The sequence below is a fragment of the Lycium ferocissimum genome, chromosome 3, assembly GCF_029784015.1.
Source record: "Lycium ferocissimum isolate CSIRO_LF1 chromosome 3, AGI_CSIRO_Lferr_CH_V1, whole genome shotgun sequence".
Taxonomy (NCBI): domain Eukaryota; kingdom Viridiplantae; phylum Streptophyta; class Magnoliopsida; order Solanales; family Solanaceae; genus Lycium; species Lycium ferocissimum.
This window is the reverse complement of record NC_081344.1, coordinates 19,127,514-19,199,602: the sequence shown is the minus strand read 5'-3', so window position 1 is coordinate 19,199,602 and position 72,089 is coordinate 19,127,514. Positions and strand designations below refer to the sequence as shown.

Here is a 72,089-nt window from a genome sequence, read left to right as displayed (position 1 = left end):
GCTAATGATGTTATTTGATTCAGACAGTTATGTATGAATGTGTAATATTTTAAAAGGTAAAGATGAGCATGCATGATTCCGCCTTAAGAGGCAAGTAGTTATAGTTGTACTCTCTTCTTATGTCTTCTATACTTCCTTATATGTTATCATACATGCCTTACATACTCGATACTACGGTTCGTACGCGTCCTTCTTTTATGGACGCCTGCGTTCATGCCGCCGAGGTAAGCGGGTTGACGCGTCGATCCTTAGGAGCTCCGTCGGCGGCATCTTAAGAGCGCTCCGGTTGTCCGAGCTACGGCTTATTGGTGCTACTCTTGTGTATATATTTGGGCATGGTGAAATCCTTCCCCGTCCTCGTGGATTTATGTATCTTATTTAGAGGCTCGTAGGCAGGCATATGTGGATAGATGTTTCATAACTTTGTCCGTCCTTGTTTTTGTATAATATTTTGGTAAAGCTTATTGACATATGCTTACAGGTATAGCTATTGATGACTATATTAAGTGAGATGTGCATGAATTGTCCATATGGCCCGCTTAGTAGTGAAAGTGAAATGTTAGACTAGAGGTATTCGGTAAGCTAGTACCGGGTACCCGTCATGGCCTCTAGTGGGGTCGTACCAAAAGTGGCATCAGAGCAGTTCGTCCTAGGGTATGTCTACGAGCCGTATCTAGTAGAATCCTGTTTATGGGTGTGAAACGCCATTTATAAACAGGAGGCTGCAGGGCATTTAGGAATAACGGACCTTCTTTCTTATCTTAGATCGTGCGATAGAGCCATGTTATCAGGTTCTCCCCCTTTCCTAACCGTGTGTTATGATTTCAGCGATGCCTGTGAAGAGAAAAGCTACAGCGGCCCAGAAGGGCAAGACGGTGGCCGCAAGAAGAATGGAACAGGAGCCACCGGCGGAGGTAGAAGAGGGTGAGTCTCATAATGAGGTTCCCTCCCGAACCTCTTATACTCCACTCGTGTCAGCGGGCGCAAGAAAGAGGCTTAAGCTCCGGCCCCGGCACCTCCCGGTTCTACCGCCGGAGCTCGAGACGACGGATAACGAAGCTATTCAGTTGCTGACCTAGTTGGTTGCCGCGCAGGCTCAGCGGCAAGGTGCGGGCCAAGATGATAGGGCGGTGAGTGCAAGAGCCCTCGATTTTATCAGTCCTCCAGAATTCTACAGGTCGAAACCAGATGAAGACCCGCAAGGCTTCATAGACGAAATACTGAGGACGCTGCGGATAATACATGCTTCGGATACTGAGTCAGTAGAATTGACTTCGTATAGATTGCGAGATGTAGCCATCCAGTGGTATAATGCTTGGATATCTTCGCGAGGAGCAAATGCACCTCCCCCAGTTTGGCAAAAATTTACAAATGCTTTTCTGCGACATTATTTACCACCGGAGGTTTGACGGACCCGAGCTGATAAGTTCCTGAATCTCAAGCAAGGGAATATGAGCGCTCGAGAGTACAGTCTCCGCTTTAATTCTTTGGCCATGTATGCCCCAGCCATGGTAGCCGACATGGGAGACCGTGTGCATCGATTCGTGAGTGGGTTAGGGCCACATTTGGTTAAGGATTGCTTGACGGCCTCACTCCAGGATGGGATGGATATCGCTCGTATTCAGGCCCATGCCCAGAACCTGGAGGAGCGACGCGAAACGCCTAGAGAGTGAACGTGATTCGATGAGGGCGCGGTAAAGGGCCGGATCTTTTGGTGCGCGGTGAGTACGAGAGGAGGGCGAGGGCGACAATATTCCGGTATTCGGGCCAATCAATGGCCGCCGCACCTCCTCGATTTGCGGGCAAAGGATTTGACCGCCCTATTTATTCAAGACAGGGCCAAAGCTCGAGAGTTTCGGGTTCTCAGTTTGGAGGAGCTCCCAGTCAGAGGAGACCACCGATTCCGCGATGCAGCCAGTGCGGGAGATTACATGCGGGTCCGTGTCGCCAAGGCTCAAATGCTTCTTATGCTTGCGGACAAATTGGGCACATGATGCGTGAATGTCCATCAGTGGTTGGTAACGGTAGGAGCCAGCCCGCAAGATCGGTGGCGGGTTCTTCTTCATCTGTGCGCCCTTTAGGGCAAAGCTCACAAACACCAGCGGGTCGCGGTAGAGGCAGAGGAGGAGCATCCAGTTCAAGCGGCCCTCAGAACCGTATATATGCACTGGCGGGACGGCAGGATCTTGAGTCTTCTCCCGACGTCGTTACAGGTATATTATCGGTATTCTCCCATGACATGTATGCATTGATTGATCCAGGTTCTACTCTGTCATATATTACTCCTTATGTTGCTAACCGTATTGGGATGAAACCGGAGCCAATAAGACCTTTTGAGGTAGCTACACCTGTAGGATACCCAGTAGTAGCCAGACGGGTATATAGGGGTTGTGTGATCGTAGTTTGCGATCGTCACACTACTGCTGACCTACATGAGCTGGAGATGTTAGATTTTGATGTTATTATATGTATGGATTGGCTAGCCTCCTGTTACGCTAATGTTGATTGTAGAACAAAGGTGGTTCGATTCCAGTTTCCAGAAGAACCAGTGTTGGAATGGAAAGGTAACGCGGCATCCCCGAGAGGTAGGTTTATTTCCTACCTCAAAGCGAGAAAGATGATTGCCAAAGGCTATATTTATCACTTGGTCCGGGTCCACGACACAGAAGCAAAACCGCCGACTCTCCAATCCGTCCCAGTGGTAAATGAGTTCCCGGATGTGTTCCCAGACGAGCTTCCAGGTCTTCCACCAGAACGGGAGATTGAGTTTACTATTGATGTTTTGCCAGATACTAAGCCCATATCTATTCCCCCATATCGAATGGCCCCTGCGGAATTGAAGGAGTTAAAGGCGCAACTGAAGGATTTGCTTGAAAAAGGCTTCATTAGACCCAGTTCATTGCCATGGGGAGCGCTTGTGTTGTTTGTAAGGAAAAAGGATGGTTCTTTACGTATGTGTATTGACTACGGCATTAAACAAGGTGACGATAAAGAATAAATACCCACTTCCAAGGATTGATGATTTATTCGATCAGTTGCAGAGAGAGTTGCAGAGAGCCAAGTGGTTCTCAAAAATAGATCTGAGATCAGGATACCATTAAGTGAGAGTTAAGGAACAGGATATCCCAAAAACAGCCTTCCGAACCAGATATGGCCATTATGAGTTTCGGGTGATATCATTTGGATTGACTAATGCTCCGGCGGTATTCATGAACTTGATGAATAATGTATTCAGGACTTTCTTAGATTTGTTCGTGATTGTGTTCATTGATGATATTCTAGTGTGTATTCTCGATCGGAGCGGAGCTTGACGGACCATTTGCGTACTTGTTCTTGGAATTAACTTCGGGCTCGGGAGTTATATGCCAAATTTTCAAAATGTGAATTTTGGCTAAATTCTGTGACCTTTCTGGGGCACGTTATTTCGGCTGATGGTATTCGAGTGGACGCTCAGAAGATCGAAGCTGTGAAGAATTGGCCAAGGCCTACAACGCCTATAGAGGTCCGTAGCTTCCTGGGGTTAGCTGGTTACTATTAGAGATTTGTAGAGGGATTTTCTTCTATTTCTGCCCCACTGACGAAGCTGACTCAAAAATCGGCTAAGTTTTAGTGGACGGACGCATGTGAGCGCAGCTTTCAGGAGCTAAAAGATAGGTTGACTTCGGCCTCAGTCCTGACACTCCCCGAATGATCGGAGGGCTATGTTATTTACTGTGATGCTTCAGGCGTTGGACTAGGTTGTGTGTTGATGCAGCATGGCAAAGTAATAGCTTATGCCTCACGGCAGTTGCGGAAACACGAGAAGAATTATCCGACCCACGACTTAGAGTTGGCTGCAGCTATTCATAAGTTGAAGATATGGAGACATTATTTATATGGTGTTCATGTGGATATTTATACAGATCATAAGAGCCTCTAATATATCTTCAAACAGAAGGAATTGAACTTAGGACAACGGCGATGGTTGGAGTTATTAAAGGATTATGATGTGAGCATTTTATACCACCCAGGAAAAGCGAATGTGGTAGCTAACGCTCTCAGCCGCAAATCCATGGGTAGTCTATGTGATGTGTAGCCAGAAAAGAGAGAGCTAGCTTGGGAACTTCAACAGCTAGCCAGCCTAGGAGTTCGCTTGACGGACTCGGGCAGTGCGGGAGTCACTGTTCAGGACTTGGTTGTTTCATCCTTAATGGAGGAAGTAAAGAAGCGCCAATACGAAGACCTTGTGTTAGTTCATTATAGGGATGTTATTTCCCAGAAGGAGAAGTCACAATTTGACGTCCCTGCGGATGGAATCCTCAGATATCTAGGAAGATTATGTGTTCCTAATGTGGTAGGGCTACGTCAGCAGATCTTGGAGGAATCCCATTATTCTCGTTATTCCGTCCATCCAGGAGCGACAAAGATGTACCATGATCTTAAATCTATATACTGGTGGGATGGCATGAAGAAGGATATAGCGGAGTTCGTGGCCCAATGTCCTAATTGTCAACAGGTCAAGATGGAGCATCAGAAGCCCGGAGGATTACTGCAAGCTATAGAGATCCCAACTTGGAAATGGGAGGCGATTAATATGGACTTCATTACGAACTTACCTCGTTCCCGGCGTAAGTATGATTCTATATGGGTGATAGTGGATAGACTCACAAAGTCGGCCCATTTTCTACGATCGAATGACGTACTCGACGAAGATTATGCAAAGTTATATATCAAAGAGATAGTGCGACTTCACGGTGTTCCAGTATCCATTATCACTGATCGAGGAGCACAGTTTACGGCTAATTTTTGGAGGTCCTTCCAAGAAGGGTTGGGAACACAAGTGAAACTTAGTACAGCATTCCACCCGCAAACTGACGGGCAGGCGGAGCGCACTATCCAAACCCTTGAAGATATGCTGAGGGCATGTGTGCTAGATTTTGGAGGCAATTGGGATGATCACTTGCCACTTATTGAATTTGCATACAATAATAGCTATCACTCTAGTATTCAAATGGCCCCATATGAAGCTCTGTACGGGAGGAAGTGTAGATTGCCTATTGGATGGTTTGAAGTGGGAGAGACGAAATTAGTAGGCCCAAATTTGATTCAGCAGGCGGTAGAAAAATTCAAGCTTATTCAAGAACGACTACTAACAGCTCAGAGTCGTCAAAAATCCTATGCGGATAACCGTCGGCGAAATCTGGAATTCAAAGTCAGTGATTGGGTGTTCTTGAAAGTATCACCGATGAAAGGGGTGATGAGGTTTGGCAAGAAAGGGAAGCTTAGTCCTCGGTATATTGGACCCTACAAGATTGTGCGCAAGGTAGGCCAAGTAGCGTATGAGTTGGATTTACCTCCAGAATTAGAAGCAGTCCACCCAGTGTTTCACGTATCCATGCTACGCAAGTGTGTTGGAGACCCTTCCAGGATGGTACCTGTGGACGATGTACAGGTCACGGAGAAACTGTCCTATGAGGAAGTACCGGTTGCTATTCTGGATAGGCAAGTCCGAAGGCTTAGAACCAAGGACGTAGTTTCGGTCAAAGTCCTATAGAGGAATAATAACAGAGAAGAAATGACTTGGGAAGATGAGGAAGAAATGAAATCTAGATACCCGCATTTATTCCCACCCCCAGAAGATGTGCAGACAGGGCCATGCCACCCTCAGGTATGTAATGCTTCTCTAAAGTGATTTCTTGGTCGTGTGTGGCCAGTATGGATATTGATGTTGTAGCCCAGTGAGGCGATTATATGTTATGGGTTATTGTGACAGGATGAAAGTGGTACAATTACAGGGGAAACTCTGGCGAAATTTTCGTAAAAATCCCTAAAAACTTAACATTTGAGGACGAATGTTCCTAAGGGGGGAGGAATGTTACACCTCGAAAAATTTTCGCGTCGTTTGCGTCGTAAGTAAGCTAAAATAAGCTCGGAGAGGTCATGGAACCCTTATAAGGTTAATGAATACTCTTAACAAGTGTCAATCAAATTCCTAAAGGTTCCAGGACCAAGCAAATTGAAGAAAATAAATTTGTCGAAAAATTTGGAAAAAAAAAAGTTGGCTGAGCTTTGGGCAGATTTTTAGTCAACTTTGGAGGGGTATATCTCCTAGTATATTAGGAGTTTTTAGATGTTTCAAAAGCCTAAAATGAAGTTCGTCGAGTCTAGTTTCCAACGCAATAAACCGCTCATCGATAGGACATTGGAGTAGAGAATTATGGACGTTACAAGTTCAGCTGACAAAGCAGAAACGCATGCTACAGTACTGCTACAGTACCGACTTGCTATAGTAAAATGCTACAGTGACCCGACCCGAATTTGACCACTATATAAAGGGTAAAAACCCATTTTTTTCACCAGATTCTGCTCATATTTTTCCAGAAAAACCAAGAAAACAGATGAGGGAGGTGAGCCTATCATAAAATTGAGTGATTTTAAGCGACGGAGTATTAGTTTAGGTTCGAACAGCGCGTGATCGTGATTATAGTATTGTTGTGTGGTGGATTCTAGCGTGGATTCAAAGCGGATATTGGAGATATTGCTATTTCAACGAGAATAAGGTATGAATCTCCTTCTAATTACGTTAATACCGGTTTATTTGCGAAGATGGAATGGTTAAATAATTGTATAGTAAGTTGGTTAGTTATGGAAGTTGGAAAATAGCGTGTGGGCTATTTTATGGAATACTTTGGTGTTGAAAATGATATTATTGATGTTGGTATTGTTGTTGTTGTTGGTTGGTTGTTGAATTGAGAATTCGGGCTAGGCATATAAACAGGGGAGATCTTTCGATTTTCGGCGAGAATATAAAATAGTTTGAGTTGAAAACTTGGACCAAGTGAGCGATAAAGAGTCTAACATTAGTGTAAATCTTCTCGAATGTAGATTTACGAGCATGGACGGATAAGCGTAACTAGTAGGATGTCGAACAGGTATGTTAAGGCTCGTCCCTTTCTTTCAAAGGCATGATTCCTATGTTATGATTCCATAAATGTTTCCATAACCTCCTTGTTTCTAAACGTTAGAAGTTCATGATTCAAGGCATGAATCCTTCCCTTATAATCCATAAATGTTTTCCAAAATGTCAGTATTTTCCAAACCAGAGATTTATGATTCATGAAGCTCTTATGACAACAACGATGGACATGTGTTTTTACAATGATAACGGTGATGTCAAAGATGAGCACATCTCTATGACAATTATGATAATGATGATTTTATGTTTAAAAGTCTCAAGTTATGAGATCAATGATAATATGAGAATGTTGAGCCATTTCTTGATTTTCTTAATTTTATTCATTGATGATGACTCTATTTCTAAAAGCTCCAAAGTGTATGAATTGATGCCTTATGATACTTATGATCTTACTCTATGTTTTCCCTTGATGTTTTTCTTCATTGATAGTCTCGCCTTATAATGCTAGTCCCTTCAAGGTGAGACACGACGATCATGATTATTCCATAATATAATCGGAGGTTACCGACCTTACGTCACTCCGATGGAGTTATAGCTTTTGATTGGGCTCTTATGCATGCTTATGTTGTGATGATTACACCGTGCCTATACGGCCGGGCAGCACCACTACGGAGGGCGTAGTGGGCGGCTTATGGATGATTACACCGTGCCTATACGGCCGGCGACACTACGCTGGGCATAGTGGGCGGCTTATGGATGATGATAATAACACTGTGTCTATATGGCACGGGTAGCACCACTAGTGGGCGGCGTGAGATAATTACCCCGGACGCGGGAGGCCGGACGTGGGCTAATGATGTTATTTGATTCAGACAGTTATGTATGAATGTGTAATATGTTAAAAGGTAAAGATGAGCATGCATAATTCCGCCTTAAGAGGCAAGTAGTTACAGTTGTATTCTCTTCTTATGTCTTCTATACTTCCTTATATGTTATCATACATGCCTTACATACGGGTATACGGTTCGTGCGACGTCCTTTCTTTTATGGATGCTGTGTTCATGCCTACCGGTAAGCAGGTTGACGCGTCTGATCCTTAGGAGCTCCATCAGCGGCATCTTAAGAGCGCTCCAGTTGTCCCGGAGCTACAGCTTATTGGTACTACTCTTGTGTATATATTTGGGCATGGTGAAATCCTGCCCCGTCCTCGTGGATTTATGTATCTTATTTAGAGGCTCGTAGGCAGGCGTATGTGGATAGATGTTTCATAACTTTGTCCGTCCTTGTTGTTGTATAATATTTTGGTAAAGCTTATTGACATATGCTTACGGGTATAGCTATTGATGACTATATTAAGTGAGATGTGCATGAATTGTCCATATGGCCCGCTTAGTAGTGAAAGTGGAATGTTAGACTAGAGGTGTTCGGTAAGCTAGTACCGGGTACCCGTCATGGCCTCTAGATGGGTCGTGACATCATCATAGCATCATTATCATGGAACATATCTCATCTCTATCACATAAGAAGCTCTTACGAATCTTTAACTTCCATCTTTTAGGAATTAAGAAGGTCATGGAGATATAGAAAAGAAATCATAACATAGGAACCATGCCTTTGAAAGAAGGGGACTAGCCTTACATACCTTTACGTCTCCTTAATGACTAAGCGCTCTCCTTCCAAGCTCACAACTCTACATTCAAGAGAATTTGTACTAAGGTTAGATCATTAGAAACACGCTTAATTCTAGGCTAAAACGACTATGGGCTAACGAAAATTGGGCAGCACTTCCTTTATTTTGACAACTTTCTCCGTCTAATAAATAGCAATAGCAACACCCATAATATCATAATCAATAAACTTCTTCAAGTTAAACATTATTCAATCCTCACAATTCTCTTTCAGATCATCCCCAACCATGACTACAATGCAATAACATATTCATTTTTCACATAATGCTCCCTCAACGACGTTAGCATCATTCATAACAAGATCATACTCATCTCAGGCTAAGAATCATGACTCAAATGAACTTTCTACTCAAAATACCCTTACTTCCATATTTTGGGCTCATATTCTACTTTCTTCTCTAATCCAAGTCGTTCAACCACTCAATACTTTTAGTAAGCGTGAGATAGATGTAAAACTCACCGTTGATCATGTAAGGATGAACTTTGGATGAATATACTTCACTTGAGAGAAGCCCTAACTTCAATACCAATAGAATTCTTGACTTCTATCAACCCTAGAGAGCCGCTTTTTCCCTTGATTCTCTTGATTCTTGGTAATTAGTCCTTGATGCCCCTTGGATTTATGTTAATATGATGTGGAGAATATTCTAGAGTCTTCAAGACTTGTAGAGAAAGTGGAAACTGAAAAATGAGAGCATGGGTCGTCTATTTATAACTGGAACTGGAAAGTTCCAGCGGGCAGTTCGTCGAGCGGATCGACGACCCGTCGACGTGTCGACGGTTCATCGACTTGCTCCGTCGACTTACGCCTGCAAATCTCTGATTGCAGAATCATGTTGACGGTGTCCCAACGACGGTCCGTCGACATGTCGACGGCTCGTTGACACTGACTGATGCTTGCAGAATTTCCTGATTCAGTTCAAATTGAATCGATTCGATCCGTTCAACTTATAATCCTGTAAATTACCAGGAATATCGGCTGGTACATTTGTGTAGGGGGTAAGACACTCTCTACCTTAACTTTCTCCAACAAGTTTTCTTCTCTCTCCTCAAATGTCTTTGGAATCTTAATTAGAATCATTAAGTATCTCTTCTTAATTGTAGGGACATCATATACACCTTAACTTGCGTTAGTCTATTCACTACATAACAACCCGAAATTCCGAGGTGTAACAAAAGTGTTAGCTTGCATGCCAACTATAGTAGTTTGAATGGCATCAGTACTATGCTAAGATGACCTGCTCCCCAAAGCACATTGGCGGATCCAGGATTTTAAGGTTGTGGTTGCTTTGCCGCCTTTTATTATGGACAACGGTTGTTAAAAAAAATCAATAAAACAAAGAGAATTTTTGTGATTGGGTTAGGGAAGTGAAGAGGAGGCCGCTAAGAGTTTGAATGTATGAAAGTTATCTTTTCTCTTTTTTGCCACAATGAATTAGATTTTTTTTTAAATAAAAATAAATTATAACCTTAAAAAGATGAATGAGAAGATTTTCAAAAATAAATGCTTCAAGCAGGTTTCGGACTCCAAACCCCCCAAACAACACCTTTGTCTTTTGCCTCTAAACCAAAGCACCCACTGATGATTTTGTGTGATGGGTGTTGGTCATTCCTATATGACCTTCCAAAGTTTTCTATATAAATATCCATGGTTTGAGCCCGATCAATGGGTGCTCGAGCACTCGTAACACCCTACGTGGGTTCGCCCCTGAGCAATACTAGAATGTTATATTTTGCTACCTTTATATTAATATAAGTATCCGTATTACTCAAAAACAAAAACAAAAAACAAAAAAAGAAAATCTGATCTCACAAGATCCTCCGTCTGATCCTCACAGCCTTTTTTTTAGGAAAAAAAAAAAACAAGGTCACCATTATGGTGAAAGGTTTAGGCACGACCTCAATCTTATTAACAGCCAAAGATAAACACATGAAGGATTGAAAGAACATATTTGTCCTCTTCTCGGGTATTAGTTTGATTAGTTCATTCCCCTTTATAATTACAAGGGACCCTAATTGCAACATGCAAAATGCCTTATAACACATGCAGGAGGATAGATAAAAGGAAAAGGTTAGAATGTACCCTATAGTCAAAAAAACTATACATCAAAAAGTTTCTTTCTGGTCCAGGTTCCTAATTGATAAGTTTCTCTCTATCTGTCTTCATTGAGGCTAGCTTTCACCTTCCTTGATAAGCTATTAGCATCCATGAATGGAATAGAAGTTTTCACACATAAATCCAAATTGGCAAGCAAGTCAGCAGGTCCATTACTTCTTTATAGCAATGTCTGAATATGTAGCTGCCTTGATTCTTTATTGTCGCAATATGATTAACCACTTGGTTGATTTGCTAAGGTATAAATGAATAATTGCTTATGGCATTTCCCAAAGTTTGGGAATTGGATTTCACCATGATAGCCTTGTAGCCTCTTTCCATAAACCATGTAATTCCAATAAGATGGCTTTTGTTTTTTCCTTGTTACTTGAGCAGATACCAAAGAAATCAGAATATGCCATGACTTTTAGCAAGGCCTAAATTACCTTTGCTACAATCATCTGTTGAGCTTGACTTGTCCATCAAATGGTTTCAACTATTTCATAGGAATAATGTTGAGTCTAAGTTTGACTCTTTCCATTCATTATACAGAATTATTATTTCCATTAATTAGTGATTTGGAAGTGTACTAAAATGATTGCTCACCTATATAAGCAATTCCTGATTCGATCTGGAAAAGTAGTCTTGGAATAGAAATCTTCTATCTGCTATACATTTGAACACATCTTCTTTTCCAGATTTCCCAACAAATAATGCTGGAAAATGCTTGCAGATAAAAACATGTACCTTATTCTTAGGCTTAACGATTCACCACTTCATTGTTGGGTGTGCGAACAAAGTACCACATTGATAGCTGAAAAGAAAAAGGAGCTATTTATAAGGAGTTGGATACTCTTAATGATGTGAGGTCTTTTGGGAAAACCGTGTGGGCTTGGCCCAAAGCGAAAAATATCACATCATGTTAAGAGTATCTTTGGACCGTTTAGCCCAACACCTGGTATCAGAGCCAATGGTTTGGCGGGATGAGTATGAAGATGGCGGAGTGTGGCGTGGGGCCCGGCTTAGAAGACGCATTCACAGCCTTTGTGCTTCGATGACCGTAAATACTCTGACAATATGGGTGGCACACAGATATGTTGAATCTCTGACCCGTGGTATGATATGAGCCACGTGGAACTTAGTTCAAGGGGGAGATTGTTGGGTGTGCGAACAAAGTACCACATTGATAGCTGAAAAGAAAAGGGAGCTATTTATAAGGAGTTGGATACTCTTAATGATGTGAGGCCTTTTGGGGAAAATCATGCGGGCTTGGCCCAAAGCAGACAATATCACATCATGTTAAGAGTATCTTTGGACCGTTTAGCCCAACACATAAGAGTTAGCTACAAACTCGCTAGTGCAGTTATACCCTAGGTACCTCCAAAAAGGGACCATGCTTCCCTGGCACCTGAAGTCTCCAAATATATATGTTCAATGGTCTCAATTTTTTGGAAGTCTGCAGCATATGAGCAAGTAGATAGTTCTAGATGACCAAATCTACTTATAATATCATCTGTGGATATTCTACTTTATAGTAACCTCGTTATGAAAAATGAGACTTTGAAAGACGTCCTTATGCCAAATTTAGGAGTAAATTTCCTGAATGGTCACTTAACTATCATTTTTTTTTTCATTAAAATCACTTAACTATGTTTTCTAACACAAAAGTCACATAACTATGCCTTTTTTTCCACCAAAGTCACTTAACTATGTTTTCTAAAACAAAAGTCACACCTACTGAAAAATTCAACTTCCGATGGGTAATATTTTCATATTCATTTTTATTTTTAATCTAATGGATACAAACTCAATTAAAAAGAATTGAACCGGTCCAAAACTCATGTGTAGATATTAAAATACCAAAAGGGTGAATAAATTTGAAAAAATAAATTATTACAAGATTATTACCTCTGATGCAAAGAGTAATAACTATTACTCCGTATAATTCAATTTTCTACTATCCAACAACATGTAACACTTTTCAATATATATTGGGAAAAAAGGCCAATAAAATTCACACATTTTTTGCTTCAAAGCATCTAGAGAGAAGGATCGTATATTTGGTGAAGGATTGATTTTGTTTATTTAATATTTTAATATTTGCATGAGTTTTGCGTCGGGTCAATTCTTTTAACTTGAGTTTGTATCTATTAGATTAAAATACAAAAAATTAAAAAAAAAATTATTACCCATCGGAAGTTGAATTTTTTTGTAGGTGTGATTTTTGTGTTAGTAAGCTAAAAGTTTTGTGAATTTTGTGTTACAAAACATAGTTAAGTGACTTCGGTGAGAAAAGTGATAATTATGTGACTTTTGTGTTAGAAAACATAGTTAAGTGACTTTGATGAAAAAAAGTGATAGTTAAGTGACCATTTATGAAATTTAAGTTTAGGTAGCTAAGAAGATCTTGGTTTGTGTCATAATTTGCCAGGCAGAGTTATATGTGAATCTTGATCCATATAGGTAGGTCCTTAGTAACTCCATCAGGGACTTTCTAGGACTGGTCTAAATGTACGGGATCGATACATCGGTAGGGAGGCTTTGCCAAGCATAACGGTAGCAGAGCCATAGGGCGGTAAAGAGCTGAGATCAACTGCTTAGGATATAATGTTGACAAAGTTCATTGGAACTAGTTGTTTAAGTTAGCTAGGTTTCAATTACCTTCATGTATGAATTCAATTACTTTTTCTTTCCATCTTTTAAGTTCTGATTATGCACCAGTTTGGCTAGAGGTCCCTATTTTGTTGAATTATCCTCACTGGCCTTCACCATGTCCTTGAAAAGTACATGATGAATAATGTTTTAGTTTAACTTTCTTTTGTAGAAACGAGTTGTGTATCAAAAACTATGAGGGGATTTCATCAAAGTACCTTGGAGGAGACTGGTGTGCAACAACCTTGGACTTCCAAAATGGATATTCACTCTCAGGATTGCTGCTCATGGGAAATTATATACTAGGACAAGACTGGCTAAGTGGGGTGTGGTGGATGACAAAGAATGTGCCTTATGCAAGGCTGCTGATGAGGACGTGGACCATCTCTTCTTCAAATGCCCTTATTCTAAGAATTTGTGGACTAAGCTACTGGGCTGGCAAGGAGTGCATCGACAGGCCCTAGATTGGAATGCAGAACTAGCATGGGCGGGTAAGTTTGTGACTGGGAAAAATGCTAGAAATATGGTGTACAGAATGGTGTTGGCAAGCTGTGTCTACTTCATATGGCAGGAAAGAAATAATAGGATATTCCGGGACGGTTAAGGCCTCATGAAGTATTATGCAAGATGATAGTGCGAAATACATTCTCGGAGTGCCGATTCTCAAAAGCCCCAAAATTTTGCAGTGCGGCGAAGAACATGAATTACTACCCGTAGAAGTAATAGGTGTAATGTTGAGTTCTTGTAGAAGGAAGTATGATGGGTAACTGGGATGGTCTCTGTTTGTTTGCAGGTTGGGGTATGTCCAACTTTCTGGGGGTTTTAATTTGCTTGTACATATTTCCCTTGGTATATAAAGAACACTTATTTACCAAAAAAAAAAATGAGTTGTGAGATCTGTATTTATAATTACATATGTTATATTAGTTTAAGTTTAACAGAATAAAAATTCCTTGCTTTTTCAAAATACTGTGATTAAAAAAGTGGTGAGCACACTGCCATGAGTGTTGAATACAAAACTGAAGATGAAGGCCAGCATCGAGAAGATAGACTTGCTCTTTCAGTGAAGCGGGGAATTGCATATATCCTCAGCTTGCGACATTACATTTTCATCCTTACCTTCATAGCCGAGTCCATATTGACTATTGCCCAAGCCATATTCCTGCTCAGGAACTCCAAAATGTTGATTTTGATTAGATTCAGCATCAACAGAAATATCAGGGATGTCATCCAGCAAGCTATTAATGTCACCACAACTGGTCCTGATGTCGAAAAAGTCACCATAGCAATCACGCGTTTCTTGCATCACGTAATTTGTGGTCCCTGTGTTTACTTTGTTTCTGTCATGACCCAAAAATCAAGAAGCCGTGATGGAATCTATTCCTAACCGATTGATAAGCCAACCCAACAATTTACCATTTCAATAAAATTAATCAAGCAGAAAAGTAAAGAGAAAGACGAATATCCAAATACCAAGTCTTTATAATAAGAAAATGCTGAAAAATCATCCAAAACCACCCAAGATTGGTGTCATAAGAACAAAGCCGCAACAAAAAGAAAGTACAAGTCTGAATACATTAGTACACTGTCTTGATACAAAAGGAATGATAAAATGGTAGAGAAAGAAGGGTGCTGCGGGACAGCCAGTCAGCTCACCGCGATCCCCCGAATGATATCAACTCGGATTCAGTTATTCACACAACTCCATGGTGTCCACTCATACACAGCATGGTGTCCACTAGTACACAGAGGAGGACCCAAAATTTGAGTGCGACGTAGGTACCACTATCACAGAGGAGGACCCAAAATTTGAGTGCGCCACTATCTTTAGTACGTCAATTACTAGCGAAAAAGTTCGTGCAACTTGATACAGTTTATGGATTTAGAAATTAGAACCAAGAAAGAATTTTTCTTTCTTTTGTTCAAGAGTCAGTGTGGGGGGAGAACTAAACAGGTTTTGAAAATTCGGGCTTTTTGGGGGGAGGGATTTATCAAAAAGTAGGAAGGGAGTGGCACTAAGAATACAAAGGCAAAAAGAAAGATAAAACTATGTTGGGCTTAAACTCTACTGATGGGAGGGGTCTTTTTTATAGATGTGGGGCTTAAATTCTACTAATGGGAGGGGTCTTTTTTATGGATGTGGGGCTTAATACTTTACTGCTTAAATGTAAACAAGCAGGTCAAAACTCCATAAAATAAATACGAATCGTTGTAGCCCAGATTCGAACTCGGGTCCCACACTTGTGCTCAAGAGCCTAAGGGGCATGATGGCCCAATCTAGCGGATACATTTATGGGACCTTTTAGAATATATATATATATATATATATATATATATATATATATATATATATATATATATATATTTGTGTGTGTGTGTGTGTGTATACATATAAAGTATAACGGGTTCCCGTGCACCCACTCCTAATAAGGTAGACCACAAACAGTGCAACAAGTGTAGTATCATTACATGAAGACGTATACTCAGTATATCTTATAGACTGACAATGAAAGAAGTAGTAACAAAATAATAGAAAAGGTCCCCCTTTTTAACCTTACCAGTTGTCTTAACTCAAAAAGCGAACAATTAATCAAGCAAAGAATGTAAAAGTACCAACTAAAGCCACGTACTCAGATAATCAGTAGCCAGAGAATCAAACAAACAACTAATCAGGTAATCACTTAAGAAATGAACAATAAAATGCAATGCAATGCAGTATGCTCCGTATACACACAGAGCTCCATGGGATTGTACGGGAGGTGTGATCCATGAGAGACCACTAAGTCCATATACCACCCGGAATACCAAATCATCCGGATCACATCAGGTAACAGACCTTAAGAGGCTAAATAGCATGCACCTGATCTTAAGAGGCCAAAATCCCATGCAACCGACCTTATACAGGTCAAAATACCATGTAACCAACCTTATAACGTCAAAACGTCCTTTAATCGACCATGTAGGCCTAGGATCCATCATTTATATTGAAATCCCAATCTATCAGATCATATGGAGCCAAATCAATGCATATGCATGATACAACACATAAGAGAATGAATACCTCAATAATCTGAACTAAATAGCCTACATGTTCAATCAAGTTCATCAAAATTCCAGACTTAATAGCCTACAAGTTCAAGTAAGTTCATCAACATGTTTATCACGAGTGTATGAGATTTCTTAGAGCACCAAATACAATTACACAGTCAAATATACGAAAGTAGCACATAACAGGTAATGCGTACATGCTTTGGCATTCTTGGGTCACGGCCCATAACTACATAGTACACTAATTACCCATATCATGACACTGATACTCGTAGCAATACTCGTCACATCACGGATACAAGACCCCTGTTACGCCCTTACCTTTATTATTAAGCTCATTTCATTATCATTATCAAAAACGTCCCTCAAGCGAAGTCCTAACGTGCCTCAACTGTCGAGCAAACATGCCACGATCCTCAAGAAATCTACTTTCCTTTCCTTAAAGCCTCGGATCGTATGTAAGATAATGAGTCCGTAGACAACCATATTGCTATACTTATATATTGGGCCCCAAAAGTCACCCAAATATCCAACCCCGAGCCCCCAAGGGCAAAAATGAAAGTTTATTGAAAAATTAGTTTACATGACTTTAGTAATCTAAATCCAGAAAATCATCCAAAACAATCCAGAAATCGACCTTCAATTACAAAAAATTCATAATCTTGGCTAAAACCCCCAATTTTCCACCCCAAATCATGGTTTAAATCGTCAATTAAAGAGAGGAATCAAGAGAGAACATCAAATTTGTTTTTTATCTTTTTTCCTTTTAATTTTAATATTTTTTAAATTAAAATTCTTGTATTCAGTTGATTTTAAATGTGTGTAACCGCACACTTTATCCGACTCAGCAAAAAAAGAGCCATATAAGCTTAGTCAATGATAATGTCAAAATTCACTCCTCAAAGAGAAAGTGTCACGATCGCCGCAATATAATTACCCTGTCACACTCTCTCTTTTTTCACCCTTGTTAAATGGTTTAAAATATTTTTCCAAATGAGGAGTGAAATATTTTATTTATCCAAATCTCTTTTCAATAGAATTTTGAAAAGAGATTATTTTATTTATTCAGAGTAGCCACTTGAAATTGAGTTTTGGTGTTCTAAATCACCATATTGAATCTCTAATCAAAAAGAAGGTTTTGACTCTTTACTTTAGGATTAAAATCTTACCCCTGAGCTGTTACACCCCAGGATTTTTTTGCACGTTAAAGTCGCATCATGGGGTGTGACAAACCTGGTATCAGAGCGGGTCTGTCCTAGGAATGTCCGTAAGCCGTGTCTAGTAGAGTCTTGATTATGGATGTGTAGCACACCACATTTATAATCAGGAGGCTACAGGGCATGTAGGTTGTTACCTTCTTTGAAATCTAGATCGTGCGGTTAGAGCGGAGTCATAAGTATTTAAACTTTTATTTCTCGCCTTGTTTTCCTTTCAGTAATGTCGATATGGAAGAAAGGTACAGCTGGTAGAGAATATAACAGGGACGCCGAAAAAAGGTATTAGTCACTTTCCATCCTCTAATGTGAATCCAAGAGCTTCGGAGGTTACCTTGTAGTGAAGTAAAGAGGTAAAGAGTTTGAACGAAGGCAGTCAAGGTATGATCTTTTGTCTATGATTTTCGATGAGCTAGTATGAGTATCTAAGGTATGTCCCCAGTAATAACTTATGAGGCGACGATCAGAATTTGTAAACCCGACTATTGAAGTTGTTTGTATTGTATTTGGGCTGCCTTAACTTGATTAGATTTGAAAATTTGTATCTGACTATTGATGAGATTACGTAATATTTTGAGATGTATATAGTTAATACAAGATGTAAGTTGAAGGAATAGATGATGATGTTGTGTCATAAACAGGTATTATGTGATAACTTGACAGGTTGAGCTTACTTTTGTTGTACAGAGTCGTAAGAAATATTGTTAGGTTGTGATTTGGTATTGTGGAAGATGTTCTAAGGTAAGATCTCCTTTTCTCTTTATGTGTGTAATTCGATGATGTCATAAATCTAAGATGGGAAAAACGGATAAATGGTATACTTGAACTAATAGTTGTATCGTATGTATATGTTAAGCGAGTTTTGTTATCTTGAGTGGCTAGAAATGTGACGTATACGTATTTATGCGTGGGTTGATACAACAACAACAACAACAACAACAACAAGAAGCCCAGTAGAATCCCACAATGTGGGGTCTGGGGAGGGTAGAGTGTACGCAGACCTAACCCCCACCTTGAAAGAGAGGGGGCTGTTTCCGAAAGACCCTCGGCTCAAGAGAGGAAAACAAGACAAAAAGTCAGATAGGGACAAGCATATCAAAAACAATATGAAAACGAGGAATAACAAAAGCGAGAGTCATGATAGAACAGTTCGAAAAGAAAGGAGCATTAGCTTCCATAGATGAATAAGATAATCAAAGTACAAAGGCCCAACAAATATAAGCAGAAATCAAATGCAGAAATCAAATGACACTAAACGAATGAGAAAAACTACAACTACTAGGGAGAAAGGATAAGCAACCTAGCCTTCTATCCTAATCTGAGTCCTCCACAACCTCCTATCTAAGGTCATGTCCTCGGTAAGCTGAAACTGTGTCATGTCCTGTCTAATCACCTCTCCCCAATACTTCTTCAGCCTCCCTTTAAATTTTAAAAGGGAATTAGAAGGGGTTAATGCTGTAAAACTATGTTAAAGCAGTCTCACCGTTCATCGGTAGTTGATAGACTTCTTTATGTTGAGAATAATATTGCGTCTCTATTGGGGAGAAAATCCCATGAATACCACTCCTATGAACTCATATAAATTCTTATGGATGAACTTGATTGTTTGGGCAGTTTCTTGTGGTTTAAATGCATTTCTTGGAATTATGGAGTTATGGATGGAATGATAATGAGGAATAGGAGTAAGGGAGAAGAAAATGGTAGTTTTGTATGGAGGAATTGAACTACAAATGACCCTACAAACTTACGCCCGGAAATTGTTTGATGAAATGCCTTGATAGTATTTCCATAAGCTATGAACATGGAATTGATCCCAAATTGATCGTATGATGTAGGTTATCATTCATAAGTTATTCGAGGACTCGTGGAACGTGGAAAACTTCGTCGTTAAGGTATGTAGGGCTTTTCTCTTCTTTTCTTGGCATGACTAGAATTCAAATGCATTTTTTTAAACGTTATCCCATTGATTTGTGTCGATCATATCCAAGAATGAACAAGCTAATCTCTACTTCCTATATGACTTGTATAAAAGAACTCTCTATGCTTTCATATTCTGTTTGGTTATCATTTTTTGTCAAACATGTATCGAGGGTGTTCCAAAATGATTAACCTTGCTTCTTCTCATGAGTAGTTAACATTGAAACACTTTCTCACATCTCTTATCCCTCTTGTTTACCGAGAGAAGTACTATGTTCATTATGGTAGTCTTTCTGCTAAAGTTGAGTTGATTTCACTCCCTAATGGTGAATGTTGTTTCCTTGATTTATGTTGGCTTGTGTTGTAGTACTTTCTCACACCTCGTATCTTTCTTGTCGATTGGAAAAAGGTTGTTCACTATATTATTCTTCATGTTGAGGTTGAGCTAATGGTAGTTTATTCAGTTGAGCCGATCTTTATCACTTATATAATCATTATTGAAGTATATCTCCTATTCTCCACGTGTTGTTTCTTGAATTGAAAAGATAAAGAACGTAGCGACAATAACGATAGTCGGAAGGCAACGACGATAGGTTACTCTGGCTCTTCTTATGATATCTCTTTTGAGGTCAGTCTTGCATTGCACTTATATATATATATATATATATATATATATATATATATATATTTTCATTACCGAGCTGTGCTATAGTCGGCCGGGTACGGCACTTATTGCGCACACCACTGCAGTGGGCAGATTATGATGATACCCCGGACGCGGGATGCCTCGACGCGAGATGATATGATAAATGGATCGGGTTGCACGTTCCGCAGCACTAACATTTATGGATCGGGCTGCACGTTCCACAAAGACTAACACTTATATTATATATGTATGCAAATGTTTTTTTTTCAAAAAGCTAAGCGTGTATGATATTTGCCGTAAGAGGCAATCAGATGTACAGGTTACTTCTCTTATCTCATGTTCCTTCCATACTTTCATTATGTTGTTATACATGCCTTACATACTCAGTACATTATTCGTACTGACGTCCTTTTGTTTGGGGACGTTGTGATCATGCCAACAGGTACAGGTAGACGGATCGGTGTACCTTTCTCAGTAGGGTACCAGAGTTCAGCAGGGATGTTTGCACTCCATTCTCCGGAGTTACAGGTCAGAGTCATCAAATATATATATATATATATATATATATATAGATGAGGTTAGGTACAGCGGGGCGTGTCCCGACTAATTGTTGCATTTTAGTACTCTTAGAGGCTTATAGACTATCATTTAGTGTTTATGGGTTTTGTTGGCCTTATCGGCCTCAGTTATGCATATATATGTTATTGGGCCTTGTCAGCTTATGATTTATATTACAGAGTTCAGATATCACGATTGGTTCACTCGGGCCTTCAGGTGCGAGGTGCCGGCCACACTCCCCAAGGTTGGGGTGTGACACGAGCTTAAACTAGTCAAATGCCTTTGAAATCACCTTGATCCTAGCTCTATAACTCAGAATATAAAAATGAAGAAGTTTTCGAAGTTAGGGATTTAAATGAATGTTTTGTCCAACCATGCGACACGGCCCTAATTTGGTCCACACATCGCTAACGCGACAAGTACATTGCGATCGCGATGCATCACCTCGACCCGATCAAACCCCACTTCCCTTCTATGGCAACGCAACCCACCTCCCGCGATTGTGTCCCCCCACCAATTCCTTCTTTGTGATGTCCTGGTCGCGATTGCAAAGTAGGACCACTGGCACCAGAAACCAGCAATAATCAATCAAGCTTCGAACTTTGATTCAACACTCGAAACTCATCCGGAAACTCCTGGACTCAAACCAAATATGCACTTCAGTCATAAAATATGCAACAAACCTACTCGCACTCAAAACATCTAAACGGGGTCGTCTTGTCCCGATATTGATCATGGTCGACTCTAATCCTTAAATTTAACTAGTTTCCAACCAAATATTCAAATCATAACCCAACCCTTCGAGATTAGAACAAACTACTCGACTAAGCCATAAATCACATTCTGGACCTCATGGAATCGATGGAACTCCGATATGGGTTCATTAATCCCCGATGTTGACTTTAGTCAAACTTATTCATTTCCTTAACTTAAGAACTTCCAAATTTGCTAAATCTGATCCGATACCTGATCTTCTCGGGAATCGCGCCACCCATCCCTGCAAGTCATAAGTACCATAATAAAATTAAGAGATGGGTATCTCTGGGTAAAAGAGACACAAAGCTCAAAACGACCTAGCGAGTCATTACATTTTCCTTCTGCTTTTGACTTTTGTCTATCTTTTCTAATATGCCCGTGCTCCATAACTATTGGTTTGTGCATAGCAGTCCAATCTGGGTGACTCGACAAATACAATGGAGGGTACACGATGTTCTATTGCTCATCTGTTGGGTATGCACATTAATTGATCCTGGCAGGTAAAAGGACCGGAATAACAAAAAATCGAGTTGCATCATTCTCTCATTCATAAGAGAAAATGAGAGACATAAATCTTAGGTTTTTAATCTTTTGCACCTTGACAGCCAAGATAACGTCATATAAGGGGCGGCTCAATGAAATTTGTGGCTTAAAGCTAATTTTCAATATATTCAATAAAACTAACTTCTACGTGCATCACACGTACATCTCGCATGCAGTACGTGTATCTCGTGCACCCTACCCGAATCTCATGTCAATTATTAAAACAACTTAAAACAGTTATTTCTTGGAATAGTTTCCTAAGCATAGGATACTACTATTATGAACTATTTTCTAGCTTATTTCAATTTTTTTAAAAGAAAAAAATATATACACTTAATTTTACTTTAAGTAACTATTGTAAAATGAGCCCCCAAAATTTAGGCACTTAAAGCACTTGCCTTAGTGGCTAATGCGTTGAGTCGGCCCTGCGTCATCTTCCAAAATCATATCATATGGATTCTTTCTTTCATCAAGTCTGCAATGGCAGATGATTGATAAATCTGAAAATCACTAAACTTGCAGTTTCCATAATGTAAATCTTCACCTTTTTGTTTCTTTCGGAGCAATAATAATGAGAAGCTATGATCTGAATGTGAGAGCTTTGCTTATAAATTCATTTGCCGTGGAGAAAGGGGTAAACCTTATGATCACTACTAAAGATACAAGATAAGATGTCTAATAGTTCAAAAAAATGTCAAGTCATACCAAGTTATTCATGTCAATTTGCTGAATGAGTCTCTCAGATTTGAGAGTTCTACCATTAAATAGAAAGAATGTTGATTTTACATCCCTAAATATATGTTGTTCATATCCCTGAATATCATCTATTCCTAGTTGTAACATCCTTGTAGATATGATATAATTTTCCTACACATCTTTTATCTCTAAGTATGGAAAGTTAAATCTGTACGAATATTACATATTTATATGATGATATTCTTATATCAGTAGACACAATCTGAACAGATATTCATTATCTGGTCATTATTCTCACATCCCCCCTCAAATTGATGTCGGTGAATCAAGAAGCATCAATTTGCCTACTAGTTACTGATGACGTTGCCGTATCATGGATTTTGTGAATCCATCAGCTATCTGAAGATTACTAGACACATGTGAAAAAGTTACGACTCCCTTATCTACAGCTTCCCGGATATAATGACGGTCCACCTTGATGTGTTTGGTCCTTTCATGATAAACCGGGTTAATGGCAATCTGAATGGCACTTGTGTTGTTAGCGTGTAAAGCAGTAGGATCAGATTGAGGAAATCCAATCTCCACAAGTAGACCACGAAGCCAAAAAATCTCGGAGCAATCAACAGACATGGCTCGATATTCAGACTCTTTATCTGTTTAGTGTATACTATATGATATTTTTCTTGAGCTTCTTCGCATACTGATCAGTAATTTGAAAAAGCTTACTGAGGCATGCTCCGATGTATGGTGTCCTTTCCTCTTAAAGTTTGTTGGTCTTGGAAGGAGTCTGGAACCAAAATGACCCCAAAAAAGACTATTTGAACCAAAATACCCCAACAACAAAAAAAGGTGACAAAACTACCTTTAACGTAGTAAATTACTGCATTAAAGTACTTAACTGTAACGGCGGGGTTAAGTCCTTTAACGCAGTAATTTACTGTGTTAAAGGATCCCTTTTTTTTCTTGTCTTTTGGTTAACTCCTCTTTCTTTACACTTTTTAACGTACTTTAGCCATAGATTAATCATACTTCGGGACCCGAAACTTCGATATTTTATATAGAACCCTACTTATTTTTGTGTGATTAATAAGGTAGGCTCAATACATCAAGGATAAGCAAAACTTTGGATTGTCGTCTTAGTGGTTGAAAAGTGCTCGAACTCCATTTTTGTTTGAAGACTTGGTGTCATTAGCTTTAAGTTATCTATGTTTTAGGGTTTAGATTTAAGTGTGCTATTTTTTAGTCAAAATTGCACCATTCATACCAATCTCAAAAATAATTAAATTGCACCATTCATAACAATATGAAAATACTTAAACTTGTTCATTAAAAACAAACCTAAACTTGTTAAAATACAATCATGAAAGAAAGAAAAAAACTCAAAAAATATTCATCAATTCATGCCCTTGAATTGATCTTCCGCCACCACTACGAAAGTTTCCTCCACCACGAGAGGTACTTCCACCGCGAGATGTAGTTTGACCACCAAGCCGTAAGGGACACTTGCGCTTATCATGACCAACATAATTACAAAATGAGCATTTTTGAGTGTATCTCCCTGGTGGAACATCTATTACATTAGGAATACGGGAGTATGCTTTATTTTTGAATTTACGGATATATGCTTTATTTGCAACCATGGAAAATGAATCCGGTGGCCAATAACTATCACTACCAAGTGGTTAGAACCTTCCAAAGATACGTTTTTGCATAATTTTCAATTGTATATTCCTCAACCATATACGTGGAGGGGTTCTTTCCCATTGTGATAAAACACTTGAAGGCATGAGAACATGGCATGTGATATGATTGCCACTTCCCACATTTGCATGTTCTTGGAATCTCACAAATTGTGTGGACGTTACCTCCTTTACCTTGCACACTTGTTGTGAGTTTAAATATGCGCTCTTCATAGTTGTACTCTATCCGGTCGTGTTGTTGAGCCTTAAATTTATGATACTCGAACACTTTTGACGGTTTTGGTATCCATCTTAGACCGTCTGCCGCAAGTGCTTTGGCCTCTTTTGATCTATTGACGAATCTCTCCACAACCTCCTTAAAAGTCATTCTCACCATTGCGGTGATGCGTAGTCCCCGTGCAGATTTCAACAAGCCATTGAATGACTCGGAAGTACATTTGTTGTCAAGATTGCCATTGCCTACCTTCATCCTGGTGTAATTTCCATTTGTCTTTATCAATTACATTCAACCAGTAGAAGGCTTCCTCATCCGCCCGCCTATTAATCTCCATCTGCAGGTGAAACTTCTTCTCCTGATGCACTGTTGCAGTCACCCATATCCAATTGCAAAAGGCTGGGCTTTGATATGCCTTTTGGAAGTTTGTCTTCAAATGCCTTAAACAATAACGATGGTAGGCAAAAGGCGGCTTCCACCCATGCAAATTGAACATATTGTTCAATATGCCAGCATTTCTGTCTGATATAACATACATGCCCATGCATTCCTTAATAACGTGTTGCCTCAAGTAGTTCAAAAACAGACCCCACGTACTAACTAGTGCTCTCATTAGCTGCAATTGGAAAAGCTAGAGGGAATATAGCTCCATTTGCATCCATTCCAACTGCAATTAGCAGCTTTATGTCGTATACCCCATATACATGTGTTCCATCTATTGATATTACTGGCCGATAATGAGCAAAACCATCAATGCATGGTTTGAATGCCCGAAACACAAACTCAAAAATATTACCGCACACAGCTTCAATTGAGCTTCCATTCAAAAACAATGCAGATCGGATTGAAGTGTTGTAGAGCCGCCATGTATCTCAAAGAACTGTCTTAAAAGAGTCCCCCAATTGCCGTAGACTATCTCATATGCACGCCTACGCCAAGATACGTTCTTCTCCTATTAACGGTTTGTGATATACTTTGAGTGACAGGTAATACAATCTTTAATGTGTACTGGATAAGTTGAAATATCAAAGATATAGCAACGAGGAACATTGTATTAACATCAAAATCAAAATAAACTTAGGCAAAGGAGATACCTTGGGCTTTTTCCAATGTCACCAACTAACACATGAGCAATCATATCGGTATCTAGATTGCAATGATCATCTGGGAAGTCACCCATATCACAAGTGTGCTTTGTGTAAAACTTTGAAATAGTCTACATCTTTTCAGCAGTCTCCTTACCACGGAGCATCCATTGGAAACCTTGATATTTTCGCCTGTAGACCAATCGCTAAAGTTTTCGAGTGGAATCGTCAACTTTGAACTCCCTCATCCCCTGGATGCAATAAATCTTAACAACCCTTTGCAATGATTTTTTCGAGTTGAAAATCATGCCTTTTTCAATATGAACCTTTTGTTTTACAAGATCCACTGGCTCTTGCCACAAGCTTCGCCGAATATGACCATCATCCCTAGTAAAGACAACGACATCTAGGCGATCTTGAAAATGATCAAGATAAGAGATCTCATCGGAATACCACTGAACCGGGGTCGACTCTTGCTGTTGAAATTGGCTTTGCCGCTGAACCGGGGTCGACTCTTGTTGTTCAAATGGGTGCTATGAATTCAGTTCTTCCTGGTGTGTTGGACTGTTCATCATGTCTGCAACAGTTCTACTTGATATTGAGGGTTAGTTTAACCTCAACCTCATCCTCACTTTCTTTATCACTTTCCTCCGCATTAGGTATTTCCTCACTATCACTCGATGATGTCACTATATAATTCGGATAATCCGGACCATCCATAGCAGGTCTTTGCCTATAATTTGGTGCAACCACCACACTCTCCCTACATAAGAAAGTAGAGTATTTTAACTACTACACATCAAATAATATATTGATGTTAAAAAAATAGTCGTACCGATAGTAATCAACTGCACCGAAACTTGAGAAAAGACCATCTTTTTGAGTAGTTGGATAGGTTGCGGATGTTCCAACCTGATTCATCCATCCTGATTGAGAGGACTGTCCGATATGATCCATATCAGATGTATAACCCCTAACAAATATAATCAACATCATTAGTAGCATTCAAGTAATAAATATATGCTACTACACATAATAATAATAATAATAATAATAATAATAATAATAATAATAATAATAATAATAATAATAATAATAATAATAATAATAATAATAATAATAATAATAATAATAATAATAATAATCTTAATGATGATCTTAATGATGATGATGATGATGATGATGATGATGATGATTGATGATGATTATTTACCACTGCCCGTCAAATTGCTAACTTAAACTTTTTTGACTCGTCAAAATGCCTTCATAAGTACTCATGTCAAGGTAATTGTGTTCATAAGTAGGTTCCTCTTGAGTGACTTCAGCCTGAATTCTAGACGGGGGTTCTCGACGGGGGTTCCGGACGAGGTCTATTTCGGGCTTCCCGAGGAGCTGTAGCCATGACTTCAAGTCGATTAATGGGCAACTTCTCTACTTACATTTCAAGGACGTTTAAAGTTATGCATTCCCTATAATCATAAGGCGCCGTCAAAGAAACATCGTCTTGAATGTACCACTGTCCATAACTAGTTACACCTTGTGGCATAAATGATATTGGATATCTTCCAATTATATTTAAATCAAATTCACTCCTACTAACTTGTAGTCTATTATACAAGGCTTGGAGTAGTTTTGAGAATTTTAAGTTAAGTGAAAACTTAACATGGTATTTTGGGGGAGAATCATTACGCAAATTATTTTCCTTGAATATAATTTCTTTGTCCCAGATTAAAGAAACCCTAATTTTTGGAACATCTTCCATTTTTTGACTAATTTAGGAGTACAAAATGTAAAAGTTGGATGAAACTTAGAATTTGTGTAAAAAATTGGATGAAACTTAGAAATTGTATTTTTTCTTTCACACAAAATCTGTATTAATAAGGTTTGAATGCGTTTGAATATTCAATCAACGCATGCATGTAATTAGTGTGTCTTGCAGTGTTACGTCAAGTCAAATTAAGTACGGAGTGTTGCATAACGCATGAATTAACTGCATTATGTACGTATGTCATAATAACGCATTAATTTACTGCGTTATGTTAGAATAACGCAGTAAATTACTGTGCTATATGACTGTGCTGTGTTGTCATACAGAAAAATGTCATAATTCGAATCCAAAATTTGCGTTTCATGCTTAGCAAGTGTTATATAACGTAATTTGACGAATAACTACCAACCACACAAAATTGAGTTACTATGTCATTTTTTAACCAATTTGGAGATATTAATCGTATTATATCGTTCTCTCCAGGAGATATATTCGACGCAATGGGTAGGATATGGGAACTGGGTGAAGATTTTGAATACTCGAACAACCCGAACGACAGACACAACCAACGTTACAACAATATGATGACAGACGAGTGGAATTGGCGTGTTAGGGAGGCTGCAGCACTGGAACAAAACTTGTGGTCACTAGGGCTCAAACGCCTAAAAAGACGTGCTATGTCAATGCCTTGTGGCACTCCACAAAAGTTGAATTTTGCTCTTAACCGTTTTCGCGAAGAGAACAATCGGATGAAATTACGTTGCCTCAGGGTAGAATATAGTCAACATAGTTACGTCAGATTCAGATCCAAGTGGGATTCGGACTGTGAGATGTCCGATGACGATGATTCCCCATGATATTATTAATAGTTGTATTGTATTAAATAAAGTTGGTGGGGTCATAGTCATGATCCCACAACCTATTGAGTTTGATTCCTATATAAAGAGCCTTTTTGCTGCTTATTATCTTCTTAAAATTCAATACCTTTTGCTACTTAGTATCTACTTAAAACTCAATATCGAATAATAGAAATATAGATTGGTCGGTATTTTTTCCACAGGATTCGAATAGCAGTGGCGATGACAACTCAAATCAAAGCAACTATTCCGGTGATTCCTCAACCGATAACAGTGAATTCGTGCTAGATGATTTCAAGCACCACCTTTCATAGAGCGTAATGACGATTTTCGCGAGCTGAAATATACAGATCCACATGAATATTATTGTGGTAATATTAGTGTGGTTTACATCGCGAATGGTCATATCGGTATGCCGAATCACAACATCTTGTTCATGACTCGAAAAATCTCAACGCTCAAATCCCAACAAGGTACTCAATAACCATGCCTCGAGTAGGTCCAGAAACTTGCGAGGCTGCCGTACAAAGGATTAGAAAAGAGAACAACAGAATGCTAGCAAGACATTGTAAATTTTACATGTTAAAGTTGGCCGAAGAACAAGCATCATCAACCGGTAGGGATTAACATCTACAAAAAAAAAAAGATATGTCTTAAGAAACCCAAAATATTGTTCTGAGGACGATATTGAGGACTTCTATTCTGATGATGATGATTAAGAATATTGTGATTTTAGTTTTATGTTTAATTTATGATGATGTTGTTATTTTGAAGAATATTAGTATGTTTAGTTTTTCATCAACTCAAGGGCATGAATTGATGAATGTATTTTAAGTTTTTTCTTTTTTTGATGATTGTATTTTTACTACTTCGGTTTGTTATTAATGAACAAGTTTAAGTATTTTCATATTGTTATAACTTAAAGCTAATGACACCAAGTCTTCAAACAAAAATGGAGTTCGAGCACTTTTCAATCACTAAAACGGCAATCCGAAGTTTTGCTTATTCTTGATGTATTGAGCCTACCTTATTAATCACACAAAAATAAGTAGGGTTCTATATAAAATATTGAAGTTTCGAAGTCCCAAAGCATGATTAATCTATGGCTAAAGTACGTTAAAAAGTGTAAAGAAAAATGAGTTAACCAAAAGAAGAAGAAAAAAGGGGGACCCTTTAACGCAAGAGAATAAAAAGTGTAAAGAAAGATGAGTTAACCAAAAGAAGAAGAAAAAAGGGGGACCCTTTAACGCAGTAAATTACTGCGTTAAAGGACTTAACCCCGCTGTTACAGTTAAGTCCTTTAATGCAATAAATTACTGCGTTAAAGGTAGTTTTGTCACCTTTTTTTTTTGGTATATTTTGGTTCAAATGGTCTTTTTGGGGTCATTTTGGTTCCGGACTCTCTTGGAAGTCCATCAAGCAAAAAATAAGAATCCCCTAAACTTGTCACGATTTATTCTGCCATACTCAAACTAACTGTGAATTTATTTCATATGCATTTACATGAGAAAGTGTTCCTATTAGACGACATTTCCGACTCAATTTTTTTTTTTAAATCCTTTTTGAAAATTCCTTTGTACAAAGGGAGTAAAATGGTGGGATTAGCTATCCCATATAGAAGGTGGGATAGCTAATCCCATGGGATATCCTTGTCTATCCCATCCCAGTAACCAAACAACGACTCAGTGATTTCTTAACACATATATATGGTTTGAGCCAAAGTTACTGATTCTGCGAACCCATATGTTAAGGCCTATCTCTGTCTCTAATTAATTCACTATATTTTTCATCGCCCTATATAAATGAGGTGAATTTAAATGGAGAAACATGACCAATGAGAGTTCATATAGTCGCATCTCCATCTTGTTTACGAATAAGACATAGGTGTTTTATATAAAAATGATAAAAGTCCAATACATATCATCGTACTAGTTTGTCATTTATAAAGTTTTGAAATGAAAAAGAAAAAGGCGGAAATAAGAGTATGAAATAGTGTGTTCCACTGTTAGCTCTCTTCTTTTTAGCAAAGATTTCAGTAAGTTCCAACATAAGAGCATATTTTTTCATTTAAGTTATACCTTTGAAGCATAAATCTGTTACTAAGGCTCTAATAAGGTTTTAATAAGTTCCAACTTTTAAAGCTTATCTCTTTTTTTGACTATAGATTTGGTAAGTTTTCAAGAAGTTCCAACTTTAAAACATGCTGTATCTTCTTACTCTAAAGCTTCAGTAAGCTCTGACTATTAACCATATATCTTTTCTCCTTGCTTCTTCCAATTTCTTAAGCTAAAGCTTTCCATCTCTTCCAATTTCTTAAGCTAAAGCTTTCCATCATGTTGATGTTCCACCCGTGGAATAATAAAAATTCCAGCCTCTGCCTTTACAATTTGAACCAAGTCGCCCTCGAAAACAGAGATCAGATTGTGAGCCTCATGAGTAATGACTTTATAAAAGTGCATGAGATGAATTTTTAAAGGAAGCAACATGATCATGATCAATAAGGGTTCATATAACCGACCCCAACTTGTTTAGGAATTAGGTGGTGTTGGTGCTGTTGTATGCATATGATAAAAGGTCTAATACATATCATCGTACTGGTATTCCTTTTTGTTTCTGCACAACCAAAACCACTAGAAGGAGAATCGGCCACCTCTATTTTCATTTGTCCTCCAACTTTTTTCACCATATTTACAGTCCAAAAATCATTTTCTATCATCCTCGTCTTCAATCACTAACCTTAAAGTTGTATTTCCCACCCTTTTAACAAAGGCAGAGAAAAAGTGCACATAAATGCTTTTTGTCATTTGAGAAAATATAACATATTTCCTACATAGATGGATTAAAAGTGCACATTTCAAGTAATTGAAGGTTAAATTTGCATAGTTAGATATCACAAGTACTAAAATTAGACTTAACCAATAATGAAGCACATAAAGTGTCATTTAAACACATAAAACTTAGACATGGATATTAGCACACAGACATGAGTAGTAAATCCAGAACTAAAGACGAAGACCTAGCATTGTGAAGAGAGAGACTTGATCTTTCAGTGAAGTGGGTAATTCATTGGAGACAGATCCATGTCAATGCACATATCCTCAGCTTGCGACGTTTCATTTTCATCCTTAGCTTCACAGCCAAGTACCCCTTGACTATTGCCAAAGCCATATTCCAGCTCGGGAACTCCAAAGCGTTGATTTTGATTATATTCAGCATCAATAGGAATCTCAGGGATATCATCGAGCAAGCTATTAATGTCACCACAGCTGGTCATGATGTCGGAAAAGTCACCATAGCAATCACGTGTTTCTTGCATCAAGTAATTTGTTACCCCCGTGTTTACTTTGTTTCTTTCTGCTTCTGACATTTGACTACCTTTTCTTATATGCCCGCGCTCCATAGCTACTGCTTTGTGCTTAGCAGTCCAATCTGGGCGACTCCACAGATACAATGGAGGGGACGCGATGTTCCATTGCTCCATCTGCTGGTTATGCACATCAATTGATCCTGGCAGGTAAAAAGACTGGCATGACAATGAAAAAAAAAAACGAGTCGTGTCACTCTCGCATTCGAAGAGAAAATGAGAGATAAAAATATTAGGTTTTCAATCTTTTGCACCTTGCCAGCCAAGATAACGTCATCTTCCCAAATTATATCATATGGATTCTTCTTTCTTTCATCAAGTCTGCAATGGCAAAAGATTGATAAATCAGCTGGTAAGCAGAAAATCACTAAACCTGCAGTTTCCATAATGTAAATATTCACCTTTTTGTTTCTTTCGGAACAGTAATAATGAGAAGCTTTGGTCTGAATGTGAGAGCTTTGCTTATAAATTCATATGCTTTGGAAAAAGGGGGATTGAACCCCATGATCTATTCAAGATACAAGATAAGATGGGTAATACTTCAAAACAATGTCAAGTTATTCAAAGCTGATGGTTTCCAACATACCAATTTGGATCCTTCTGGCAAGTCTCTTAAACCAACAGTCATCCAATCCCTCTTCTCAAAGTTGAAATCATTCTGGAAAATTATGAAATTTCAAGAAGCCATTCATTAACTTACAAGACACAATCAGAGAAGGCACTAATTTAATGAATACATAGCAAACGATCTGATAAGGGCAATGTGGACTTGATGGAATTCTAGCAAAAGTGGGAGGAAGGTTTTCATATTTGTAGTTTAGGAAGTAGGAAACTAACATAGGAGTACAAATGCATTAACTTTATCCCTTCCCTTCCCACTATCGTTCAATCTATCAAAAAATGTCCAAGTCAACCTGTTTTTCTGTAACTCATAGAATGATGTTTGAATGCCCTATTAGTTCAAGCAACGGTTGCAAAATCAGCATAATAAAATAAAAAATAAAGAGTCCGTATCTATATCAATCTCCAGAAACCAACTAGATGCATGCTATTGTGAAGCATCAAAGCACACATATTTAGCTAAACAACAGTCGAAAGGCAGAAACTTGAGATTGAACTGTATTACTCAGTGATTTGAGATAAATTGAAGATCTAGTCAATCATTAACATGTTTAAAATTTAAAACTTGCTCATAATGCTTCCATGAAAGGAACATGTGTGGTAATACTTTCATAGCTATATTAAACCACAGGCTCGCTGACATCTCAAATGCCATGAATAACACGTACTAAATAACATTGTAGTGATGTGCTTTTGAGTTGGTTCGATAAACTAAATACTCCCTATATCTCGGTGAGTCGATTGAGCTTTAATCAAGACTAATCAGTCTTTTTCACGAGTCACAAACTATTTAACCAAGCGAGTTGACTCGGTCGGACGTGGTAAGTTAAGTCAGATTTTAAAGCAATGATCATAACAGTGTCGAGCAAATCTTCTCACTAATGGAGCATCTTATTGAGCATTGTAAGTGGCGACAAAATTGCCAAGGATGGCCTGTTGTCCAATAGTAGAAACAGCTTACTATATTGGTGACCTCTCGTGTCTACGAGCCATTTTCCAAGTGAAATTGGAGGATCTGTCTCTTCAACCGATTTCGTGCTGACAACACAGACTGAAGCTAAGCAATATTCGCACATGTAGAAACTTCACCATGCCCTTAAAGAAAACTTATCCCTGAACTACCCATGATAAAGAAAAAACATACTGCATATATAGAGTCATTTTCATCGTTCTAATTACAACCCATCACAGTGGGTTTTATTGCCGCAATAATATACCACATGCTGGTTATCGAGTACTATGTTGTAGCGTTTGGTTAATGAACAAATCGTAAAAGTATTATTTGACTGGAGCAAAAAAGACTAGCTAGCTATAACAGGAAGGGCCCTACTCAATGAACTGATCCAACAACAATCACACAAAGAAGAGTTACTGAAAGAGTTAAAAAAACAAAACAAAACAAAACAAAACAAAAAATTAGTTTTACTATGCGCTTTACCAACAAATCAAAAAAAAAAAAAAGAGCAGGAATCTGGTTCACCTGCATAATTCATGAAGAAAGCTGATACGATTGTTATCAAATAATTTACCTTTGGGTGTACGACATCAAAATTTATGAATTGACATGTTTTTCCCATTCTGTCTAGTTCTTCTTTCATCAAGCAGCTAAAATCATTGGAGCCACAGCAGAAGTCGACTATCTGAACAAGCAACGCCTCAGCATATAAGAAAATATGCAGAGCTACAATAGTTTGACCAAGATTACGAGAAGGAAGAAGAAGAATAGACATAAATCAAAGCAAAAAAAAAAAAAAAACAGCTTGACAAGAGATGTTTATACGAGGTTTGCTGAATGGTAAAGGCTCCCGCAGGTAAAATCAAAGGTTTTGAAAACAAATTTCTCCCCAATGTTAGCCCTAAGAATTATTTTTAACAATGAAAAAATTGAAGGAGCAAAAGAATCTGTTTAACTGAATTAGAAATCTGTCTTAGCAGGACAACAATATACGACGAAGTCAACTAGATCAAATCACACGAAGGAGTTGAATCAAGTGGTCTGAAGAGAAGTACAAAATGGAGACAAAAAGTGACGGTCCGAATAAGGAAAATGCAAGACACTTTCAAGATCATTACTCAAGTTGACAAGGATAAGAGAAAAGAAGTACAGTTCAGAAGAAACTCAAGAAAGCTGATGTATTTGATGAGAAAGTGTGAATTTCCAACAAAAGGAGAAAAATTGAAGGATTTTCCCAGTAAACAAGAATTATGGAGTTTCCCCAAGGATATTAATTGGGAGTGCAAGAAGCTGCACGCAGATAAGAGACTATTATGAAGACCTTAAGTTACTAGCAAGAGCATTTATGATCTGAAATGGTCAACATGTTGGATGTATGGAGAAAAGAGGAGATACTAATACAAGGAGAGAAGAATATTACTTTATTGAATCTGCAAATACTCAAAAACACGCAGAGATAAACTGAAGCTTGCGAACAACTAATTCTCTTGTTTGAAAAAGAGTGAAAGGAGTAAAGAGGAAAGATAATGTGAAGGATAAATCGGCAGTGGTGAGCGATAGTAAAACCATCATTCCAACCGTTTTAGTGAGTGAAAGGAAAACCAACTCTATAATCGTTCATTCTGATCGAGAAAACCATATGTTCATGGTGTAAAAACCATGTGTACTTATAATTGAAAAAACAAGAACTGAAGTACTAGAAGCCCTTGACAGTCGAGGGAACTAGATGCAGACTTAGCCTTTGGACCACCGGTATAAGAATTCTAATGTGCTCTTTGATATTTTAAGCGTTAATTTCTTTGTTCAGTTATTCGTCATCTGATATTGCATTGAAATCAAAATACCTTACTGGCTTAAACTTTTATCATTTCATCATAAAGGTTAAAAGTACATACTGAATTTCACAAGAATTAGGCAATAAATACAAGCAACCATCAAGAAAGAAAGATAGGCAAGTTATGATGGTCATACAAGAAGAGAGACAACTACCAAGGAAATAAAGAAGCAAAATCATATGGACTTTTTACCGTGTCACCATCCTGCACATACCATCTTAGTCTATCAACCACCTGCATATGGAAAGTCATGCTGTAATTCAGCCTCTAATTTGCACAAAAACACAAATAAGTTTTGATGCCATTAATCACTACGAGCAACAAAAAAATAATGGGAAAAAAATAAAATGTTATGTGTCGCAAGAGCAAAATACAAGTAGGTTATATTTTAGAACATTAAGTAGGCATTTGGGAAGCCCTGGAGCAATGGTAAAGTCGTCTCCGTGTGACCTACAGGTCACGGGTTCAAGTCGCGGAAGAAGCCACTAATGCTTGCATTAGGGTAGGCTGTGTACATCACACCTCTTAGGGTACGGACCTTCCCTAAACCCTGCTAAAAAGTTTGTGAAAGTTGAAGATTTGCAAAAGGGAAACCATTATTATTTCACTTGAACTACTCCTTAAACTAGTATTTTAATACTTCATCAGTACTTCGAACACCACAATTTAATATACTCGAAAACTGATGGTCAAACAAGTAATTGCATTATGATATATTTCATCAACTCGAATGATCAGTAAGTAGCATATAGTCTTACAAAATCGATTTCCAGCTCTAGAATTGAGCAAATGTATATCAAGTTACGAGCATACATTTTACACATCCCAATTTGAGAGGGAGTATTACAAATGTTAACGTTTCGAACGTGTAAATATGGCAAGTAATCATTCCTTGCATTTGGAAAAGCCTTACACAATCCATGTAAGAGTGTAAATTAGGAATAGGAATTATTTTCCTTTCCTTTTTTGGATTACTTGTAACCATTACATAAGTCCCAACTTGCTTGAGGGAATAATTAAGCTATTCATTCCCCAATATCTCTTCTTTCTCTTTTCTTTACAGAAGGATTCCTAATTATCATGACATGATCATTAAGATATTCCACATAAGATTCTTAATGGCTTGCTTGTCCATCAAATAACTATTTCAGTCTTTCAAATATTGAAAAATATTTGCAAGTAATTGGTTGGCCATGAAAATTTAGATTTCAAGTGAAAAATTATATGTACTTCAAGTGAAATATGATTTGAACTTCACGCCAAATATTGAAATAGCAGTCTGAATGAGTATTCCAAGTGACATTTTTTTCAAATCTTTAACTTGCCATCCAAGTTCATGTCCAAACATGACTTCCACAAACCTTTCTCCAGCTCCAAATCCTATTTTTCAACTTCAACTTAAATATTGTGCAAAGCCATACTTAATAGTTCTCTTGACTTTCAGCGAAGGCAGAATCATCAATAATATTCTATTACAATATTCCGAATGATTATCCTGACATTTAGCGAGGCTTGGCTAAATAAGAGAAAGAGTTTGAAATTTTTTATTGTCACTTCTACGTCATATTCTGAAATTATACAGCTCTATTTACTTTCAGGATGCACAACTGGTGAACCTTGTTAGAAAACTGAAAACACGCAAAATTCCAGGGGTACTAATCTGTTTCCTCATGTAGAATGTTTCTGCAGCAAGTTTAACCGAGCATCGGTTAGAAAAGCTATGAAGACGGAAGACAGGGTTTACTAGTACGTATACCGGCTATATTGAGTTTGTTTTAAAGTTACGTCAATTAGAAAACTATGAAGATTGAAAACAAAGTTTACTAGTGCAGTGCAGCTTTATTATCACTTCCATTGAGATACAAGATCTAATAATAAAATGCAAAAAAAGAGCATACCTCTTTCAGTTTGTCCACCTTCGTGAAGTGGCGACCAAAAGATGTATAGCGCATGCCATTGAGAAAAGGGGCAAGATAAGATCCTAGCTTCTTCTGTAACATACAAGACAAAAAGTGAATATTTGCAAGTCATTCATCAGATCGTCGATCAAAAATAACCATGAAAGGCTCCAATATAGCTTAATAATTAGAAATGATTGGCAAGCGACACAGATCAAAATGCTTAAGATATCTCAATCGCTTGCTGAATAGAAAGCAAAGATCCATAAACTGCAGGAAACTTCCGGTATCCATAATTGGGAAGGTACGTGTCTAGATTTTCACATACATGGTCTTATTCGATAGATAAAGCAATAGAAGCAAAAGAAATCACCAATTACACCCCCCAGAAAGAAAAAGAAAAAAGGAATCTGCTTGCAATCAGTCAACGCTCCCAGAGAAGATTTTTTAGCTGCATTTACGAACTATTCCAGGTAAAAATAATAGTCTCCAGTACAGAAAGGACAACCATATCTGTGTAGGAATAGGTTATTGACACTGAGATATATGCCTTTCGTTTTATATTATGTAAGATGATCGTCTCTCCTTATACACGAGATATTGAGAACATCAAGGTGAACGAAGTAAACATTTCCCGGAAAAGAATAAAAAACAAATTTTCCATACTAACACAAAGGTAATGGTGCCAATTCTCCAAATGATGACATACAATAAGCCTTCTTTTCACACTAATAAGATTGAACTCTTACAATTACCTGTTTCAAAAAAAAAATAAGATTGAACTCTTGAAAACAATTAAGAACATTGCTGGAACATCCAGCAGCTGAGGCAGATTTTTGGTTTAATTTTTGAACTAGGTAACAGCTAGACCATCAAAGGGAGGTTATTACATTCTTGCACAGCATAATTCATGTTATCATGGAGACAGTTAACCCCTAGCTATGAAAGCATCTTGTTTGATCACATGTGGGCGCTTGTAAAAGTGCACCAGAATTCTGTTGTTGTAAGTACTAAGTTCAATAACCTACTATACTCCTACAACTAGGTCACCACCATCCAAACAAGACAAAGTTCTCAGCTGTTGGTTAAAAAGAAGTGAGCGAGGTACTACATTTCTATTGATATGGTTCATTTAGCTCCAACCAGAGCTGTCACATAATATGAACCAACTCTCTTTCTTGAGAAAGGTGTTTTGTCAAGTATTTTTCATGAGTTAACACTTCGAAAGAGAACTAGGGCCTTGTTAAACTTTTCTTGGGCTTTAGAAGTTCTTTTTCTATCCTTTCTTTCTGTTCCAATTATCTCTGATATGTCATATTGACACTCCTCTTCTTTCGACATGACATGCACTCCCTATGTATCACCCACCAAGGGAACTTACTGCACCAAAAAGCGTAAATCTATGGAACAAGAAACTTGTCTTAACAAATTAAATCAGAAAATAACACATCAAGTCAGGAGCAAGAATGTAGCTATATAAAGCCTGTGTTCATATGAAAGAACATTTTAGGTCCTATGGAGCAACCTTCCATCTGAAAATCTGACTGAGAATTTCTGGTTCACAGACAGCTTTGGCGTCTTCAATGCTGCATCCTTCGTCTAGTTTCTTCAAGGCTACTCGAATAGCCTGGTACAGAACATAAAGAGGAAAGATTTTCTATATGAGGAAACTGCACAAGAAATTAGAAGAAAAATTAATGAGTACATTCTCTTCAATGCTGAACTAGTAGATATACATTCACGGAGTTCTGAACTTTTCCCAAGGTAATGTCTTTGTCTGTGAAAAAATTCCGAGAGTTACTATCGATACATTTCCGGTACTGCTCATTCACAAATTCCTCCACATTAAACGAAGCGGTGGAGTTTTTTATCAAAGTCATCATTCTGCAAACCCAGTATCAAATGCAAAGTAAATCGGTTAACCAAATGCATTTAACATCCATTAAAAGTTCTATCATGGATGGAATATATCATTTGATACTAAGGGAAGGATGATTCAACTTTAAGAACGTGATGAAGTCCATTGAGCACCTCTTTTTCAATTCATTATCTGCCAATTGCTGTGTACCGCTGGCCTTCTTCATTACTGGCACAATTGGTCGGACACTCACTGTCTTGCCACTAGAAGTACTTTGTGGGGTACAGACCAACTTTGTATCCAGTGGCACCTTCCATTTGCCTCTTTCCTGTGTTGGACGCTTAAATGGTTTTCCTGAGATAGATGTAAATCTTTAATAGACATATTGCTTTGACCAATTATAGATCAAGAGCTTGTATAAGCCATTAGCACCTTTTCCATAAGAATCACCAACTTCAGCAGCATTGTGCCTCACCTCAATAGGCCTTTTCATGTTCAGGAGTCTTGTTTCAGTGAGAGCACCAAGGACCTTACTCCTTCGTGAGAGTATCCTCACAGGTCCTGATGGAAGTCCTGAAGATTGCGAGTTTGCTTTCCCATCAATATGTGGAAATAAGATATGGTCCCTTTTTGGAGTCCCAATTTTAGGAATGATCTTGTGGTCCCTGGGCAGGAGGTAAGTTGGTAATTCTTTAACAGAAAATCTCATGAATTGTTCATGATTCCTGAAGTTGCAGATGATACTTACATACAGTATATCAAGATACGACGGGGCAAAAGATCATTCCAAGCCCTTTTCTGGATGCTTTTGTCATAATTGGAAGGCTCAAAAGAAATACATCTGAGAAGAGCCAGCAAGAAAACACAAACATGAGATGCCAATACTTCTTTGTTCTTCAGTATTATTTAATCAAAGCACTCTGTATCAAGACAAATGGATTAAGGAAACCTTGGTAAGCATCTGCGGTGATATGCCTTTGGACAGCGTCTACAAATTGCAAATTGTAACTCATATGACTTTTTATCCTCTCCTTGCTTGCAGATAAAACATTTATGAGCAGGGCAAGTAAACGATTCTCCAGCTACAATTTCCTTCTGCAGCTCTAAGGCTCGACATTTATCATCAGGATAAAGTAACTCTGAGACGCATTTAGGATGAAAGAAGTGTCCACAAGTTGCAGAAACACAGGGGAAGACCTTTGGGATATTGTGCAAATAAAATATAGGTGAGAAATTTGGAAATCAAAATAGATAAACAGTGAGATGATGGGATGGAAGATATGTAGAAGAAACATATATCAGTATCTCCAGCACTATCCAATTTCCAATTCGTCCATATTCTTTTTTTTGATAAGGTAAGATTTTATTGAAAAACAGTATCAAGATGATACTGTGAACCAGTTCGTCCATATTCTGGGAATCAGAAATGGCTCTGGTTAAACTACGGAAATTCAAACCATCTTCCAAGGCTCTTCATTTGAGCAAAACACAAAACAAATGGGTAGAAGATTATGTTCTTGTCTCCTTGAGCGTGTGCGGTGACAGAAAGATGATAAAGAAACTTACAAAAGTTATTAGCTATGTTGGTAAGAGAAGTGTTCCTAGTTGCAGAAATTGGAGCTCAGCCACAAATTCAAGAACCAAGAAGATTAAGCATATCCTATTATATGACAAATTTCATGGGGATGGGACAACTTGCCCAGGACTGTTCTTATGTACTACGCAAATTTCATCTCCTCTCCAGAAGGCTATTTCCATACTGTAATATGTAATGCTCATGAGTTACGTAACACTACAGTAAACAATGATCTTCACTTTAAACCGTGGGATAACCCTCCAAAGCAACACCCTCATGACCTTACACTTGATGACATGCAAAAGATGTTTGACAGTAGTGCTCTCTTTGCTCGAAAGTTCCATAAGGATGATCCTGCGCTTGACCAAATTGACTCTGAACTCCTCTTTCGAGGTAAAGACAAACTTGTTCATTGTGGGTGGTGCATTGGAAGTCGGAAGAATGGGACAGACCCTTGCTCTGTTACAGGTAATATCACCATCCTCAGATCTACGTGGGCAAAGAGGTTGGAGAAGTTGATAGGATCTCTCTTAGTACCCTTTGTCAATGAGGGTCTGTCCCAAGATATAAAGTGAAGACACTATATAGTGTTGCGGATCTCATGAACATTACATATTACGGTATGGAAATAGCCTTCTGGAGAAGAGATGAAATTTGCATAGTACATAAGAACAGTCTTGGGCAAGAAGAACCAAGAGGATTAAGCATTGTTTCAGAAAGTAGTAAGTATTACCATTTTCATATTAGCACTATCTAGTGGTGAGAAATAGAAGACAAACGTAATCTGATATGCCAGCCTGCTTCAATCCTAGCGTACTCACCCACCCCCACCCATCCACCTTTCCCAACCAATTTCTCTCTTGGTTTTCTGGATTTTTAGAACAAAGTGGTTTCCTGCATTTCTTTGACTGCAGTCAAATCTGGTTTCTATCTCCTAGTTTTTCCTTAAATCTGATAAATTCTTCCCTTCAAACATCCCTCCAGCCTATTTAATATTCACTCCTACATAATAAACTTCCCACAAGAAACTCAGCCTCTTGACTTGAAGAATGATGACACATAATAATTGATAATCACCATCATTGTTGCACTGTAAACCATCTATTTTTACACTGTCCTGCAGCAGCTGACCTTTGGCATTTGTTCTACTCCTTAACTGGGCTTCACTGGGTAATGCCCTTATCCATGAAAGATGCCTATGCAAGCTGGTCACTGTGGAGAGCTGGAAAAACCATCAAAAGAATCTGGAGAATGATCCCTACAGTTATTTTTTGGTGTCTCTGGAAGGAGAGAAATAGCAGATGCTTTGATGGAATCTCAACTCCTATTAGTACTCTCAAGGTTAGATGTTTAAAATGCTTATTTAGTTGGCATTTTCTTACCCCTGTAAACAATGTGGATACTTTTTTGGATTTTGTTAGTTCCCTGTCTTTAGCTTAGCTTAGTACAATAGGCAGGATTCCTTTTGGCTGTTTTACAGGTTTTTTGTCTAAGTTTGCTTCCCGTTTTGATTGAAGCAGCTTCTTTTGCCCACCTGTAACCTTGCATCTTCTTGATGCTTTACTAATGACATTTGATTAATTTACCAAAAAAAAAAAAAAAATCACCATCAGTTTTTTAAAAGGCAGTTTTGGGGCTCGCCTCGGGGCGGGGCACTGGCACGTGCGGGGCTTAGTAATGTGAGGCTTACTCCGTAAGTGCCCAACCGTACGCCCTAAACAGGCCTAACGCCCAACGCTCGGGGCTCACCTGGCAGTTCTTACACAATTATGTGTCAAAGAACTTCGTTAACACTATTGACCCTCATAATTCTTTAATAAATGAATAATGCTTAATAGTTTTCTTTCATCAATAGAAGTAAGAAGTTTGAGAGTAACTCAAATAACAAGTCGTAGTATTGCATATTTACTATTTGAGAACCCCGTGAGGGTGAATATCACTTAACTTTTCTTTTAAAAATATATAGCCAAATTTTACATCTTCACGAGTCATTCATCTTCATGTTTTTATCCTACGTCTCAAAATTATCAAATTTATTATTTCGCTATTTGAAAGTACTTAGTTTTTATTCATGAAAGAGTGTTGTTTTAATTATAATACTGAGAAATTTTATTGATTATTTTTTAAGGGAGGTAAGTTGCATAGTATGATAGTAAATATTTAAAGAAATTGTGATTCTTTAATTGTTTTAGAGTTGATATGCATCTCATAATAGCTTTTATATCGTATCATTATTTATACTTGTAAAATCATGTTAGAAGTTTTCTATGAGTTTCTTTAATCATGTTTTTTATTTTTTAAAAAATAATTTATTAATCTATTTTTAATAATTTTTGTGTTATTATACTATTTTACTACATTATAAATTAAAAATTCAAAGATCCATGGGGCTTACGCCGCATGACCCGAGGCCTACGCGTCCACCCGTGCTAAGTAAAACGTCCCACCTCACGCCCCCACCTTTAAAACACTGATCACCATTTTACAAAAGAATTTTCCTATGACACCGTTGTAATTTAGATACAGAGTCAGCTCAAGTTCTACAAGATTTGAGTCATGTATGGATTAAAAAACAGTTATTCTCTTCTCGAGAAACAAGTGGGCTATTTCTTTGCAAAACTGTGCTTTTCCACAGATCCCACAAGAGAAGATTCTTGTCTTAGTTACAATGAATAGTCCAGAGCAATATGTTGACACTGTAACACAGAGCAAACTACAGTATTCCCCCTAAGGACTACAAAGGAAACAAAAACTGAAAAGTGAAATGTATACAGATGAAAGACCACTTTGGAAGTGCTTAAGTAAAAACGTAGAAGCATAATGCAAAACCAGATATTATTAACACTTCTTAAACATTGTCTAGGGATGGTCCAAAGACACTACGGCAAGTGACACAATTCAACACAGTAAAAAGAGTAAAGCATAAGAGAGAGAAGCTCACCCTTATCTCCAGTTGCCTTTTGTCTAGATCTAGTGGTCTTCAATGTTTTAAGATTTTACAAATTTGTGCATGTGTAAAAGGTCCGACAAAGATTTCATAGCCTTTAGCATGTGAAGACATGTTGTTTACTACAACTAAATATCCATCTTGTAATTGGTAAGGGATAGGGGTTCAGTGATATAAAACAAGATTGAGTTATGAAATAAGGCTTCCATACCCGAAAAAAGTTAACCAAATGAAATAAAATAGAAACAGAAATAACAAAATATCCTATGTAATCATTAATGAAATCTGCTTATTTGTTAAAATCAGCATTCTCAACAATAAGGACAGAACTTACAACATAGATTTGTGAAATTTTATCTTCGAGTCAAAGAAGAAAATTTGAAATTTTGGCATTTTGTTGATTCTATTTCTACCCTTAAGATTTTCTTATTTGTGTATAAAGGATAAGAAATCCAAACCTCTGCACCAGTTGATTTGTCAGAAGACCCCAACAAGCCACAAGCAAAACATTGATGTTGTTGATATCGGCAATTTTTGCACAAGAAGGTCTGGATTGCCTATGAAACAGCCATACGTCAAAAAATTTATTTTATTGTTAAAGGGAAGCCACATGATGAAACTTTACAAATAACGATATGCTGAAAACATTAAACACTTCCTAGCGCAGTTTGATAAATCCTGAAATGATGCCAAATATAGAGAGAAGAAGTAGCATTAATTTTGAGAACCCAGGACAAGGAACAAAAATTTCAGACACCTACTTGGTGATTCCTGTAAGCAAGAGATTCACAACAAGATCCAGCTCCAGATTCCACAGTCGGGTGGAATGATCGTATGCAGCGGCCTTCACAACTGAAATATATGCAGAAAGACAACATTAAAGCAGTACAACACTCTGCAAAATGTTTAAGGACAAATACCATAGTTTTTCACAAACATCTTAGGATTAAAATCATACAAGTGAATAAAAGTAAATCCATGGCAAAAGGCTAAACAAAAAACAATTTACACAATCAAAAGGCAGCGACAAAAAGAATGATGCCCTTTAAAAGAGTTCAATGCTGAATTGCTGATCTCCTCTATCAGCCTGATTTTTCTCTAGCATCTTTAAGCTTTAGACAGGAACCAGATGATTTTGTCCAATATAAAATCTAGTTACTTTTGTTATGATCTCAGTTCTTTAGATCAGACCAGCTTAATTCTGAAAGAATGGACTGATAGGACAAACATCAAGTTTTCTTTATATTTCTTGGGTGGAGGGGAAGGGAAGCATGGTGGAGGCTAGGGAACAAAGACTTGAAGAATTATGATTTGGAGGTATGTTCCATGGCATTCAATTGGGACTAATATTTTTTCCTTTAAATTCTTTTGGAGGGTGGGCCTGTGAATATTGGGGAAAGGTTAGATGTTTTGAGGGATGAACCCTGTCCTAAGTGGTGCAGAGTGGAATTTCCACCACTTGGGTACAATTTCAAACCCTCACTTGAATAAGCATCACTATTTGGAGAAGTCTAGTGATGATGCTAGCCAGTGTACAATCTGCTATTTGCTCTTAAGATTGATCACCGGAATAATTTCTGTAAATAGCATCGACGCATTGGAACTGCTCTTTGGAACAATTTGTTGTGACACTAGGATACCTTGTTTTGACTTAACAAACATCCTGTAATACAATCAATAGAACAGACGATTACAATGATATCTCTAATTCCCACATAGCGGGTAGATTGGAGAAACTGCAGAGGAATTTCCAGTCAGATACAAATGAGAAGGTCAAGAAGTACCACTTGATCAACTGAAAGATGATTATGACTCCTATCAAGATTTGGTATACGAGTGGTGGATTTGTGGGCGTTTGATGAGGCCCTACTATTTGATCTAGAGGTTCAGTATAGACAGACAAATACTTTGGAGAAGGATCACAGCGGAAAAATACATTGCATACACAAGTTTTGATTGGAGGGCTAATGAGATCACTGCACAATATCCATTAGCCCTATCTCCATGTATAACGAAGAGATATGGAACGAGTCCTATCAGATTCAGAGTGTGGAACAAAGCCAGAGTCAATTTTTGAAATAGAGATGGTGGGGAGATTATTCCTTATAAAATGTCTTCCTCCACAATTTCCAACATATCCTACCAACAAGTTACTAACATTTTTGGTTAATATATATATATATATTTTTTTTTTTTTGGGAAACTGATCCGACCAACAATTTACTAACATTTCTCAGATAAACTAGTATCAAGGAGGAAGGGGAAATTCTGTAGAACCTAAACTTTAGTAGAGAATTGTAAGATTGAAATTTTGTGAAGCTCCAAATCTTGAGCTATTGTATAAGCAACAACTATCAATCATGAGTCAAGATACATGGAATTGGAAGAATAGAGAAACAAGTCATTCACAACCAAATCAATTTACTATATAGCCTGCTAAGGAGGGAGAACATGGATTACCCTCACTTCTTAGTCTGGATTCCTAAAGCACCATGTTTTGCATGGTTAGCAGCATGAGAAACCATTCCACAACAGAGAAATTACACGAAAAGTAAAAAAGGAAGAAGGTTTAACATTAATTGGTAATATACGCGTAGGGGAAAAAAATCAAGGGATGTCGGCTACTATCTGCTAACATATTGGTTATGGGAAGGTCACTTGGAACCAGTTCGGAATTGAATGGGTAAGGAGGGTACAGTACGTGCTCCATAGCTGGAAAACCAGAACGACAAGGAAGAAATAAAGCATGGGATATACCCCTTTGCCACTCTTATAAATTATCTCCATAGAAAGAAATCAATGGGCATTGAAGTGATTGAATTACATTCACAAAGTTACATTTGTCTTCTTGCAAATTTTGGGAGCACCCATCAGATTCCAGTTAGTGTAGAATATAGATGTTGGATGCTCCTAGCAGAAAAACACACCCCTGTTTGAGATTTTGTTTTACTTGTATATACTTTGTACAAGGGATTTTCCCCCTTTTTACATCAATAAAACCATTAATTGATAAAGAGAGAGAAAACAAAAGGCAAACGATCATATGACGTACTTAAGTTGTTCCTAGGATCATGGGTAACAAAGTTTCCGAGTTAATTATGTATAGTTTTAGCACTTCTAAGTTCTAATTTCTTTTATTTGCCCATGCTTAATATGTCGACACCTTGACAAGATATAGAGAGCTTATATTTGCCCATGCTTAATATGTCAACACCTTGACAAGATATAGAGAGCTTATATTAGAAATGTTGAGTTACCACAGAATTTCTCCCCCATCATCACAAAGAGCACAGACATGGTCAAATGTTTCATCTTCATCTTCATCTGAATCATCATCAGCACCGCTATCAGCATCGTTATCGGTCTCAGTAATAAACTGGGGTCTCCTTTTCGCCTGATTGCACTGCTAGACAAGGCACAACTAAGAACCAAAATCTCTTAATTAAGCATAAGTGAGATAACATATAAATTGCATCTAACCTCATAACCGTGTATCGTCGTTTGTGATGTCTCCAAAAGAAATGCATTAAAGCTCTGTTTTAAAATGTGAATTTCAATACAGGATAATGCCGGAAATGTAAACGTATACGCAGCGAAAAAGAAGAAGCGAGTGATAGCACAGCAAGGTTAGATTACATATTAGCGACTAAAAGTTCTCACAAAGGAAAAGATGCAGTATCTCACATAAGTTTCAAAAGCAAATAAATGATAGACCACTAGCTGACACGTCAAATAAGGATCAGACTAGTCACGATACATTGAAATATATTGTCAGCCTTAAACTGTTAAACATATAGGTTTCCTTCCATGGGACTGCTATTAGCTAAATCTGAGCTTAACTTGTCAGTCTGAGTTTAGAAATGGTTTCTCTCAATGACATATGACAACTTAGGAACTAAAGTTAGAAAAGCAGTAAGGACACCTCAAGCATTTTAACACATGCTCAACTAAGCATATAATGCTGGTCTCTCTTTTTTTTTTTTTTTTTTTAATAACTGTGGTGTTCGGGTCAGCTTGCGCATACCTCGACCAATTCCAGTTCGATCCATGGGGTACATGCTACCTCCCACCAAAGACAAGTACCGAGTAACTCTGTCCACCAAGACTTGGACAAATGAGAAGAAATTACCTAGTGTTTTTGCCTCGGCTAGGATTTGAACCTGAGACCTCGTGATTCTCAAGCCACTTCATTGACACACTAGGCCACACCCTTAGGCAAACTCTCACTTGTCTTACAGAAAAGAGACATACTTTGAAACTCCATTCAATAACCTATGCACCAAGAAAATTAGATAGCTATGCAGAAAGTCAACACAACAATGCACATATTATACCAATAACTAAAACATCACAACCTTGGAACTAGATAAATCTTTGTCCCTCCTTGCAGCTTCTTTGATTGTTGGCATGTGCTCTAGTAGATCATCCTTAGAAGGTAGTACCTCGTATGAACTAAAAGAGCGGATTTAGTAGGTTCCATTATAACCAAAATTGGCAACAAAGGATTTAGGTGTAACTTTCAGCACCTTAAAATTTTCCGAATGTAATTCCACACAGTCTCTCCAAATGTGTCTGGGTTCTTCTTCACAAAGTGGAGGAAATGGACAGTGATGAGTATTGTTCTGATAGTATCTCTGTAACTTTTTCGAGGTTTGAGGAGTTTGATCCAGATTTTATCTTTAGAGAGCACGTGAATTTCTGGCAGGGCATAAGAAAGTTCAAATCTCCATGCTAGAACATTCTTATAGATGTGCTGAAGACCATCATCTGAAGTTCCACGCAAAACTATCTCTTCATTCAGTGCCCCAAATATGTCATCCTCACCCCACAGAAGAGGCAATATTGAAAATGAAACAGGTTCTCCATTAAGGTCAAGAAAATGGTAATTGCTTATGCAGTCGGCAACAATTTCCCCCTCTTCGTCAGATGATGCCATCAGCAATAAATTTTTGAAGTGTCTTCCTGTTTGCCATAGTTAAAAAAAAATTTGAATCAATAACACTTGATTAAATAGTCACATATGTTATTTATCAAAACAAAATATAACTGACACACATGTCTCACAAAAAAAGTAAACATCTGAAACTGCTATGGAACTAAATAACTAGACAATGGTGGATATATAACAGGACAGCCCCATGTGTCAAATGGATTTCTCCTAATTTAAGTACAATTTTCCATGATGCATTGAAGACACAAAAAAGAAGGGGGGAAAAAAAAAAGAGATGATAAAGGTGAAAAAGAAGATAATAGTAAAAACTTCAATGTATTGCCAGAATTAAAAGTTGAGCCAAAGACCTATTAACAGTAGGAGGACACAAGTAATAGAGCATTTGTAGTCCAAAAAGTAGCAAAAGACAAGTCAAATTCCAAAACTCACTATACAAGCTCTACTTTTTCATTCTCCAGAGTAGTCCACAATCCAACACTATTAGTTTTTAAAACCCATACAATAATATTGTCCCTTCACAAACCCCCTTCCACCCCCACCCCCACACCTTCCACCCCCGCCCACACCACCCACCCACCCCACCCGCAACAAGAACAAGGTATCCTACTTAACTGATGAACTCAGAATAAACACAGATGGCAAACACTGGGTGGAGGTAAGTCTGCGTACATCCTACCCTCCCCAGACACCACTTGTGGGAATACAATGTGTATGTTGTTGTTGTTGTTGGCAAACACATACATGCACAAAAGCTATATTAGGAATCAGTTTTATCTATAAGAGTTTATAGTCTACAAAGGAAAGAAAAACAACACCATTCACAAACTGTATTTCAAATGGGGTACTGTTAAAACCAAAAACCCATCATTTAGCTACCATAGAAGCAAGCCTATGATATTATTCAAAAAAGTAAAAAATAAAAAGAACCCCAAAAACATGCTAGGTCCAGAATCATCATTTAATCTCAGAACTACCACCAACATTTCAACAAAATAACTGCAATAATTTAAGTATTACTACTAAACTATAATGTTATATTGTTAAAATATAACAATACCATGATATCATCAAAAACCCAAAAGTCCTAACCATTAGTACATCTTTTGTTCTTTTTTACAAAAAGATCACCAAAAAACAACAAACACAGTCTACAACAAAAACTCACTTCACAAACAAAAAATAAAACATATAAAATAAAGATACCACCAACATTTCAAGAAAATTACTAAACCATAATGTTATATTATAATGTTAAAATATAGCAATACCATGAGATCATCAAAAACCCAAAAGTCATTAAGCGCCAAACTCCTAACCATTAGTATATCTTTTTTCTTTTTTACCAAATGTTCACCAAAAACCCACTTCACAAACAAAAAATGAAACATATAAAATTAAAAAGTAAAAATATACTATGATACAATACCTAAAGTGGGTAACCCATTTTTTTTTTTCCTTCAACTTGTGAAGAGAAATGAGACAGAAATTTTGAGGAAATATTATGAAACAAATAGAGTGGAAAACAAAAAGTTGTGCTTCAAAAAAAGTACTATTATATTTGTTTGTTTGTCTGAAGTTTGATCAAATTGTATATATTTGTATTTGGCGTGGGATGAAACTGGACTATGTAGTATAGCACAGAAATAGGCAGTTGCTTTTGCAGAGTTAGTAATGCTCATTATGGCAAACATGAACGTACAGTGAAAAATGACCAAAATGTCCCTTACAAATAGAATAAATTTGTCATATATTTGACTTTAGTCCAAATATGAGTCCGGAACCTAAATCACCCAAAAAAAGATGGAATTAACCAAAATACCTCAAGAAAAAAATGTGGTGCCAAAATATCCTTAATGTAGTAATTTACTGCATTATATAAAAGTCACTTAACGTCCCACGTTAAAGTCCGTCACCTGAGTTTTGAGTTTTTTTTTTAAAAAAAAAAAAAAAACAAATTACATAGCGCAACTTTTTCATGCGCTATACAAACTCACCCCAACTCCCACGTTTCCGGGTAAACCAAAATGCCCTCAAAAAAAAAAAAATACCCCAACAAAAAAAAATGTTACGAAAATGCCTTTAGCGCAAGAATTTATCATGCGCTAAAGTGTTACAAGACGGCACTTCCTATAGCGCACTTTCCGCGCTATAGTGTTTTTTCTTTTTTTAATTTCCCCCGCTCTTTTGGTTAACCCTTCTTTTCGTTACACTTTTTTAACGTACTTTGACCATAGATTAATCATGCCCCACCCCGAAATTTCAATATTTTATATAGAACCCTACTTATTTTTGTGCGTTTAATTAGGTAGGATCAACACATCAAGGATACACAAAAGTTCGGATGACCGTTTTATTGAAAAGTTCGAACGCCATTTTCGTTCAAGGATCTTAGCTTGAAGTTCTTTACGAATACTTAAATTTGTTCATTAATAATTAATCAAAAGTTAGTCAAAATGGCGTGCAAAAAAAAAAAAAAACTTAATTAAATTGCATCATTCATAACCTTGAGTAGATAAAAATACTTAACACACTAATTCATTCATTAATAAGAAACCCATGATATGTTAAAAATACAACCACAACATTCTTGAAAAAAACTTAATACTTAATTTAATACCTAAGAGCATAACGATATATTAAACTTAAAACTAAAATCCCAACATTCTTAATCATCATGACAAGTCCTCAATATATTGGCGGTTTCTAAGACACATCTTTTTTCGGTAGCAGTAGTTCTCTACCGGTTGATGATGCTTGTTCTTCGCCAACTTTAGCATGTAAAATCTACATCGTTTGCCAAAAAATCCTTTGCACGGCAAACTCTTTCAATAAAAATTGGAGCGTTGAGATTTTCCAAGTCACGAACAAGACGTTCGATTCGGCAAGCCGATGTGACCATTCTCGGCGTAAACCGCAATAATATTCCGCGATCGAATATTTCACACTGCAAATCATCATTACGTTCTATAAGAAGGTGGGGATTTAGCTCATCTAGTTTGAAATCACTAGTATCGCTCGAAAACGTCATGATTTGAACTCTCATAAAATTTGGTTCTTTTGGAAGGAGTAAAGACCAAACTACTCGACATTGAATATGGTGTAGTCTAATAACAAAGAAAGTGGGCTACTTATATAGTTGAAACCCCTGGCACCCTGGGAGGGGGGGGAAGGGTCTTTATGACCCTACCTACTTACCTTATTGTAAGAAAAATGTTAGTCTTCATCGGACATTTAAGATCCCACTTAAATCTTGTGCTACCATATATACCATATTCTACCCTATGGTAACGTATTTGCATCCGATTATTCTCTTCGCGAAAACGATTTAGTTTTTAAATTAAACTCTTGTGGAGTTCCGCGAGGCATTGACATAGCACGTTTTTTTGGGCGTTTAAGCCCTATCGACGCTAACTTGTGCTCCCAAAGGTTTCCCTAACACGCCAATCCCACTCCTTCATTTTATTATTGTATTCTCGAAATCTATCGTTAGTGTTTGAGTAATGAAAATCATCATCATCTAGTTCCCAGTCCTACCCATTGAAAATGTTTCAGTGAATGATAAACACGGTTAATATCTCTAAATTGATCAAAAAATGACATAGTAACTCATTTTGTGTGAAATGTTGAAAAATAATGTGGTTGGTAACAACTATTCGAAATTACGTTATATAAAGTTTATTTTTTTTAAAATGAATTATTCTCATATTATAAAAATATAAAACAATTTTACTTGCGCTATTAGATGATGTTTAAAATAATGCCCTCACATTATTTGATTAGACGTAACAATTGCTTAATGTTATAAATACCGGATAACGCAAAAAAGTTAAAAATTCAAAGTTTCATCTAGTTTTATTCCTCCTAAATTATTCAAAGTATGGCCCAAGAATTTTTCTTTATTCTCGAGCAAATTATATTCATAATTTGCTAGATTCTTCCCTCATTAAGTTTCCAATTGACTTAAATAAAAAACTACTCCAAGCCTTGTATAATAGATTACAAATTAGAAAGTGATTTTGATCTAAATATAATGTATAAATTTATAAAGGTGTAACTAGTTATGGTCAAATAATTCAAGACGATGATTTTTTTTTGAAGGCTTATGATTATAGGAAATGCATAACTTTAAAAGTGAAATGTATATGACCAACTGTAGGGTTAATCTCTATTATATTTATCAACACAATAAATAAAAAGTTTTGACATGCTTATAGTTTAAGTCATCAATTTGATAACCTATTCATTCTTTTTAGTATTATTATTATTATTATTAGTAGTAGTAGTAAAAAATTATTATTATTATTATTATTAGTATTGTTATTGTTATTATTATTATTATTATTATTAGATTGTTGTTATTATTATTATTATTATAATAAGTGATTACAAAAATTATTATTATTATTATTATTATTATTATTATTATTATTGTTATTATTATTATTATTATTAGTAGTAGTAGTAGTAGTATTGTTATTATTATTAGTAGTAGTATTGTTATTATTATTATTATTATTAGTATTGTTATTGTTATATTATTATTATTATTATATTGTTATTGTTTGATTTTTTATTATTATTATTATTATTATTATTATTATTATTATTATTAGTATGTTGTTATTATTATTATTATTATTATTATTATTATTATTAGTATTGTTATGAATTATTATTATTATTATTATTATTATTATTATTATTATTATTATTATTATGTGTAATGGCACTTGAATGCTACTAATGACGTATTATATTATTTAGGTTATACACCTGATATGGATCATATCGAGACGCTCCTCAATGGGATGGATGAATCGTGTTGGAACATCCTCGTATCCAACACTCAAAGATATAAAAGTTAGATATTTTTTTAAAGAAATATAATTTGATGTGTAGTAAAACACAAGGATGTGGTGGTTGCAACAACAACAAAGGCGTGCTATGGATGGTCCATGTATCCATTATATATGTCATCACAAATACCTAATGGGTAATTACGTTAGATAAACTAATTAAAATGTTCATATAAATATATTCAATATATGAAAGCAAAACTTTCATTCCACTCCCAATTTAATATTTTAACTTTCATTTTGGAAAGAGCCGGTGGATGATCCGAAAACAAAAGGCTCATATTGAAAAAGGGATGATTTTCATCTCAAAAAAAAACATTGCAAAGGGTCAAATTTATTGCATCCAGGAGCTAGAATTTGACATCTATCAAGTTATGTATCCTAATTTTTTCAAAGTTCTACACAAAGCACACTTATTTACCTCCCGGTGATCATAAAGATAAATTTGAATTAGTTGGCGACATTAGAGAAAACCCAAGGTCTATATATATAATGTTAATGAATTTTTTTTCGGGTAAGACAAAGTATATAACATAATTTAACTGAAATAGTCTACGCAATTGGGAGGGCTCTTTCAAGACGTGCGAGATATAGGACAACACTTCAATCATGGAGTTGCTCCTCCCTTATTTTCGATTATTTTGGGATTCAAACCATGCATTGATGGGGCTCATTGTTCGAAACATGGATATGGAAAAAATATTTGGAGGGATGCGGAGCTATATTCCCTCTAGCTTTTGCAATGGGCGAGAGCATTAGTACGTGGGGTAGAATTTGACTACTTAAGGCAACACGTTATTAAGGATCGCATGGGAATATGTGTGATATCATAGAAATGTATTGCACAATATGTTCAATTTGAGGCAACCACCCTTTGTCTACCATCGTTATTGTTTAAGGCATTTAAAGGCAAACTTCCAAAAGGCATATCCCAACAAAACATGAAGAAGTTTTAACTCCGCAAACGGACATTATTAGGTAGGAGGTGCAATTGATAAAGACAAATTTACACAAGGATGAAGGTGAAAAGTAGATTCCTTAAAAACAAAAAAAATGACAAAGCAAAAATTGACTTAAATAAATAAGATTAGAACCTAAAAGTAATTAATTAAAAAGTAAAAAAAAAAAATTGGAAATTTTTATCACAACGTGAGTTAACGCCTCCTTACATGGTCATGGCCGACTACAAAAGTCCCTAAGTTTGCCCTTATATATAGTAGTAAAATAATGAAATGGATGTTCCACCGAGATCCAACATTTTGCAAGTTGGTCATGATAAGCAAGATAATACTAGGGTTAAACAATCTAATTTGTTGTTTTATTTTTTAATATGATAATAATTCATTTTAAAAAAAATCATAGTTTAATTTTATGTCCTCTAATTATTTTGTCACTTTATCTTCTTAATGTTGCTCTCCGATCTTTGTTTAAAATGAAATCATTTTCTTGATGTGTTGATCCTACCTAATTAAACGCACAAAAATAAGTAGCATAAAAATTAACATTTTTATTATTTTTTTAAAAAAAGAAAAAACCTTTATACTCCATCGTTGCCTTCCGTAACATTTTTTTTTTTGTTGGGGTATTCAATTAATTCCTCCTTTTCCTCTATTCTTTTATACTATCTTATCTTTTAGTTTTAACAATGTGACTATAATTTTATATGCCAAATGCAATGCTTTTTTTGGAATTAAGTTTATTAGCATAACTTAAATAAAAGACAAACTTCCAATAAAAAGGTTTTTTATTATGTTAAAGTTTGTCTTTTAAAAAATTTAAAGTAAAAATGTTATTATCATGAAGAAAATGATTTCATTTTAAACAAAGATCTATTAATATAATAATTAGAGGACTATCATTTTTTTTTAACAAAATAATAATATAAAACAAAATATTACTACATTGTATTTGGCATATTTTAGTATGTTTTTATAGAAATAGTCACATTGTTAAAAATAAAGATAAGATAGTACATTTTTTTTTCTTAAGAGTGGGGATAGTGGGAGTATATTTTTATAAATAAAAAAGCAGGGAAGGTTTGCAAATTTTATACATTACATAAAAAATCAAGTTATTAGATTTAGTCAATCTTTATTTTTTTAAAAAAAATTCAATTGCTCTCTAAATTTTAATTGTATAAGTTATTAAAATAAAAAAAAAAACTCAAAATTTGTTATTATAATGGTTAAGATTAGAATGAATATAACGTGGGACGGGGTATATAATAACTAGTGGCTTTTATATAAGATATAAAAGTATATATTTTAATTAAAAATATAGTTTGTGTTAGACAAGCGTACAACAACAACAACCACATGTATCGTTAAAATGGGCAATTACGTTAGTAATAATTAAATTTCATTTTTTTATATTTTCAGGGTAGTTTGGTTCCACTTTAATATTTTAACTTTCATTTTGTCATTTTTGTTCCAAATGAGCTAGTCAAATATATCCCTTTAGAAATAGAACAAATTTGTCATATATTTGACATTAGTCCCAATAACATGGATATGGAAAAAAATCTTTGAGGGAGCGGCAAGGGTCTAGGTTTAATGCCAATCAATAAAAAAATTCGAGCAACAACTTCAAAGAACATAAATATATTTTCGACTATGGAAATCTTATTAAGAATCCAAAAAAAAAAATTGAAATTCGAGCACTACAAAAGTCCCTAAGTTTCCATATATCCAAAATTTCTTGGAATTGATCATTAGAAAACAATATTTTTTAAAATTTAATTGAGACAGAAGACATAAAATTTAATTTTATTACGGGGAAAATTTCACTTATACACAATTTATGGGTCAAAATTAAATATTCATAGCTCATATTTTAAATTACAAATACTTCCACCTTTTTATTGGAGAGTTTGTCTTTTAAAAAATTTAAAGTATTATCGTGATTTTAATATAATCTATCATTGTGAACAAAATAATAATTCCAAAAATATTACTACATTGTATTTGGCATATAGTATGTTTTTATAGAAATAATCAACAAGGAGTGGGGACAGTGGGAGTATACAACAATAAAAAAAAAAAAAACTCAAAATACAACTTTATACACGTTAAGTGACTTTTATATAACGCGTAAATTCAAAGGGCATTTTCGTACCTCATTTTTTTCTTAGGGTAGTTTGGTTCACTCCTTTTTTTTTTTTTTTGGGTCTTTTGTATATATCCTTAGAAATAGAACAAATTTGTCATCTATTTGACATTAGTCCCAATATACCCTGGGCAAGGGTCTAGGGTTAATGCCAATCATACACACTTTATATTTTCACTAGATATACCAATTCCAAAATTTCTTGAATTATACAATATTTTTAAAATACAAGAGGTTTATAACACTTTCAAAATTAAATATTCATAGTCATATTTTAAATTACAATATTATACAAATTTTTATAGCCCAACATATTCAAGAGGTGTTTATACATAAAAGGGATTTATACATTTTACATAGATATACATGATATACAAATTTATACAAGAGGTTTTAACACTTTCAACTAGTATACAATATTATACACCAAGTATAAAAGTGTATAAAAATGTTTATACACATTTAAACCTTTTTTTTAGCAACCACTAAGAAATTTTGTGGGATATTTATTAATAATAAACAAAAGCAAAAACATAATTCAAACATAGAAATCCAACAGTGGCACCAAACTAAGAAAAAATGGCTAAAGCATGTAAAAAAAAAAAAACTGGCTACAACGGGTAATTAATTTACCTAAAGTGATATGCAGTGATATTTTTCCTTTATAATATTGAGTAAATCACAAAGATAATATTTTTATTGGATATTTATTTATTATTGGAATTAAAGTTTAGATAAACTGCATATTTCATTGTCTGATTTTTTTCTTAAAAAGAAAAATTTATAATTCAAATAAAAGAAAAATAAAATAAAATCTAACTAAACTAAAAACATAAAGAAAAAAGACAACCTAACATATTATTGGTATATTTTCTTGTAAGTCTTCAAATTTCACTAACTTTTTCTTTTTGCCGAGTGAAGTACATAACTATAGATCGACATACAACTAACTTACAATTTTTCGCTTCTATTTCAGGAAATTAACTTCAACTCAAATATTTATTTATAAATATATATATGTACAGCATCATCTGACCGCAGAATTAATTTTTTATTTCTTTTAAAAAAGATATTTATACATATTCGAGTTTCTAGTACAAAAAATCTTTAAACTTCGAGAAAATATCAAAGGTCCTTGCAAGTTGCACTAAGTGGACTATGTGTGTTTATGCTTCAATGTCTAACTCCATTCAAGTACTCATACTATAGATATATGTACAATAGCAGCTGCTTGCAAGCTTATCTAAAAAAACATATGTATAATATTCAAATTTCAAGCGTAATTTTTTTGTAACCTTCAACAAAAATGACAAACCCTCTACACCAATTGTACTGCAGGCGTTAATTTGAGAGGATTAAAATTGTAATTGCTAATGTGTTAATAGAGAATAGTCTCACTCTCATTATTGTTAACAATGATCAAGTTGCATGTGATTGAACAATTCAGTCGGTACCTCATCAAAAATTAATTCTTCTCGTAAATATTTTATTGAATTTGGAGTGGATCATGAATTTAAATATGAATACTCAAGATTTATAGAGGTTTTCGCATTAAATTCTAGAACCAAAAAAAGACATCCACCAATGTATGTTACGGTAACTCAAGTCTCACAAAAGCTTGATGAAAATGAGAACTCCGTAGTAAGCAAAATGTTACTATAGTTTTCGGAGTAAATGATATCCTATCACGTCGCAGTTTTTAGCAAGACTTGGCAAAAACATGACTCAGTTAATAAAATAACACCCACGGGATTATTCTTCGGCTCAGGAACAAAGAAAAAATAATAATGGCACACAATCCTCAAAAAGTTATGAATTAGTAGTTACTGATAATAGTAACATACTGTGTGTGATACGAGAAGAAAACGGAAAAAATAATTACATCTTACTCAAAGAAGAAAAAGAATTCGTGATATTTCTTGTGAAATCTATATTCAAGTGAATTTATTAAGAGGTTTATAAGGTCTGTAGCAATGAATCATTCTTGTTAAAAGTACTTACTACCCAACCCAGTTTATCTCAGGGCTCGTTCTCTTTTTGTTCCCTTAGAAAAATTACATGGTAACATATATAGGTTAAAAAACTTGAATAGCTAAGTATAGATTGCACATATGAATAAAAACACACATGCTAACCTTATCTTTCAGATGAAGATTCATATGAAAAAATACATCTCGAATGTTTATACTGTAGGTGGTATATGAGATAACCAAAATAATCTCAGCCGCACCACTCCACTGCTTCTTGAAACCTAAGACTGAAAAATTAAGGAGAAAAATAAAAAATAAAAAAAGCGAAAACTTATTCCTGAATTGAACTATATATATGATATAAATCCTTTGGAAGGATCCCTAAACTACCTGCAAATTCATAAGCGAATGGTGAGTTAAGTAAAAACACTAAAAACCATCTATTCAAATCATCACGATAAACCATATAAAGTATGAACACAAATGCTTGATTATAGATAAAAAGAAAATGGTAGCGGTGTTTACCCTGTGAGCACCAAAAAGGTAGCAGCTGCGGGTTCCCTTATCATAAAAAATAAAAATAAAAGGAGGATATGTAAAAACTGATGCATTCTTGGTATTTATAGTATGAGTGTTTGGAATATGTACTCATATTTGCCTCACAACTATGAAATAAAATAAATATAGCCTCCACTCAAATTTAGTCTCAATATGTAATGCCGTCTCAAGGGCCAAGCCAATGAAACAATGGCTTTAGGCCCCATTTTCTCTAATTAATAGTAATAGGTTAATGTTATTGTACGTAGTTTTCCTTACAAAAATATTCAGCATTTATGGTAGACAAGCACCTTTTTGTTGCTCGGATTGCCCTTCATTTGGGGTGGTCTTTAATTTTTGCCCTTCAAATTGGTGGTCTTTAAGTTTTACCCCTCGCCTAACACCTCGAGGTGATGGGTTCGAACCGCAGCTCAGTAAAAAAAAAAAAAAATCGCAAGACAGAATTTTGCAAATCTACCCAGCGAAATTTTGTGTTAAGGCAGAATTTGGGCCTCACAGGCAGAATTTGCATGAGCAGAAATTCTGCTCGTGCCATGTAAATTCTGCTTTAAGGCAGAATTTCTGCCTGAAGGGCAAAATTTAAAGACCACCCCCAGCGAAGGGCAATCCTGCAAATTGCCCCACAAGTACTCCCTCCGTTCACTTTTACTTGTCCATTATGGACTTTGCACACCTCTTAAGAAATAATAAATAAAGTGCATATTTTACCATGATGTCCATATTAATTTATGTATAATTGTATTGGGTTTGGAACGAATAATTAATGTTAAGGGTAAAACAGAAAAAACAAATTACTTTTCTCTTGATATGCGAAAGTGGACAAGTAAAAGTGAAAATCTATTTTTGAAATAGTGGACTAGTAAAGGTGAACGGAGGAGGGAGTGTAAGATCTTTATTATAAAAAAAAAGGAGAGAATTATTTAGCCAATGTGATTGATGATGACATATGATTAATGTACATTCTAATAATAATTGTATTAGATATTAGCAATGAAAGGCATTAAATAAATAAAATGCATTTTTCATCTTTTTTCAAGTTTTCAAGCATCGTAGTAAATAAATTAATTAATGTAATTTTATTCCGATATCAAGTTAACAATTTCTAGAATCAGATTCTATGTTCTAATTTTTTACGAAGTATCTTTTTCTTTAAGTTTAAAATTTATTAATTTTTTTATATTTTTAGCTTTAGTAGTATTTTTATTTATTTATTTATCAGAACTCAAATACATCAATTATAAAGCATGAGTCAGGTTACTTAATATGATATTTTTTTTAAAGTTTAAGGCCTCATAATAAAGTTTGGCTTTAGACTTCCATTGTCCTTGAGCTGCTTCAGTGAATATGCTCTCTTACAATTTTTTTTTTTTTTTTTACTTGAGATGGAGTCTCACCTTGAGATTATATCTCAGATGGTCACTCAACTATGAACAGTTCACTCAGGAAATCATTCAACTTTGTTTTCTAACAAGAAAAACACTCAATTATTGGTGTTTCACTCAAACAGTCACTCAGCTTTGTTTTCTAACCAAAAAGTCACTCAACTATTGATGTTTTATCTACAAAGCTACTCAACTTTATTTTCTAACCAGAAAAACACTTAATTATTGGTGTTTCACTCAACTTTATATTCTAACCAGAAAGTCACTTAACTATTGATGTTTCACCTACAAAGTTACTCAACTTTGTTTTCTAACCAGAAAGTCACTTAACTATTGGTGTTTCACCTGCAAAGTCATTCAACCTATTTAAGTGATTTTTTAATTACATTTTGCTGATTTTTATTTAAAGTCAAAATTGTAAGAAATTAAAAAAACATCCATTTTAATCATTTTATTGACCCACCCACTTGTCTCAACTAAATAAAAATAATCATATTGATAATCTGATAAAAATAATTACTGATTTAGTATAATAGGCTAAACTATACTTATTGTATAGAAAAAACTCTATTGTTAATTAACTAAAAGAATCACCGTATTAATTAAATTTCACTGCTTGTTTTTAAGTGAGTCATCTAAGTCGATCTGTTAAACTATGATTGAGTAATGCAATTAGAAGTCAAATATGATTTAACTCCATGAAAATGACTGAATCTTTTTCTTATTTTTCATTGGATATTTAGTTGTTTTTTCCTTGGTACAGTAGTAAATGGAAATTGTAGAAAGTCATCTAAGCTGATAACTATGATTGAGGAGTGCAATTAAAAGTTAAATATGCAATTAAAAGTTAAATATAATTTAACTCCATGAATATATTTTTAAAAGGTATTGGTCAATATAGTTTTAGTTGGGTCAAGTGGGCGGGTCAATAAAATGGTTAACATGGGTATTTTTTTATTTCTTACAATTTTAGCTTTAAATAAAAATCAGCAAAATGTAATTAAAAAATCATCTAGATAGGTTGAGTGACTTTCTGGTTAAAAAACAAAGTTGAGTGACTTTCCGAGTGAAACACCCATAGTTGAGTGACTTTCTGGTTAAAAAACAAAGTTGAGTGACTTTCTGAATGAAACACCTATAGTTAAGTGACTTTCTGGTTAGAAAATAAAATTGAGTGACTTTTTGAGTGAAATACCAATAGATGAGTGACCATCGGAGATATTATCTTGTCTCACCTCGCAAGACTCTTATCTTAAGTTCTTAACTACAAAGCTTTTAATTAAAATTTAACAGAGTAAATTGTATAATTCGGAGATGGTTATAAAAATTGTTTAATGTTGCATTTGATATAAGCATATGTAGATTGAAAATCATAAGTGTCTGAATTTACTTTGTAAATTGACCTTCTTAATTTTACCTTTTTTTCAGTTTAGCGCTATACAATACTATGCAAAACAAGCAAACGGACAAGCATAACAAATAAAATCCGGTGCTCAGTTCCGATAAACAATTACAACAATTGAACTTCAATCAAAACTACACCACATTTCATCGAACCCAAATGATTTCTCTTCACAATATTTTCCATATTAGATGAAAGCTTTGATTTTTTAGAGTTGAGTTGATTACCATTTTAAAATAACTTATTGTAGTTCTTTTGTGAAGTTAGTTTTGAAAAATCTTTTCTTTTTGAGGATTTAGATTGCTTTTATTAAAATTAGGTGGTAGTGTAAATAGATAAAAGCTTTAGCAGATAGTATAAAGGAAGATTTGGGTTCCTTTTAGGGAGGAGTTTTCAAAGAACAGAAAGATTAATAAAAAGTCTTAAGAGATTAAAAAATAACGAAGACAACTCACGTATCAAAGATGAACTGAAAAATGTTGCATGATTATTTCTTGAAGGCTTAATACATAGATTGCTCTTGAGCTTGTAGCGAAATCCTTGTTACACATTCCTTGATCACGAGAAATCTTTTATACACCAAACGTTTCAAAGTGTCTAATACACACCGCTTTTTAGTTACCTGACACTCGCGTGTAATACCCATAAAAGAGGCGAGCAAATGAAAATAAAATAAAAATCGAAGGTGCTTTATATGACATCAAATAAATTCTATCATTCTATGACATCTACGTTTTATCCTCTTGCAACTCAGAAATGTAGATGAAGTTAACAAGGCTCCCCAAACTCCGTAAAAGGATACATAATCGAGTATGAACAAGAAATAGACGATGGTTCTGTATTCAAATTTTTTGTATCACTCTATCAATACTTCATAAATCGGATATTTTGAATGTCCTTGCATATAGAGGTTGAAACCAATTGTAGAGTATATCTTATTTGCACAGTAATTGTGTTGTTGGATTTGTAGAGTTAATTGTGAATTTGTGACTATCCAGCTCACGGTAACGCATATTGTAGTCCAAACGAGAACCGCAAATGTCAGACGAATCTTAAAAACAAATCCAATAACCAATGAACTCAAGTTGGACAAAAAACATACGTAGATATGGCTGTTTATGTAGATTTTCACAACGTTTTGCAATTAAAATAATTCACATTATGGTATAAGATCGGCATTGAAATTTGTCAAACTTAGTTAGGAGCTAGAACAAAATGAGAGGCCAAATTCACGTGTCTATTAAGATTAATGTCAAATACAAGAATTGATCTTTTCATTTTCTCCTGTATGGACAAAGTACAATTCACAAGTTCAAAGTTCATATACAGTTGTGTTTATATGAACCAAGAAACATATTTCCAGTACAAACTTATCTATACATCTGTAATACCCCCAACAAAAAGAAAAGGACTATTTTACATGGGTCAAGAATTTGATCTAGAATTTGTCCTAAGAATGATAAGCCACAAATTTAGCAAAATCAAGACAAAGGTCTTTATTAGCTGAAGATTTCGTATGAATGGTTTGATATCTGGGTTTCTGATATCTCTTGAACGAATGCCTAGTTGTACGATATCAGCTATTTACACATCAAGTCCCCTTTGTTCCTCACAAGAAGATGATTCAACTAATTCCGGGACTTGATCGAGCAAGCGATTGATTGTGTCGGGAAACTCACCCTTGGCTCGGTTGGTCTTACCCCCAACAACCACCGATGTTCCATCTTGCAACGCCCATAGCTTTGGAAAAAATACAATTCACATAAAAACATGTAAAAAACTAATGAGATTTAAAATTTACTAGCTCAAAGTTGTTTATGGTTTGGCAGGGTGTTTTACCTGTGTATGAGATAAATAACTGATGCACGTTGTAAGCATGAGAGCACCAAAACCAGCATAGACAATGGGTACTCCTGGATCAGTCTGCATTAAAATATGGTTCTCAGATAAGGGCCTTTGCAAACAAAATATGAAAACAACTGGATTTGGTTGTTGCCAAATGAGGATTCATCTCGCTTACCTTTAGGTCAAGGCCACTACTGCCAATTGCATCTTCAATAACAATTTTTGTTCCATCAATCTCAATGGGAAGCTTTGAATTAGGCCGTCTAACTCCAGCAAATTTCCCTTCTTTATCATAAAGAATAATTGACTGCAAATCACGTGCGAGCATTGATCTGAATTATGAGCCGCCACAAAGACAAAAAAAGAATCAGAATAGTTGACATAATGGAGAACTCTAAAGACATAAGCAAGTCAAAAAGTTGAAGATTCCTATCGTCTCCCGAAATTTTGTTATTCCAGCAGGTCACCACGATTTGGACCTGACATCGAACGCTTATGCATCTATAGAGAGTAACAAACAAACAATTTCCTTAACAGGGTTCTGATATTTTTAACTTTCTGGCCCTTAATTCACCATGGTCTTCTTCCTGTATTTTGGAAAACACCAAAAAAAACCAGATTCCTGTAGTTTGAGAAACGGGGCACCTACTACACAAATAATGGAAACTAGAATACTTACATTTTTGGAACGCTCAAAAGAATAATATCCATAAAATGTGTAGGTTTGTATATTAAGTATAAATATGCATATAATATACATATTGTATACGCAAATTATACGTATAATATACATAAATATACATATAATATACACAATCGGTGTATAGGTTGGCTATTGTATATTTTAGCTAGCGCCAGTAATTAATTTCGGCCGAAAGGCCAATAATGAAAAAAGCCCTAGAAACTAATCAACTTTATGCTCCATATTATATTAGAAGAAAAGCAAGCGGCTCAAAGGTCCATGAGTCTGAGCAGTTATCTAGATAGTGTGGTAGTAGTTAAAGAACATACATTCCCTTAACATTGGGTGAATTGTCATCACCGACTGGTAGGAATGTACCAAACAGCTTCTTGTCCCCACCATTCATTTGCAGTGGTGCCATAGCCAAATTAAAAGGACCTTCACCATCCTTCAGTACTTGCAATGCTGAGATACTCCAATCTGTCTGGTATATAGTGATTCCCCCGTACCTTAAGGGATCATTCACACTTATAGTCTTCCTCATCACCTCCTTTCCATTAAGGTCAAATAATGAAAGATCAGTATGGTACTGTGCGACCTACAACACATATTAAAGACAAGGCGAAAACAAGGGCTCCTCAGCAGTTGTATTGAGGGAAACACATTTGTCCTTCATAATCTGATTTGCATACCTCTCCACTGTCGTAGTAATCCATGGTGAATCGATTGACATGAATCTCTGTACTGAAAGCATCAGAAGGAGTGGATAGAAACCCATATGGTGCAAGTACATCTCCGGCAACAAAACTTAAACCTTGTGGAACAGTCACAGCTCCTCTAAAGCTTCCAGTTGCACTGAGAGTTCCTCCAGACATTATAAGCAGCAGAGATAAATGTACACCAATTGGAGCGAATCTACCTGCCAACCCTTTAAATGCATACAGAGCTGGCCCTTTTAAGAATACCTGAAGATACCGAGGTTTCTAAAGGTTAATCCAAAGAGTCATATTTTGAAGAAAGTAAAAGATGTTTGGGAACAAGCCATGCAAGGACATATAAGTGAGGCGAGCAGATAAATGATTCAGAATATCAGTAAAGTTCCACGTTAGAGAAAATCAAAATCTTACATTCTCCATTCTGTTCATAGGATAACATGAAAAGTTTTTACAAAATAGTAGGACAAAATGGGGAATAAAAAGTATATGATGCACTCCCTCTTTAACACTATAGAGTGTTGCAGGCGTAGGGTAATGCAAACCAGCATCAGTTTGAGAAAGATCTCATCTCTCTCTGAAGAAAACCCAGTGATTAGCATGTACCTGAGCATTTATACGTTTCGTAGAAATGAAATATCTCGAGCGGCTCATTCCTATGAACAGACACTTAAATCTGGACAATTCCACTACTAAACTAAGAAAAGAAAACAAATCAAGAAGAAAACTAGGAGAATGTTATATTTATACCTCGTATCCAGCTCCCATCAGTATAACACCCAAGTCTTTAACTGATGCTCTAGGCAGAGTGTCTGCATATTCTTGCTTACGAATTGTCTCTGGTGATTGTAAGAAAGACCATCTGCAGATTCGGTCAATTTTTTTTTAAACTTAGTTTTACTTAGACAGCCCAAGAAGAAAAATCACATCTAGTTGGACTGAAAAGCAGACCTTCTTGCTACCTTCACAAGGGGAATCTGTGTTGTGTATGTGCAAGCCATCAAGGATGCTCCGAGAAGAACCAATGTCCCTAGGAAAACTGGTGACGAGAACATATGATCAAAGCCAAGGGTGAGAACCCATCTCCAGGTGAAAAAACCCAAGGGAGGATGATCTTCAGGGAATTTTTGAAAGTAGTATTCTGGAGCCTCGCCTTGGTCAATGAAAGTTCCTTCAGGGGAACAAATAGAAACAAAACCAACCTCCAGTTATTGCAGCATACTCATATTGAGAGGAACAACTAAAAAGAAGAAGTGATCAGGACGATTGATTGAAGATGAAAGTTAAAGTTTATCGTCAAATTTAACATTTGAATAAGAACACATATCGAACAATAGTTTCGCCATACATTCATACAGACAAAATTTAATGGTTTCATGCAAGTTTTCAGAGGAGAGACACTGATGCCCCAGTGCGGAGGTGTGAGAGATTAGCTATGGACGGTTTCAGGAGAGGTAGAGGTAGGCCGAAAAAGTATTGGAGAGAGGTAGGCCGAAAAAGTATTGGAGAGAGGTGATTAGACATGACATGACGCAGTTCCAGCTTACCGAGGACATGACCTTAGATAGGAGGTTATGGAGGACGCAGATTACGGTAAAAGGCTAGTAGGTAGTCCCGCTTACCATTTTGCACTAGTAGTCGTAGTTTTGCCCTATAGTTTCTTGTCCTTTGTCTTATGCTACAGTCTATTGTTTCTTGTACTTCGATTATTTTATTCATCTGTGGTAGCTACGGCTCCTTTTTTCCAGACTGCTTTATCATGATTTTTTGCTTTCGTTATTTCATTTCCATACTACTTCGAATTGCTTGTCCTTATCTAACCTTTTTTGCCATGCTTTCTCTTGAGCCGAGGTTCTTTCGGAAACAGCCTCCCTACCTTCCGAGGTAGGGCCGTAGGGGTAAGGTCTGCATACACTTTACCCTCCCCAGACCCCACATTGTGGAATTTCATAGGGAATGTTGTTGTTGTATGCAAGTTTTCAGAGGAAAAAGCTCATAGTCATGCCAAGATGGAAGATAGAGCTGAAATGTCTCTTCTTTATGGAGTATATAATTAAGTGAAACGGACGTGGAATCTCAAAAGAGCAAGATATCTTTTGTGGATTTTGTAGTGAAGGTCAGATAGGATGAGAACGCCAAATTGAAATCGGATAATTCAGAACATGAATGTGCCTATACTGCATGTTCTGCAGCATTAGTGTGCAATTAGGACAGCTACTACCCGACTAATTAAGGATAAAAAAATGCAAAGTCAAAATCAAGAAATATTGAGCAAACTTAGCTATGGTGAAAGCTTGTACATGGGAACCACATGGATTATTATATAAATCATCAAGGATAAGAATGCAGTTGGGTAAATTTTCTACAGAATCGGCAGCAGTCACATTAAAATCACTTGTGCCTATATCAGAATATGCATATCACGCATATGCGTGAAATACACTACATTTATCAATCAATTACGCCTCAATTCCAAATTAGTTGGGATCGGCCATATGAATCCTCTACATCTATTTTGCTTTATTCGAGCACATTTCATTCAATTTTGGTAAATAAGTTGTTTTTAAGGGTGCGTTTGGTTTCCAACAATATTTTGGAGAACATTTTCTTCAGGAAAAGAGCTTTCTTACAATTTGAGGAAAATGACTTCCCTAATGGAAGTAGAGAAAACAAGTACTGATATTCCAAGTTCTGTCTCCTCCCCGCCCACACAACACCGTAACCCCCATCCCCTGCCACCCCCGAACCCCATTCCCCAACCCACCCCCCATACTATTTTGCTAGATTACATATAAATGCTCTTGGAGTAATATTTTTTGCTTATTTCACTAGAAAATAAATAAGAAACCCCCTTGTTTTCCAAGAAAACATTTTTCATGGAAAACATTTCCCTTCTTACCAAACACACCCTAAGGCAAATTAGAATATCTCTAAATCTCACAGTTACCTCTAAACTGAAATGCAGTTCTAAACCAAAATAAAAGATCATCTAAAACAAAAAACTTATCTAGGCATTAACTGTACATGAGTACATCAATAAACTATCAAAAGGCTTTTCAAACCTACATTTGCAGAAAAGTAAAGAAGCATTTCAGATTAAGTCTAAGCTTTCATTTACCTAAGGCCATTAAGGCAGCAACAGCAAACATCTCAGCAATAGCCAAAGGCAAATTAGACAAAATTCCCAACACTTTTCTAGGCAGCTTCTTCAATATCCCCAAACCAACACCACTATTCTTCACCTCCTCCACTTTCTTTGCACCATTTCCTCTAGACCCTTCTTTCACTTCAACAACTGATGGGGCCCCATCAGAACCTGGCACTGAAATCACACTCTTTTCCTTGACTGGTTTTTTCCCTTTAACTGTGTTGAGCTTACATGTTAGAGTAAAGGAAAAGGTGTTGCCTTTGTTGTTGCTGTATACACCAAGAATTCTTGAATTGTGGATAAGGGGATAAGGTTTGAGGTTTAAGGGAAGAATTTGGTTTTGCATTCTTGATGATATCTTGAGTGTCTCCATTGATATTATGTTGGGAAAAAATGCAGAGGGGAGAGGTTTGCTTCAGTCCATGTATGTTCCTTTATCCACAAAGGCGTGCAAGAGATGGAAAGTGTACTTCAACTGACAACTAAAGTAGATCTTTTATTAAAGGACGATACTCTAGCTTAATACTAAGTTAAGTAACGCAATATGAATAATTATTTGGTAATAAATTTGGCATTATTAAATGAACTCATCTAATTTAATGTATTTGATTGAAAAAATATAATTAATTAATATTTTTTAATCTAATTTATAGTCAAGAATACTCCTTTAAATGATAAGATCTAATATTATCCTTTATTACTTTATGCAATTAAAGTAAATTCAAGCTCATATGAAGAGAACATGTACTATTAAAGTCAATGCAATATCAAAACTAGAATATATAATGGTTCCAACAAGTACGCAAAATTGTTTGTTTAATATTTTGATATTTATTAACCAAATGCCACATTTTAATTGAAAATGGTTTAAGTTTATTTGAACGATAATTAGTTTTCAAAAATCTATGGTTAAAAGTCAATTTGAATTTACTATGAATTGAAAGGTAAAAGTATTGTAATTAAATGATATACCGTAATCACTTCCTATAATTCTGTAATTTTGTCTAATATATGAAACATCATTATAAATAATGCTTATACATACTACCTCGGCAGTATAATAGCAATAATTAATAGTAATAAATGCATTTTGTCTTAGTAAATGTACTCACCTAATTTGGTGTATTTGATTGGAGAAATAAACAACATCCCATAAGTAGTTACCTTTTAAATTGAGATTTGACTGAAAGATGTAAAAACTTTAATTGATATAAAAAATCAAATTTGGATTGAATTGAAAGATAGTTAATTTTTTAAAACTAATCAAATGATTATTCTTCCTGAAATTAAGCCGATAACGAATTAAATTTTGAAAATATGGAACACATCAAAATCATTTCGGTACATCAATTCATCACGATTACTTCCTTTTTAATAGTTTTTTTTCTTTCACCATAAGTAGGGTACTAGCAGAATGAAATCGGCTATGTTTTTGGTTTTGGGGCACTAAAATTGTAGAAATAAATACCAAACTTTCTTTTCCTATAATTATCTTTTTATGTATAGAAAATATTTTGCTAAAAATATTTGCATTGAGATTAAAAATTTGAATTTGAAAGGTAAAATCTTCTAGATTAACTCCTGAGCTACTCCACCTTTTCATCTTCTTTTCTTCCCAATTTAATCCCCTCGAATCATACATTTTACACAACCTTTTACTTTTAAATATTATTTGTATTTGTAATTGTATTGTATTTGTGCAGGTTCTACAATTTTGTACAACTTCTGCTTCAAAGAAACAATGTGCTAAATCTGTCGAGGTACTCTCAAAACCTTTCTTTTATTTTTGTATTTATTTTTCACGTATATCCTAAATATTATTGGGCAAGTGGAATGTTTGCCCTGCCTACTACCATTTATCACCTTTCACACTAAATTAAAGCAATTATATTAAGATAGTTTGCTTTCTTCTTTGTGTTTATGTATAAGAGCAAGTGCAGGCAGTAGCAGGCAAGGTAGTGACCTTTTTTTTTTTTTTTTGGCAGTCACATACATTTTTGGTTGCATATTAACATGTTCTTATTATAGAATGAGTCTAGCCAGTCATTTTTCTCTTCACTTTTTGCTCTTATTTTACACATTTTTGTTTGTTAATTCAGTTATTTGAAATTTTTTAAAGCTACATCTTGATTGTTATTCATATTGGTACAAAGGCAAAGAGGCGGAAGGACCTGATGGTGGTATCTGCAAAGCACAACAATACTGATTTCTGTAGCTTTACATTTTCTAACTTTTTATTATTTTTTCTTATTTAAAAGATTATGGTTATCAAATTAAAAGAGAAGATGGAATTGGTAGGATCAATCTATCCACTCCTAACAAGCAATAGATGGAGAGCAATAAGTGATCCATTTTAATATGAATTTTTTTGTGCATCGATTTTCTTAAAAGTTATTTGAGATATGTTGTGTCACATATAAGTTGTAATTAAAAATAGAGATCATTTTTTTTTAATCTGAAAAACTAAAATCATCAAGATAAAATTCTAAGCAACAAGTTGGAAATGAATAAAATGTAAATTCTCATATAGTAATTTCAAGTATTAAAATTCAAAATTTTATGTCGAAAACAAAACAAAGAGATGGATATTAATCCAGTGGTTTGTTAATAAAAAGTCAAATTGTCAAATGTAATAATACCAAGTAATCAATAATGTAATAATGAAAAATAAAGAATATAAATTTATGCGGGGATTGCATAATTTTTTGTCTTCATTTTTTGGAGATTTCGTTATTGGTATATTGATTAAAAATAAAATGACAATTGAACTTTTAGTAAAGTAATATGATCCCATGTATAATTAATACATGATCCAGGCTTATATATTGGTTTGTTTTCATAAGTATTTAAGTGTTTTAACCTATCGAAGTACTGAATATGCTAACATTCTCTCATATAAGCTTTATAATATCAGTTTATAATAAGTTGAATCTTTCAATTGTTCAATAAACCTGTATAGTCGTAATTACGTTTATCAAATGACCGCGCATCGCGTGGGTATGTATACTAGTTATAGTTATAAAGGAAAAATTCTCCATGTTCTAAAATTTTAGATTTGTTTTTTCAAGTTTACATCTATTTGTATTTATACATATATATATATATATTATGTTGGAGCACTTGAACTTTAATTTCTTCATTATAAATTGCATGAGTTCGTAAGATGGAAAGTTGCATAGCTTCGTATCTTATAAAAAAGTAATTTTACTTTTTAAATGTTATTCTTGTAGTGTTTTCTTTTAATTAAATATCACGAATTATAAGTTAAGTTAATTTAAAAAATGTGTTAGAATTCAAGAAAGTTGAATTAAATTATGTTATTAAACTTTACTTCATTTTCTTGAACTTACCTTTGAAGTACTAACTTTACTTCAATTTTGTTATCGTGGAACCAATAAAATGTAAATGCAGAACATCTATAAAATAAAAAGATGCAGTAAAAGTAACGTTAGATAGTACACAAAATTTCTTCAAGTATCACCCATGTAAGAATATAAACGTACTCCCCTCTAAATTAAAATATACCAAAATGGTCTACATGCCTTGTCAAAGCCTAAGCGCTATATATATATATATATATATATATATATATATATATATATATATATATATATATATATATATATATAGTTAAAATTTAAATACATAGCTAGATATTTAAATGTGCATTAAGATTAAGATATCTGAATTCAAATACACATCTGAATATGAAGTCCCAGCTGGTTTGTTACAACCCTTATCGATACCTGAGTGGAAATGGGAAAGAATAACTATGGACTTTGTTTCTGGACTTCCACGCACTAGAAGAAATCATGATGCAATTTGGGTTATAGTTGATAGGCTAACCAAGAGTGCTCATTTCTTGGCAATCAGAGTAGACTACCCACTTGAACATTTAGCAGAATTGTACGTTAATGAGATTGTGAGGTTGCATGGAGTTCCTGTTTCTATTGTATCTGACCGAGACCCGAGGTTTACATCCAGATTTTGGACTAGCTTGCAAGAAGCTTTGGGTACTAGGTTGAACTTTAGTACTTCCTTCCATCCTCAGACAGACGGCCAGTCCGAGAGGGTAATTCAAATCTTGGAAG

General features: G+C 35.8%; 2 protein-coding genes across 9 annotated transcripts; both read right to left on the bottom strand.

Moving 5' to 3' along the window:
* Positions 1 to 21,843: 21,843 nt before the first annotated feature.
* On the bottom strand, positions 21,844 to 50,017 carry LOC132049972 (protein ENHANCED DOWNY MILDEW 2-like). Of its 8 annotated transcripts, none has more exons than XM_059440966.1 (20): positions 49,764 to 49,986; positions 47,913 to 48,348; positions 47,742 to 47,838; positions 46,867 to 46,920; positions 46,644 to 46,789; positions 44,148 to 44,238; positions 43,845 to 43,943; positions 39,813 to 40,060; positions 39,612 to 39,704; positions 39,296 to 39,528; positions 39,037 to 39,217; positions 38,742 to 38,889; positions 38,531 to 38,632; positions 37,006 to 37,098; positions 35,300 to 35,341; positions 33,847 to 33,957; positions 32,283 to 32,354; positions 32,098 to 32,204; positions 31,952 to 32,017; positions 21,844 to 21,979 (listed from the first exon to the last, which is right to left on the bottom strand). In XM_059440966.1, exons 2-20 carry the CDS (start codon positions 48,320 to 48,322, stop codon positions 21,859 to 21,861), a joined length of 2,514 nt encoding a protein of 837 aa, XP_059296949.1. In that variant the 5' UTR covers positions 48,323 to 48,348; positions 49,764 to 49,986; the 3' UTR covers positions 21,844 to 21,858. The 8 variants fall into 8 exon arrangements, with proteins under 8 accessions (XP_059296949.1, XP_059296943.1, XP_059296947.1 ...); XM_059440960.1 differs by lacking the exon at positions 21,844 to 21,979 and adding an exon at positions 31,168 to 31,855 and having other exon boundaries at positions 31,951 to 32,017; positions 49,888 to 50,017; XM_059440964.1 differs by lacking the exon at positions 21,844 to 21,979 and adding an exon at positions 31,168 to 31,855 and having other exon boundaries at positions 31,951 to 32,017; positions 47,913 to 48,344; positions 49,759 to 49,978.
* Positions 50,018 to 62,826: 12,809 nt separating this feature from the next.
* LOC132049971 (cytochrome c biogenesis protein CCS1, chloroplastic-like) lies at positions 62,827 to 68,486 on the bottom strand. The gene is made up of 8 exons (XM_059440958.1): positions 67,969 to 68,486; positions 65,802 to 66,021; positions 65,601 to 65,712; positions 64,830 to 65,102; positions 64,467 to 64,735; positions 63,631 to 63,787; positions 63,450 to 63,533; positions 62,827 to 63,350 (listed from the first exon to the last, which is right to left on the bottom strand). The coding sequence occupies exons 1-8, from the start codon at positions 68,369 to 68,371 to the stop codon at positions 63,195 to 63,197; spliced, it is 1,674 nt and encodes a 557-aa protein (XP_059296941.1). The 5' UTR covers positions 68,372 to 68,486; the 3' UTR covers positions 62,827 to 63,194.
* Between the last annotated feature and the right edge of the window lie 3,603 nt (positions 68,487 to 72,089).

Excerpts from the sequence above, each read along its gene's own strand:
- LOC132049972 (XM_059440960.1), bottom strand. The coding sequence starts at position 48,322 with ATGGCATCATCTGACGAAGAGGGGGAAATTGTTGCCGACTGCATAAGC. Across the intron at positions 46,921-47,741 it reads AAGATTTATCTAGTTCCAAG|AGCTTTAATGCATTTCTTTT; the intron begins GTTGTGATGTTT and ends ATTTTAAAACAG. Across the intron at positions 32,205-32,282 it reads TGCCAGAAGGATCCAAATTG|ATCATGGGGTTCAATCCCCC; the intron begins GTATGTTGGAAA and ends TATCTTGAATAG.
- LOC132049971 (XM_059440958.1), bottom strand. The coding sequence starts at position 68,371 with ATGGAGACACTCAAGATATCATCAAGAATGCAAAACCAAATTCTTCCC. Across the intron at positions 66,022-67,968 it reads TGCTGCCTTAATGGCCTTAG|GAACTTTCATTGACCAAGGC; the intron begins GTAAATGAAAGC and ends GTTCCCCTGAAG. Across the intron at positions 63,351-63,449 it reads GTTATTTATCTCATACACAG|CTATGGGCGTTGCAAGATGG; the intron begins GTAAAACACCCT and ends TTTTTTCCAAAG.